Source organism: Seriola dumerili, unplaced genomic scaffold (genome assembly GCF_002260705.1).
Source record: "Seriola dumerili isolate Sdu_G_001 unplaced genomic scaffold, Sdu_1.0 BDQW01000002.1, whole genome shotgun sequence".
Taxonomy (NCBI): Eukaryota; Metazoa; Chordata; class Actinopteri; order Carangiformes; family Carangidae; genus Seriola; species Seriola dumerili.
This window is the reverse complement of record NW_019174257.1, coordinates 8,401,006-8,473,094: the sequence shown is the minus strand read 5'-3', so window position 1 is coordinate 8,473,094 and position 72,089 is coordinate 8,401,006. Positions and strand designations below refer to the sequence as shown.

At 39.8% G+C, this 72,089-nt stretch overlaps 2 protein-coding genes across 3 annotated transcripts; both read right to left on the bottom strand.

The window, feature by feature from the left end:
• Positions 1-15,401: 15,401 nt before the first annotated feature.
• LOC111216293 (sentrin-specific protease 5-like) lies at positions 15,402-23,952 on the bottom strand. 2 transcript variants are annotated; one of them, XM_022741740.1, is made up of 11 exons: positions 23,890-23,952; positions 23,055-23,072; positions 21,052-22,797; positions 20,314-20,419; positions 18,852-18,999; positions 18,650-18,697; positions 18,434-18,511; positions 17,810-17,947; positions 16,565-16,648; positions 16,110-16,160; positions 15,402-15,788 (listed from the first exon to the last, which is right to left on the bottom strand). In XM_022741740.1, the coding sequence occupies exons 3-11, from the start codon at positions 22,535-22,537 to the stop codon at positions 15,678-15,680; spliced, it is 2,250 nt and encodes a 749-aa protein (XP_022597461.1). In that variant the 5' UTR covers positions 22,538-22,797; positions 23,055-23,072; positions 23,890-23,952; the 3' UTR covers positions 15,402-15,677. The 2 variants fall into 2 exon arrangements, with proteins under 2 accessions (XP_022597461.1, XP_022605229.1); XM_022749508.1 differs by having other exon boundaries at positions 21,052-22,671; positions 23,890-23,906.
• Positions 23,953-24,985: 1,033 nt separating this feature from the next.
• On the bottom strand, positions 24,986-68,868 carry LOC111216523 (anosmin-1-like). Its single transcript, XM_022738054.1, has 15 exons — positions 68,692-68,868; positions 58,326-58,373; positions 45,389-45,451; positions 44,467-44,674; positions 42,579-42,763; positions 40,484-40,613; positions 36,818-36,911; positions 36,062-36,305; positions 32,364-32,502; positions 30,242-30,484; positions 28,932-29,026; positions 27,746-27,908; positions 27,180-27,412; positions 26,189-26,332; positions 24,986-26,039 (listed from the first exon to the last, which is right to left on the bottom strand). Exons 1-14 carry the CDS (start codon positions 68,866-68,868, stop codon positions 26,192-26,194), a joined length of 2,163 nt encoding a protein of 720 aa, XP_022593775.1. The 3' UTR covers positions 24,986-26,039; positions 26,189-26,191.
• Positions 68,869-72,089: the final 3,221 nt, after the last annotated feature.

Below are 72,089 nucleotides of genomic sequence, written 5' to 3'. Positions count from 1 at the left end.
CACTATCTGAGTGTGGACATGTGATTAACCTTCGCTTTGTGGAGGCAAGGATTGTTAACGCATACAAACACACACTGTGATGAGATATGCAGCACCACCTCCACTGTGAAGATACTCATCTGTCATACTGCTATGAATAAAGTCATAGTCTGAATAGATATGTTTACAGGAGATAAACATTTATCTGCTGGGATGTAAATACCACCTTCATATGACAACAGCTTGAGATGAAATGACTCTATCTGGATCTATTTGTATTCTGGAGCTGAGCAGTATTTTATTTGCAGCCAAAGAGGGAAGAAAAGGATTATGTTTGAATTGAAAAGGGAACAAAACAGAAGGGAATGCAAATCAATTCAATCCTTTCGCCTGCATCTCAGTGGATTGAGTCAGTCTCACATTTAGGCGTCCCTGTATTGAGTTGGAATAAAATAACTCTAAATCATAATATGCATAATCAAATCTAAAGGCTATGTATAGCCTATGCTTAAAATACTACCACTGCGATAATACAACAAGGTATTTTCTTCATGATGCTTCCACACTGATCTAATTTCACTGATATAATTCCTCTCCTCACTGTGTGAAATGCTATCACTGTGCACCAAGACAGATGAGAAGTGGACTTCCCCATATTAATGAGAGATGATGCTACTGTGCGTGACCAATCGCATTTGTTAAAGCTATGACACGGTGCATTTTGTACTTCTAATTGGACGCAGACACTCGTGATTTTTGCTGATTCCCACTCGACCCGGTTCCTCCAACCCACAAATCCCAAGATGTCCATTTGTTTTCTGCTTAATTAATGAAGTGTGTGACATGTGCGCCTGTCACAGTGAGGTTAGGATATTAATGAGATGTGTGTGTCTCTTGGTGTTTTTATGTGCATGCACTTGTGTGGAAGGTGTGGAAAGACAGCCAAGGATATATATATATATATATATATATGTGTGTGTGTGTGTGTGTGTGTGTGTGTGTGTGTGTGTGTGTGTATCAATGCAAGTGTATTTGGTTTTTTTGACAGCGGGATTAACTACTTAAGTAACACAACCCTGATTAGGAAACATTGCCATCTGGTAGTTTGAGAGGGGTGCTGCGACACATGCACACAAGCATGTACAACACACACACACACACACACAAAAAAAAAATGACACACACATACAAACAGGTAAGCCGACAAACACACAAATATCAGCATGTAATAAATTATTCAAATACACAGAAAAAGGACAGCAGTGTCCTTCACTGTCTTCCCATCTGTATCAGGCAATTACACACATAAATAAATATACTACCACTGTTTCATACTATAACTGTGATTGTGCTTCTGAATGTCCCTGTTCCCATGAATGTCACACTGCTCTATCTTATTCTTACCAAACACTACAGATTTACTTTAAAGTTCTCCACATTTCCACTACATGCTGGTTTCATTTTCTCTCTAGTAAAAAAAAAAAAAATGCTATCTGTCAACTCAGGTGATAAAAATTTAATGTTTCTAAGCAACACATTTACCCCCTTTCTTCTATTATTTTATGCCTCAGACAAAAAGACAAAAAATTTCGGTGTGCGCTCACAAAAAATGCACCAAAACAACTTCATCCCATTGCTTATGTGCACAGCAGTTAAGATTAGTCTGACCTTGAAAGCCACTGAGCCAAGCCAATGCATCACAGCACACTTGCGAGGTGCCAGAGTAGGTAAGAGCTGTGTTTGTCCAGGACCACATCATGAGTCCCTCTGTCTGGTGTCAAAATGGGCCACAGTTTAACTGCGGTAAAGGTCAAGAATATCAAGAAATGGAACCTTCTCTTTCTCTTCAGTAATCAGAGGTAACAATCATGACCTTATCTGGCAAGTGTCTTGCATTTATCTTGTCTTATTCAGTATTCCTCCTCTCAAATAAATAATACAACAAAGCCATTCACTGTAACACTTGAGTTTTGCTTTGAGCTGACCTTTAGGTGAGCTCAACTTTATTCATAATTAATGTTATTCAAAATGAATTTTGTCTTCTGCAAGAACACTGAGCAAATTACAATTGCAGATTAAACTAAAAACCATTATTCAATCTAATTTACTAAGAATAATAGAGTTTGTGCCCCTCTCCCCATTTTCTTTCACTGTATGTCCAGACAGATACACATTTCCCTCTTTTTCCCTCCTGTTCACAGCTGTAGTTCAAGTTTTGAGTTTGACCTCAGTGTCTAAAACTAACTAGAGGTGTGTTATTTTACCCTACAAAAATTCAGTCTTTATCTGAAGATCTGAGTAAATAAAACCTTTCATTTTTCACTTTTATCTGTGTCTCCTGTGCCTCATTTGCTTGGTCCCTTGCTTGCTGTAGAAACTGTTAAACAATTTAACAACAGCAACTGAGGAATGTAAGCTGGGTTACAAGTAATTTTATTTTACATAAAATAAACAGTAGTTGTAGATTTTAATTATTTTGAACATTCAGTACTTGGGCTAGTTAATTAGTTTTTTATGTAACATACACACACACACACACACACACAAGCAGATCAGTTATTTAGGAAGCTTCTGCTACTCACCTGGTTCATCTTGCACAGCACAGTGAACGAGGCGTGCTAAGAGGTTTTGCCCACACGCTGTGGTATCTCACTCTCCTCTTTGCAAGTTTAACCTGTCAGTCCTCACAGCATGATCTCCAGACATGACTCACTAGCATAACAGTTCATCTGCGCACACACACACACACACACACGTGCTGCGCGCAACAGGAGTCAAAACCATCAGCATCCGTACAGGTTATACAAGAAAATGCGGGGGCACAATTTTGTACACAGTTCATTAATTTTCATTAACGCTTGATATTCAGTTAAGGGTCAGATGTCTCTATACACACAGAGAATCAAACTGTGCAAATACCAAACACATAACTTTCACCCACACACTATAGACACACACACATGCAACCAAGACAAGAAGAGACATATACATACTGGAAAAAAAACAATGTGTTTGCAAGCACATGAAAAGAAATACAACAAATGCACTTGCTGATTCAACATGCATTCGGCGCTCTGAATGGTCTAACAGAGGGTTAAGAGGTTTCAAAAAGTACGCATCAGCTACCATAAACATATGTTTCAAGGTCAGCCTTTGCTTAAAGTGCTCTCCCTCGATAGTTCTTTGTCTCCTGACGGCTATAGGAATAGAACCTTTGAATTTACACTAGTTCTGTCGGCCTGCCAAGCGCAAACACACAACCACCCATCCATACTGTACATATGTACACACATGTAAAAATGCACAAATGTATGTACGCTTACAATCACAGAGCCTCATTTGGAAGCACAAACAAACATGCATTCATACAAATGCAAGTACTCAGACAAACAATACAGGTTTGATCTGCGGCATTTTCCCTGTCATTCTCTTTCTACAGACCTGCAATCATAGAGACCCAGCATCCTAGAGGTAGATTATTATTTCAATCAGTGGGAAACTGGTTGACAGGTCCAGGTGCACACAATGACACAAACAGTTCAATGGAACAAGGAAAACAACCAGAGTCCATGCATGAAATGATGCCTTGATGAATATTTCTCCCTGAACAAAAAGAGCAATTCTTTTCTTCTATTCAATTCCTCCCAAGACCAGTTGGAAATAAACACACCAAACCACGATGAACCTATAACACACACTTACAAACACACCTCTACTAAGTTTCTATATAAACAACTGCATTTAAACACTTGCAGAACTCATACTCATGCATTAGCCTATAGTATGCTCACAGGCCAACATGCTTTTACTGAAATCAATTACACACATACACTATACTCACTTTAGCCCTGTACAAGACCAACGTTTCAGACTGTGTGTAGGATCCATTAGTCGACAAACCCAGGGAAATACACTAATGAAATATTTACAGCAGAGTGTCTCTGTATTTATGTCCATATATGTTTATCGCCATAAATGTCTGTCCCACAGAGTATTCTCTGCGGGATATAACTTTAATGGCAGACACCACTGGGACACAGAGACACAGGGAAAACCTAATGTGTGCTCATGGAGATCACTGCTGTTTTTGTTTTTATCTGCAGGGAAAGGCTTCATGAAGATAAAAGAAAGCATGTGATCCAGTGGAAAATTGTTGCATAGTTTGAGTTAATTGCAGTTGATGTTAATGAATTCAAAGTTATGGTTTGGAAAACTGGTCAAGAAATTAGTCTACTAAGTTTTGGTGCTGTTTAAAAGGTAACACTGCTGTTATTTTATTGCTTTCTTTTTACAAATAAGTCCCCTGAAAAGACCAAAACCAACAATGAATTTATCCATCTAAAAACCATTAAAACTGTTCAAGGATTATGTGTATTCACTACAATGAACATGGCTGGTGTAATTTATTCCAAACACCTCTAAGAGAGGAGAGTGTAGCTTAACAGAGCATGCTGAGGTTGCCTGTTTACACTACTTTGCTATTTTGACAAGCCGTGTGGAATAAACTGCACTGGTGATGTTTATTGTAATGACGGAACATGTCACCCAAATGGATTAATATGGCATGTTTTGGACAACAGTGGAGTTTTATGGCACCCAGGCACAAGCTGTAGTATATCAGGCAGTGGCTACACAAGCAATACTTATTAATAGTATAAATTAACTGATAGTTTTATTTGCTAAATGAGAATTGTTGGTTATAGTAAAAGGAGAAAAGAACAACAGTCAACAACACTTTTAACACGGAAAATGCATCACAAGCACTACAGAAAAATTGCTTCAATCACTTCAGTGTCTTTGTCTTCCACTGAGCCATGAAATAGAGGCTCATGATTTCCCTTTAATCTGAAGGACAAAAGCACCCCACCCCCCCAAACCCCCCTACCTGCTTCGCAGAAAATCTCAGTCAACCACAGTCGGCTTTGCAACACCAACACAGCAGCTGTTTCCCCGAAGCGCTGCCTGATCATTTTATTGCAGTTTCTGAGACTTTTCCTTTTCCTTTCAGACAGAAAAATCACACCAGCGTTACTCTGTGGAAACTCAAAGACAGTTTTCTCAGGTTGAGATAAAGCACTGAGTTTTCAGATTGTAACAATGCATTTTCAACGCAAATAAATCTGGGAGCAAAAAGCTTCATAGTCTCCCCTGCAAGTCAGATGAGGTTTGCATATCAGGCAAAAAGAAATCTGCTCCTAAAATTTATTTGCAGTGAGTGTTTGGAGAACACTCACTGCAAATTCAAACACTCACTCAACACAGCAGCATTGTCAGCTCAGGGATGGAGAACTTTGGTAGTGGAACGAGAAAAATAATTAGATCTTTTGTCAACATGAGGAGGTTGGAAATATATGCGATATTGTAGCCTACTTCTATCCTTAAGAGGACCAGTCTAAGTTTAAACCTAAGGGGGAAGCCCCTTTTGTTCAGTCTTCAGGTCTACAGTGCTGTTTCAGGATTTGTTCCCCCTGAATGCAGTGAAAGGCGAAAGGAAACCAGTGCAGGTGTGAGATTCAGTGAACTGAAGTGTTACTGTCCTTAAAGTATCTTGCTTGTTTAACTAAAGCTGTCAAATAAATGTAGTGGCATAGAAAGTACAATATTTCCCTCTGAAATGTAGTGGAGTGGAAGTATAAAGTAGCATAAAATGGAAAAGTACAAGTACCTAAAAAATGTTACTTGAGAACAGTACTTAATTAATGTACTTATTACTTCCCAGCACTGCTAATACAATTACTTAGCCTTCAACACAATTACCCAACCAGGCAAAAGTCCTGAGTGACAACAAAGGGGGAACCTTTGTAAAAGACTAATAACTAAACCACCACTGCCACCAAAAGAATAATAAACTCTACATTGACGTCAAAATGTATCTCTGTAACAACTACGGTCCCTCAGTTGTCTCACTACTCATGACTGAGCACCATGTTTGCTAAACTTAGATAATATGTGATATTTTATATTGGTAATGAAATGCTGAGCCAACATTGAAAATGCAAGGGCTTACATTAGTTAGCTAAACCGTAACTTAAGGCAATAGACTGTAAACAAAAGTTAGAAACTAGCTAACATTAGCATTCATCCACAGACTCTTGACACAGTCTAATTAAGAAACTCAGAAGGTAAGAAAGCACAGTGTATTAAACCAGCTGGATAGTTAGCTACTGCTAATTGCATGTACCTACAGTGTCCCAATTTGCTCGATGCGCGGGGGGGTGTAGACTTCTGAACGCAGCCATTGACGGTTGAGGCAAACAGTAGACGAGACTGTAGACGTTCAGGTAATGTCAAGGCTGAGGAATGGTATGGTCCACTTTAGGGGTTTCTGAAATCGTATCACAATATTCTTCCACGTATGAACATTGGACATATATTGTAATGTTTACAATTACAGATAAGAAGAGTTTCAACATTTTTTTTATTTATTTTGGGTTGTCTAAATCTTAATCTGGGGGGTCAGACCCCAAACCCGACCCCTTGTAATTCAAACCCTGGTTTCCCCCTACTTTTAGTCTTTACAGTCCTTATGCTAAAACAGGTTAACTAACTGCTTGCTCTAGCTTTAGCTACTGTACAAATATGATGATATCCTCTCATCTAACTTTCAGTAAGAAAGTAAATACGCAACAATTTTACAATTTTACAATGTTGAACTATTCCTTCCAGATTAAAGTTAGAAAATGCATTATGTCAATGAGGCTCCTCATAAGTACTGTGCAGTGTGTTTATCTGTTTAACTCAAATGAACACACACACACACACATATATGATTTCATGATTATGTTAGCATCTTAGTTCATCTAACCATTTGCCAAGGTCATGAATGAGAGGCTACAAAGATGAAACAGAAGAAAAATCCATTCAATAATAAACAGTGTAGTTTAATGGATGTGCCACAGCTGCTGAAACAATGACTCATTTTTTCAGTTTATCATTTCTGCCTTTTTTAGTAAAGACAAAGAGCTACTTGTAGAGTGAACCCTAAATGGCTACAATGACAGAGACATTTAACTTTGTTTTGATTTTCCTAAAGGGCATCGTCATGGCGATGAGGAAGGAAGTAGAAGGTTATATCAAGCTCTCTAGGGACAGAAAGAAAAGCTGTTACAGTAAAATAAGTGTGTGTTGTTTTTTAATGTTTTTGCATAAGATGTGATCATTTTTTTTTCTTTGCGAAAGAGGTTATGTCTTCACTGTGTTTGTTTATTTGTTTGTTGGTTGATTGGTTTGTTGGTTTGTTTTTTGTCAGCAGGATTACGGTAAAAGTACTGAACCTAAGATTGTTGGTGTTTGTATTGCGTATTCAGTCTGAGTTTCAGAATTGTTACACCCCTACAAAAAATAAATAAATAACAAATTGAGAATAAATTGTGGATTGTTTGGCCTTGCCAGAGGTATGTGCTCTGCTGAGTGCTATTCTAATCATATTATGATTTTGTTGGCATTTTTTAATGAAAAATAAAAATGTGACATATAGCCTACAGTATGTTGACATATAAACTAAGACATATGCATATACTTAAAGTGGCAATGGAAGACATACAAAGTTAGCGACTAACTGGTAAACAAAGGGGAACGAACAAAAGAATGAGTTGCTTGAGACCAAAAACAGAGCTAAAAGTAGAGTGAATATTGGACTTACTTTCATCAGGTGGGCAGAAACATGATTCATAATAAATGATGCTGATGCTAATGATGTTGCTTCATATCGGTTGGATGTTTGGTTATAAGTTCACCCTGCCACTGCCCTCAAGCAGCCAAAAAATTAAGTTTTTGTAGGTTGTTGTTGTTGTAGGTTGTATATTGTAGGTGTAGGTTGAACGTGCATCTTGTAAATACATTTTTTTGTTATGCATTTCAAATGTGTATGCTAAAGCATACATGTACAAACACAAGCATGGGTTCCTACATTTGTAATTTTTTTACAAGGACATACCAGTGATTTTTTATACAGTGTTTAAAAGACAGTAAGGCTTTGAAAATCATTTAGCAGTTGGTGACTGACTTTTGAATGGGATCAGAGTACAATTTAGGTATTTTACTGACCGACAATTACATTACAGATTTACCAAACTGAAGGGCAAGAAGAACAGAGAAACACACTGAAGCATCAGTATAGTATCTGCAAGAAGTCAGTACCACTGTAAAAGTCATACTGAAAACAGCTCTTCTTCTGTTTGAGTGAAGCCACAGCAATTATCTGTCTTCATCTGTGACATTAATGCATTATTGTGAAATCAAATGTGATTCTATATATAGCACATGCACATTCAAGTGTAATTGCACAAAGAAATGCAAACCTGTTTGAATTGAACTGCTGCAAAATTAGCTCATTGCAGTGTTTATGTTGTTCTCAAACATTGCATGTCTGCATCAGTCTCTGGCAAACACAAACACCATAATACTATGATAGAGGGGTTGGTGGAGGAGGGGATGATGAGGAAGATTAGGATGCCCATCTGTTGCAGAACAGTTTGCTCAGAACGCCATGTGGAGCTGCTCATTGTTATGATGCTTATGCTTATGTTGCTGATGAAGAAAGACAAATGATTAGTAAATTCAACTTTAGTAGGAAAAAAAAACAGTACACAGTTTGATAGATGTGAATCAGCCAACACATTCAGTGGGGGAGAGACAAGTAAATACTGCTGGGTCACTGTGATGTTTACAGACGTCTAACCCTGAGTTAATGAGTGAGTGAGTGACTGACTGAAAGAGGGTGTTAACCTTGAGATGCATGAGGTCTTTTGCATCTAAAAGACCTTTAGAGCAATGATTCACATTAGTTTGATTACAATAAAAAACGTCAGATGGGAAAACTGCCAGCTAGACACATCAACATTGAACCATTCCTGTAGTCTTATCTTTTCCTTATATAGATATGTTTCTTTATGCCTGTTCTATACCCTGTTCTGTGATATGTGATTGTTACTGAGAGATCTATTGTGGTTTACATCAAGGTTAGATTTATTTTATCTGTAATGTATGTGTTGAAAATTGGACTTTTCCAGGCTGTACAGTTGAACCACTTCTGATAATGGTAATGGAAGCTGCAAAAGCAAGATCTGATATATTTCTGTACTGGAATTTACAGAATATTAGGATCATAAAGGTTTTAAAGCAAAGTTTTTGGGTGCATTTGTATTTGTTTGCCTTATATGATCAGTGACGTAAGAGTTTGCCTACCTTTTTTATTTTGCACTGTATTACTAACTGTAAGTTAAGCGAAGTGCGGTTTGAAAAGGGATTGGGACACATTACAGTAGAAAATGAAATATTTCTATATTCTGCTACTTATATCAGACTATCTCTGTATTATAGCCTCAGTTTTCATCCATGCTTTACATAACTACTTGCAAAGTCTCTCAGCCACATTTAGCTTCTCTGACTAATATCTGTGATTACTGCATACTTCCTGCAGCACTGACCCCTTTAGATCTTCCAAACCCCCCATCAGCGTCTCTCTTCCCTTAATCTGGCTCCTTCAGTGCTTTCCACATCCATCTCTGTGTCCTTTTAAGATCCAAACTCTTCTTTTCTCCTCTATCCTGAGCTTTATCCCCCCCCTTTCTGACCTCCCTCTCAATCCTTCCAAAATAAATCCCTCTCTTCACACTTCACTCCATTCCACTCTTTCAGTCAATCCTCCTCCTCCCTTTCTCTTTCTGTAGCAAAGTTTGACTGAAACCTACAGTATATCAAATTAAGAAATCATCATCATTAGCAGTTAGTAATTCTCCAAATTACTAAAATAACTGAGGGTAGTAGTAGTATTGCAGCTCCCAAGACAGATCTGGTCTTTTTCTTTTATAACAGGGCTATTTTAGAGAGAAAGGAAATATAGGGACATCAAGATGTCCAGCTGAGCTGTCTCAACTGCTCACAGTCTTTTAAGACTCATCTAATGACCTGACAAATGTATTGTATAACTACATCAGTGACTGTGTAACACCCTCTAAGCAGGTATTCCTTTATTAGAATAAATCGCCATGGGTTCTCAAATAAACAAGGCTGTTTTTGGTACAGAGAATTAGGTTGGTGTCACAGAAACCAAAAAACATGTGGTGAGGCAAACTATTAGTCTAATAACTTCAAATGTAACGAAAAGCACAACAGGCCCTCATGATAGGGGTAATAATCTCACTGGACGGTTTTACTTTGAAGCAGCTGCCAGATGACTTGAATAGTTTTTATCCGAGAGTTAATACTTCTATTATACTCGTTTTCCCCTCTAAGATTAATAACTTGTGTGATCTGTCCAGGTCAGCTCCTGCAGCTGACATAAATGTAAAGTGCTGAGCGGAAAAGTTCAGGATCAGACATAAAGTAGTGGCTGGGTGCTTACTACATGAGCCTTACATGAACCTAAGTGTCACTTTAAAGGGGCTATTTTTAAATGTCCTCTGCTGCCAAACATTGTTTCTTCAGGGCAGATTGGAGGCTACAATGAGTCGCTATCGGAAAGTGACGAGATGGGCTGACGCTAGCTGGTTAGTGTGCTAACTTCATAAGAAAAGACATGATACAGACAAGAGTTAGCCTAACACTGGTGTTGCTTTCTACCACTGGAGACAGCTCTTTGTGAGTAAAGGAATGGAGTTGACGCTGAACTTGCAATGTTTCTTCTAGACTGGTAGGCTAAGTAAACAGCTGTTAATGCTAATGATAGCTATGTAGCAGTAGCAAAACTTACAAATAGCTCCTTTAGAGACTATTTTCATTTAATCCTGCTACAAACAGTAGTAAATGCAAAAGAGTACCACATTTTTGTCCTTTGTCCCTGTTTCAGAAAATAAGGACTAAATAATTAAAGAGGTAGCTCTTACAACCCTGGTGATGAAACCAAGAGGGAGTAAAGCTATTTCAAAGGAGCACTGTAGTCACCTTCTTACTTTTTATATTAATACCAAAGTCCTTGAACCTTGTAAGGCTAGTGTTTTTCAGACTTATTTGTTTACTGGAGCATTTCCTGCTGTATTTAAATCTATGGAGGGCTTTTCTGCAAGTGGGGCTTAATGACGACACCTCCCCACCCCCTTTCAAACTTCATTCAGTTCACAGCCTTCACCTAAAGGCAGAGCAGTCTGAACAGTTGATGCAGCCCTGGAGGACATGTCTACACTTTCCCTCTGTGTTATTAGTGAAGCAGAACAGAAGTGTCTTAGGAGCTTCTCCTTACTTTGTATTCAAATCAAAGCAGGTCGCAGTCATTAGAATTTACATACACTTTATTATTCAGTCATTGTCAGTATATTAAGTAGCCTGTCTGCCAGTGTCTTCTCTCATACTGCCACTGGGGGTGCTAAAGTCAGACATTTTCAATTTTTACCATCATGGCTTTAATCATAATAAATGTCCATGAACCAAATGCACAATCAGTGATTTTACAGGTCACCATGTAGCTTAAGTCATACTAAAATTGAACAACTTAATAATACATGGGCACTTTCACTGTTTTTCACAGCAATGATCTGACAAAAGTATTTTTTCTTCGTACAAGAAGATCATGTAGAAGTTTCTGGTGCTTTTTTTTAAAACATGAATGTTTAAAAAAAACTGACTGACTTTTTAGTGTGCCAAATTATTTACATCGTAGATTCATGGTATGTTTTGTTTTTTCTTAAAGGTGTCATTTTCCGCACTCAAGATTATCTGTGTACCCACATAGTAAATGGTAAGCTAAATATTTTTCAGTTCAGTTTCTACCTGTCTGAGCCACTGCCCAAAACAAATGCAAGGTGTGCCAGAGACTCTTCCTACTGATTCATTTAATATGAGCTGGCTCTCTCTCTGCCAGTTCATATTACATTAGTTTATAGCACTTCACTGGGACTGGTTCTTAATGCTATGCTTTTAAATCCTAAATGGGGCAGCAGCAGCTCTGAATTTTCTGTTTATGTCAGAGTTTTTATTTATTTTGACCTTGATCTGTTATTTATCTGAGTTGTATTTTGGTTTCATTGTCCTATCTGTGGGATATGTTTTAATACATTTTGTTTTATGTGCTTTTGTGAGTATTTTAAGCCTATGGCAGCAAACCAAATTTATCTTGGGACAATAAAGCTTAAGTTGAAGTTGGGGGCTCCAGACAGATAGGCATCAGAAAGATGAGAGAGACTTTTTTTTTTTAAAAAAAAGACCAATAGAGGCAAGTGGACCGAGGGAAAAGACGAGGACAGACTCAACTGGGAGATGAGATCAGACTTATCCCAGCCATCATTTACCCAACTCTCTCACACAGGGATAGCAGTTTTCTCTAGTCTCTCAAGCTTACAGCTCATCCTATTATAGTTTCCCCACATTAGAGAGATAAAGCAGTGCTTAGCAGCACTGTCTGCGAGAAGAGGACAAAGACAACCTCACCTAAGTAGGCTACTGTCTGTCCAAACTTTTTTTCACATCACTACACGATCATAGGTGTAGTGCTACTGGAGCACAGCCGGACCAACACTCCGTCACTTTTGTTCTCCAAGTGAGAAAATAGAATATTGGCAGTTCATATAATCCAGTTGAAATTCTTTTAAGCGCTCGAGGATCTGATCATCACACAACAGAGCCAATAAAAACAAAATGAATGCTCAACATTGTCATATTGATATTTAACATGTTGATTCACGTCAGCTCAAAGATTAAATGACATGAAAGAAAATATTCCACCATAAAAGTTAAGAATTGGTAACACCACACCATAAACATTAATATAATAGTAAAAATAGTAGAAGACCTAGATATGAAGATACAAGCAAAATATGGCACAAGAATTCTTTATTGTCAACTTACTCTTTTAAATTGACAATGAAGATATTTTACAGTAACTTTAGCTGTACAGTATCTCATATTTTCTGATTTGTTATCGCTGCCATATTTGTTGTCCAATACTGTTTTCTTAGTTTTACAGTTGCTTCAAGTAAAAACTTCAAAGGCCAGTTCCTGGCTTCACTTTAATTGGTAGTGAGTTTAGCTTGCTGCGTCGCTGTGCACCTACACCTGTGTGAGGGCAGAAGAAAAAAAAAAAAAAAAACTAAAGCTTTAAGATCACAACTGAAACACCACAGCAAAATTCAGATGGCCTATCCCTCTAGTTTTCACTTTGAACTCATTGTTCCATATATTTCTGCTTTTCTTGTCCTACAGCGAGGTTTATGAAGCTGCACTACAGCAGATGGTCGGCTTCAGACTAACTCCAGGGTTGCATTTCACTGCTGACAAAAAAAGCATCATTAATGTACCAATAATGGAAATGGTTGACTGTGCAAACTTCCTCTGACTCCTTCAGTGACTCCCGTAACAACAGCGCAATACTCAAAAAATCAGTGCAAATCACAGGCATCGCAAATGTGAAGAAAACACTCCTGACAAGCTGAGATGATGAGGCCGCAGCAGTTACCACCAACTGGAACATGCTTTTATATAATGCACATAATTAGCAAAAACCTACTCCTGAAGGTCAACTAATTTACAGGCCTGTGTAATGCTAATTATGACATAAAAGTATGTAGCACTTGAGTAATCAGACTTGCATAATGATTAGAGGACCATCCTTTACTCTGTAGGCATGGGTCAAGCACACGCCAGTGTGTGTCCCTGCTGAAGTGCCCTTGAGCAAAACACTCAACCCTCGTCCAGCTGCAGGGCCACTGACATTCTTTCTGACCTTGTGCTGTGGATGGATGCCAAAGAAAAAAAAAAGAATATGGCAAGATGTTAATTGTTGATACAGGGCCCCCTCTTCTGGCAATCATATAGTAATGCTGCCCAAACTCTAGTACACTGACCTTTTCAAAGATGCACAGAGAGAATGAGATTGTCCTGATAAGACTTTAATGAGAAGACAGGATTGTTGAAAAGATTATCTTTGAAATCACACTCACATTATCAGTGGTCACTGCCATGATCCACTCAACAAGAAGAGGTTTATAAAATGAGAATTTACTGTATATTCCCCTGAATTTTATTGATATCTGAACTGAGTCAATTCCTATCTTTACTTCTGGCACATTATTTTTTTCTTATCAGCAGTGGATCTCAAAGATATCTGCTGGAGTAGAAATATCTGAAACAGGCGCTGCTGGATATTTGTGGTTATTTGTGCATAAAATTTTTTTGTTTTGGGAAAAATAAACCTCTCATTTAATACAGCTTAAAAGAAACCATTCATCCCGTCACTGATATTTTTGCCTCGATGTACCTCATCAATACTAACTCAAACAATAGGAGAAAAGCTGCAACAAATTGCTCAGTCTCCCAGCAATATTGGCCTTTTAATAACAACAATAAAAACAGTCAAGAAACTGCTGTGGTTTTTTAACCAAAGCAAGCATGTACAGTAGTAGGCCAGTAAAAGTACAATACAATCTGTAAGTACATATAAGTGAACATAACAACAAAACTAAGGTTGGACAGAAGATTTAATCAAAATAGCTGAGGTCCACTTGTTTCTCTGTCAACAGGCCACTCTGTAACCACGACTTTCTGCACCTGTGTTAATGCATCAACATGAAGCAGTGACGATATAAAGCTGGAGAAGATTCTTCTAAAATCAAAAACTGTGGTCTTCATTTCAGCAGCTAGCTGTTCAGCTTAAAATAAAGTTTACTAACCTGCATGAGAAACTGTTTTCAACTCAAACTGATGTTAAAGTATCATTGAACAATGGCTTTTAGCTGAGGCAGCTGGAAAAATGCATGTGCAAAACCTACCGTAAGGATGCGATCACAGCAAAGAAAGAAAACAAACAAACAAAAATAGCAGGAAATAATGTGGTGGAAAATTTTAATAAGACATGAATTGGAGAGCAGGTGTCAAAAACCTGATCAAAATTGAACAAAAACTACCTTGAAACAGGATATCCCTGTGTCAAGCCACAGCCAAACTGTGACAGCAGCCTGCATGGTGCTGTGTCACCACCATGCGAGGCAGCCAGGAAGGAAACATGATCAGTACATTCAGTTGATATTCTAAACTCCACAATGGATAGGCCTCTGACCGTGCAAATATCTGTAGTCCAAGAGAACGTAACCAACTCAAACCTTCAAGTTTTAAGTGAACAGTTGGTCCACTGAATCGCACATCCTAGGTTCATTAACATGTTAGAAAACACGCATATAACTGTTAATATATAACTGCATAATGTCCAGCATAAAATAAACTTAAAAAGGTCATTCAGTTTAAAATGGCCATCCGGGAGACTAAGGCCACTCCATGTGGGAGGGAAATTCCATCCCATTGGTCCAGGCTGGTCCAACGCCTGCATCCTCAGTCAAACTCAGAACTCCTCTGTGTTCTTAAAGGCGGCTGTTTGGCCATTTGGTTGAAATCCTCTGGGGGTGATATATGTAGAACGCAAAAGCAACCTGAAGTGTGCTGGTCCAGCATGTTTGGTGGGGTGGGGTGGGGGGGTTGGGCGGGTCCAGTAGGGGGCCACGTCAGTAGTTCTTTGCAAGTTTGCAAGTAAAACTCTGCTTAGCTACAGGCTGTTATTGAACTCCAAAAGTCACCAGAAGTCCCAAGTGACATCCACTCTGCTGTCAGTCACACAGACGGACTGGCAGTTAGGGCTCCCTGTAAAACAGATGGCCAGGTTGTGTTAGCTTGTGTAACAGGCTGTCTGTGAAACAGGCCGTCTGACAGACTTGGACAGACTGTCTCATGTAACCAGGCAAGAAGTCAGTGAGTGAAGGCGGCTGTTTTTCAGTCGTTCAATCGTTGAGTCGACAGTCACACAGTTCCTTGTAGATTCTCTTGCGGATGCGAGGCATGTCCTCCTGACTGAACAGCAGAGGCTGCTTCACTGAGAGACGACGGCAGTACTGCCAGATAGAAAGACACACAGTGAGGTAAAATAATCCACAAACACAGCTAGATTGCCATATTAAGTGTGGAAGTAGCAGAAGCTTTTCTCCAATGTCTTTAGCCCCCTTGGAGACATAGAAATGATCAAATTTATGTAGAAACCTGAGGCAAGAAAGCCAGTGGAGACACAGATCTACTTTGTCTTGTTTCTTGGCAGAAAAAGAAACAAAGAGAGGGGGCAAACGGTGACAGGAGACCAGGCAAAGAAATAAAAGATCGGGGTGATGAACGAAAGGATGGGAGGACGGCTGTAAAGGTGGGAAAGAATAATGTCTCACCTCAAGGACAAAAACTCCACAGTCACTGTCGTTTTTCTGCTGAGGAATACCCTGAGGAGTCAACAAGTCACAGTAAAGCAGGGAGCCAGACTAAAGATGTCACAGCTAGTTTCTGGACGGACCTGTGTACGTATATGTGTGGATTTACTGCACATGCAAGCTGCTGTATTTTCTTGTTTGATTTGGTAGTAAGATTATTTAAGACACTGTTGTTGAGAATGTAGCAGTAACATGATCTATCATATATGCTGCACTTCAGCATTAAGGACTACATGAATGTGTTTCTTCACTTATTTGCATTAAAATGTTATTTTCAGTCTCCTGTAGATATGTTTGAATTATTTTGGCACCTTTAACAGGCATTTTTTCAGTTACTACAATTTACATTGTATTACTTTCACTTTTTGAATTTGACTAACATCCAACATGAGACTTACAACCGGGTTTAGCTTTACCTTGATGATAGTAATTTTCCAGCCCTTCTGGAAAGCTGCCTGTTCCTTCTCTCTGGCTTCAGACAGGAGGTACTTCATAATGTTCTGACAGGGGACCGGAGACAGACAGACAGACAGATTTAAGCTACAATATAAATGGTGCAAAGGACTAGTATTGTCAAAAAAATTCAATAGTTTCACATTTCCATTGTGAGACAGAAAATATATTTACATGTTCAATACTTAAATCTCAATTCAGATTCCAGAAAACTGTGTCCTACACAATGGAAGCAACAGTTTTAAAGACGGACAGAAAGAAGTCTTGATGAGGTCGAGAGGTGGAGGGAGTGGAGGACTGTGGTAGACACTCATCAGTCTCATTAAGGAGACGGTGAGAATATGAGCAAAATTTAAAGCTTGATGTCAAGCACTCCACCGTGTCCTGAACTTAACCCAACCCACCCACACTGGCATTTGGTATGCTGAGGCAACACACTGGATTTTGAAAGACACTGTGTAACATTTTCTACATATGTAGAAATGTCAAATGTAGCAACACACTTCCTGATGGTTTCTATTTGTTAGGGGTTGGTATCCAATGAACTGCTTAATAGATTGACTGTCTTGACAGTTTCATGCTTCCCTTCCATAAAAATGTTTTTAAATATGTAATTATAAATGAATTAATTATAAAAATGTAATTTTGTACAGCATGTCCAAAGTGCTACATACGCAAGACAATTACTATGATGGTGGAAGTCAAGACTTCCTCGCTTGCAGTTATAATCTGAGAGTAGTTGTGTGGAATTTTGAGCATATTAAAAGTATTTGGAACGAATTCAACTCTTGTAATGAAATTAATCTAAGCAATGTTATTTAAACAAAAAATCGAGAAGAAATTTGGTCTCTAAACATTAATCTATTGATTTACTAGCAAAATACGACATAATCCTTCTGTTTTGTTCAGGTTCATTACAGCTTTATGATGAAATACCTGGACCTCTAGAGAAACCTCCAGCACATGTTCTGATTATGTGCTGTCGCTGACACCAAACTGAGACAGCGATTGATCATCATCATACGTAATCTTTTGCCTGGAATTGATGGTCCAATAATTTGTCAGGGCGGCAAGCAGAAAAGCTGGATTACTGATGATCTGGTCTGATCAGTCCTTTAACCCTAACCCACATAAATCATTCAAAATCATTCAAAATGTTAAACTATGATCTACAATCCAAAGACATTGACATGCACAGAGGCACTCACATCTGTGGTGTGTCTGAAGACGATGCCTTGGCTGTCGTAGTAACTGATGGTTTTGGTTGCCATGGTGACTGTGACAAGAGACCAGTGGATTTCTAAATGGATGGGAATTAGCAGCAGCCACTTGGAGAACAGGTCGACCTGAAATAACGACACAATTATAAACATACATGAGTTAGATATCCAAGAAACAAAATGACACTGATGTCTACTACACATTGTCTGGAATAACCCATTCTCAATAGAGATTCACAACATACAAGTCAGACTGTCAGGGACAAACATGTCCAACTGCATTTCTGTTTGACACTGGGTTACATTTTGACTTCTTCCACCTGCTGGAAATGGTAGTTTTAAGAACTACTGAACATATTTTACATTTTACATTTATTTCATGTAGTAAGCACATTGAATTTAGACTATGGTTGCAAACAGGGGCAACCAGACCACAAAAAACAGCTGATGGTTATCCGGATCTGAGTTTTCTGCAGCAATTGGGAAACTGCTGGTGTCGAACTAAAAGCTGAAAATGTAACTGTAATGCGATAACAAGGTTCAGCTTTTAGCATAACTGTCAAAACAAGTGAAACATAGCAATTCTCCAAACTCTTTCATATTCCTCCTTACTTTTTTAGTCCATCTCTTCACACCATCATAACCCTTGGCAACCAGCTGCTTGTGGAAAAAGCTGTTGAAAAAATGAACCTGAAAGAGAGACATAATAGAACACATTGATACATTACACAGTCAGGATTTTATTCATTCATTTTGTATTTTATAAATATCCTTTTGAGCTGCACGTAAAATCTGAATATGAAATCCAAAAAACACTCCCTGACTCACCTTGTGTTGCGTTGCTTCCATAATGAGTTCTCCATACATGTTGATAATCTGGCCAGACATAAAAACAGAAAAAGAGATTTGAAAAAGGTTGTTCAGTATCCCTAAAATCAACAAATGTATTTTTGTGTGGTATGAGCATAAATTAAGGCCAGACAGAGTAAGAAGAGGTGTGCCAAGCAGCTGGCTTTTCCTCCTTATTCACCTGGTCATTAAGCCAATTCTGTTCTTCTAGTGTGCCAAGGTCCTCCAGGCCCAGGTTGTGTTTGTTGTACGTCACCATGAAGCCTGCAATAGGAGCAGAGGCCAGTCCCGACCTGTACCGAGTCATTTCCCCTTTGATGTCCAATCCCCTGAAACAAACACATCAAGAGGGGAAATTCAGTAACAATTTTAAACACGAACCTCAGATGTGTCTGTTACACTCTGTTTTCAAGGACATTTTAAGAATTGTGATGGATACGGAAAGAAAAACCACAGGGTCAGAGATTAAAAATAACATTCCAAAAAATGGAAGGATACAAGTCTTTTAATTTGTGTGCTTACGCTCTTAAACAGATCCTTCTGAATACTGTGGCAACATTAGAATAATCTGACAACTGGGTGGATGAGTTGATATTATATAACATGTCATTAAGTAATAATCCACGTTTCTACTTTCTACTGATGAATGATGTAACACAACAGCGATTTAACCCATACCCGAATTACTTGATAATGTCAAGTCGGTTGCCGCAGCAAAAAACCCCAACACGCAGTAAATGATGAAGTGTATGGTTTTGACAGTAGCTTTTATTCTCTATTGGGAAATATTCTGTACATAAAGTATATGTTTATTTTGACCGACCAACTATGTGACATTTATTCTGACCAGCTGAGGAGTAGGGATCTTGCTGCTGTTTGCACACACTGTTTCACCTCTATCACTGTTTGATAAATGTGAAAGGGTAAGGCTTAGTGCTCAAACATACAGATACAAGCACTGAGCATGTATTATGATGAATTCATAGCCCAGGTGTGAACAATCTGTGAGTCATAAATTAAAAATCAAACTCCTGTGTTTCCTGTGTAGAATAAAAGGCTGTCGATCCTTTTCAAACTGTAAAACGATTGTGCTGTTAACTTTAACTACTCCATTATGGAGGACACAGTCATCATGCTGTTGAATCTTTACTTCAGCAGCTAAATTCCTACAGACAAGAAAAAATAATCATCTCATGATATTAACTCATAAAACCCTACTGTTAAAACCTTCAAACTACCTCACATCTCTTTTAACATTTAAATCTTGTAAGTACAGTAAACGATCCAGTTACTACATAACCTTAGATATTCCTTCTGTACCCACAAACCATGGCAAGGTTTTAGGTACATCTTTAGGTGCATCTTCTCAATGGAACAATCTACAAACCGCCCTCAAAATAGACTCCTTGGAGATTTTAAAACTTTATAATCTGATGTTTTTACGACTTTTGTCACTTTTTTATTAGTTATTTATTTTTGATTGTGTTTGACTGAATAATGAATGTTTTCCTGTTCTCAGTCTCTGTTGACTGTTATTTTTATGAGATGACACCTGAATGTGTCAAAAAACTGACAACTTTCACATTCATTCTCAAATGGCAGATTGTGTTTGAGTGTGTGTGTGTGTGTGTGTGCGCACTAACCTTTTACTGAGGTCAGGGTTGCCATTCTTCTTCAAGTATTCCAGCACATCTGTCTCACTGAGAGGAATGAAACTGCCATACTTCATATAGAAGCTCTCCAGAAACTCTAAAACAGAGGAAATAATTGTAACATCATTATATGACCTACTGCATGAGCAACATTAACGGTGTTGTTGAAAGGATGAGCAGTTTTACAATCGATGCAGTTAAAACCCAAATTCAAAATACTGATTCGGTACTTTAGTTTCATCACATTCAGGCATGTGTACTGATAAATACAAGCAGTACTGTACATGCAATACATTTTTGTGGGTGTGGATCCTTTGTGGCAAAGCTTTAGTCTTGTTGATTTTATCAGCAGGTATGAGTGGTGATGCTTACACACAACACATAAAGCTTTATTCTATGAGGACAGGATAAACTGCCCACATCCAGGTGTGCAAAGTAAATGCGTAAATGCTGCTAAAGGGGCAAAGAATGTGTATTAAGAGTCTGAATAGTTTTGTGAATGAGAGATTTCAGTTTTGTTTTTTTTTTTTACGAATTTGCAGCCTCTGTGTGAGCTTCACTTACTAATGATGTTTCTTGAATTGAAAAAAAAAAAAAAAAATCGCTATCTTGGTGAATCAGTGTTGATCTTAAATTAGACGTCTGTCCTGAAAGTTTACCATACTTTACCAATGAATATATTCATGTAAAGGTATGAGTTGGCATTATGTGCTCCAAAACACAGCTTACCATGGACCATATCTGTAAGCTGCTCCAGGCTTTCTTCATTCTGCGTCTTTCCATCCATCACTGCTGATTCAGACTGACCGTCCATCTCCTCCTTCTCCCAAGTTCCCGGCTGACAGTACAGCCTGTGGTCTCTTAATGCCCAGCAGTGCGGCATGCTGCACACTATAATAGGCCCCTGGTTTGGATGAGAAGTTTCCACTTCCATAGGTGTAGCTCTGTGGTCATGATCTGTTGGTGTGGTGACGTTTCCATTGGACAGAGTAACTGGTAAAGAATCTTGGTCTGTACTGTCAGAAGTCTGGTCCACCTGCATCTCAGAGTCAAGGTCCTGGGAAATTTTTGACCTTGAAGCATTGCCTGACTGCCGTGACATGAATAGTAGTCCATTTCCCAGTTCACTCATGATCATATTGTCCTCCTTAGCCTCCTCCTCAGGTTCAGAGTCAGATAGGTTTACTGTGTCTCCATTTCCAAATGGAGATTTAACTATGCTGGAGTCAGTTTGCTCTCCATGTTCTATCCCTGCATTTTTGTTCTCCATTTTAGAACCGATGACAACACAACCCCCACCTCCCCTCTTCATTCCAACTTCTACTTTAATTTTTGATGCAAACGTAGCTCCAAGCATTCCCCTCCATCCTCTCCCTCCACCTCTAACTACTGGCACTCCCCTGCCTGCCAAACCTGACCATTTCATCTCATCCCTGCTATCGCCACTTCCTTTTCCTCCTTCGCCAGTAGCTCCTGTCCCCTCTATCAATGTGTCCTCATTTTTTTGTGCATCCTCTTTCTCTGGAGGGACACAGTTTCTTATTGGTCCATCCTGCAGGGATGTGACAGGTAGGGGAACTGGGGTTTGAGATTGAGTATCAGCCACTACTAGAGTCGTTTGCTCCTTCTCATATCTGTCATCTTCATCCTCTGCTTCCTCTACCGTCTCCTTGCTCAAATCAAAGCTCTTGATACTTATCAGCTGGCCCCCCACTTTTCTTTTTGGTGTGTCGCCGAGATCCCTAACGGCCCCTCTCCCTCTCCCTCTTCCCTTCCCCTTTCCTCTGCCTGAGGTTTTGACATTGTGTCCAGTACTGTTGGGCCCACAGCAGTCACAGGCCTTAGGAGTCCTCTTCCTGCCTGATGTCCGGCCATTGACTGGGCCCTGAGAAGGTGTTGTGTGTTGTGTCTGTGTAGAGGACCAGGATGATGCTGAGCTTGGATTAGTTGTAAGTGCATTTGCTGGGGTTACAACAGGGGGTTCTGCATCAGCAGGAGACGGAGTAGAGGTCTGTGTCAAGTCAGAGTTAGAGGTAAGGTCTGTGCTGAGGAGTTTGGCAGAGGTCTGGGTTAGGTCCTGACCAGTAGTATCTCCAGGGGGAAGCACCAGAGGAGGTGCTACTTGTATAGGAGGTGCTGTAGCAGGAGCAGTTAAATGAGGTGATGCTGATGGTGTTGTTTTCATTGGGGAGGCCGCAGAGCTGCTGTAAACCATGACGTCCTCCTTTGGCTCCCCAACCCCATCCCCAACACCCCGTATCCACACTCCTGTCCACTCCTGTCCTTTGGTCTACTGGAGTTTTAGGTTTTGTGGTTTTCTGTTTCCTTGATTTTGATCCTGACACTTCCCTGTGTAGAAAAGAAGTTGTTCTCAAGCCTCTCAAGACTATATCATGTCAGGTCGCAAGTGTTGCTCAGTGGCATCTAGACTTTGCAGGGAATAACACCACCACCATGATCTCCGAATTAGAGCGACTGAGAATAAGTGGAAAAACAAGAGAGGAAAAACAGAAGGTGGAAAAAAAGAACCAATGAAAGAAATATCAGTAAGTCCCCCCCAATTTGATCAATAATTAAATCTTTGCAGTTTAAATGTGCAAGGCATGACTCAGGTTTTGCATTCACCAACACTTCTGAGTCAATGAAAAACACATCAGAGCAAGGCAGTCATTCAAAATGATAACATCATATTTAGATGACTAGATCAGAGATGCATAACTACAGTATCTTACCTGTAGGTGAGATTTCAACTGTAGTGGAGAAAATAAAAACATCTGTTACGAATGACATTATTCTGACGACATCAGGAATTCAAGTCTTGACTATACTTTTGAAACTACTGGGATTATGCAAATTCTGTATCAAGGTAGATTTGATAAATTTGCCATTTGTTTTGAGGAGAATTTACCATTAAGCTCAAATAAACATATATTATATACAGTGACGTTACCGTCAATGACCAAGTAGTTCACTGTTCAGATGTAGTTCATTTGTCCTGGCTTGCAACTTACTCTCTTTTTGCACAAAGATATCACGACTTCACAATAACAAGTGGCTACTTAGCTGAAATTTTGTGCTGCTCTTCTTTTTGAAGTAACGTTGTGGTTACTTTGTGTTATTTCGTTTTCGACTGGCATATGTTTATTCATTTCTGCAGATAAAGTAGTCATTAGAATATTTGTCAATGACAACTAGAATTCCCACAGTCAATTAAGTTATTAAGTTAACTGAAAGTTGCGTTAGCTTAGCTTATCTAACACTAGGCATCAGGCTACTGGAGCACGTTCACACCTAATTTAAGAATATAATGTTCTTTCTAGTGATTAAACTAAGTCTAATAAAAGTTTAGCATGACTTAGTCAGTCCCCTGAAGCTAGCTGAGTTAGCTAGCTGCTGCCAAACACAGGCGAAAAAACAAAGCAGCGATTGCACACATTTCCTCCATTTTCAGTAGGAAGCTGGAGGCGTCTAAAGACAAAGGAGGAGCTGCGACTCAGCATCTAAAGTGACTTGGAGAAAAAGCTAAAACCATGGTGAAAATTTGAAAGAAACATCATGATACAGTACCTTGTCTGTGAAATAACAAACTGAGTTTCGTCTGACCACGATTTGAAGAAACAACAATCCAATCTGTAGTCGCTCATTGATTGCGTCACAGCGTCGAGCTCAACTTCGGCTGCTTCCGACACTCTCCCGAAGTCACCGTCAAAATGTCCTTCTCTAACCTTTCTGTTCCATCCTCCCACGTCGTCCATAAAATGTCTCTAAAATTAGCATTTTTACATGACAACAAGAAAATCTACAGCAATCTCCTTGATTTCATTTAGATTTGATTTTATTGGCTTGACATGTGAATAAGTCCTTATTATTTGAGTCTGCATAATATGATTATACTATCTGTGTCAAAATATTGCTGTTGAGTTGTAATTTATCAAATTGCCACCATTTTTACTGAGTCGAGCAAGGTTATATTATTCCATCACAGGGAAATCATTTTCATTATCAATAGGTCTGATCTTTTTTTATCTAGTCTATGTCAAAAACAAAGTGAAAAACAATCATTACTCCTCAAAACCCAAATGAACACAACCAAATTACTTTTGTTGTCCGACCAAAAGTTAAAAACATTTTCACAGAAAACTGTGAAACTAGCAAATATATATTTGAAAAGCTGGTATCAGTCATTTTCACTTAAAAATGACTTTGTCAATTATCAAAACTGTTGCCAGTTAATTTTCTGTCAGTTGACAAAATCATAAATCAACTAATCATTTCAACTCTACAGTATATTGATTTCTGGGTGTCTGGGGAGATAATGACACTCCCATGTAAATAGGGGCCCAACAACAGCTCAGGTCTGCCAAAGAGGTTAATCAAGCCATGGCCATTACAAATAAAGTAAAATAGTGAATAGAGAGAAGGAAAATAATGTCAATTCTGATATAATGCAAGATATAAAATAGTAATGCAAACTGGTATCACCACAGTATTATGATTTTATCCTTCTTATTATGATCATTTCTAACCACAATATTACTGCCACAACACACACTGTGTTCTGATAATCTTTAATTATAAAAATCTAAGACTGAAAAACAATAAATAAAACTAAAAACAGTCAAAATGTAAAGGAATTAAGTACAAAATTATCAACAATAAAAGGTTACATAAAGAGAATATTAACATAATTACTGGTTGCTTAACACCAGTAGTTCCCAACCCTTTCAAAGCAATGACATGACTTTTGTAAAACAAAGAAACCTACCACAGGTATAGCAATATTAACAATATTAACTGTGCTAAAATGTCACATATCATTGTGTAGTGAAATGGGTGTAACATAATGTAAACTAACGCTGCACAAGGCCCAAAATATATCAAACAAGCAAATTCTACAGTTCTTTAAACATATGAACAAAATATGAAAATATTTGAGCTTACTTCAAGACATCTGCACAGACCCACTCGCTTTAAAGATAATGCAGCAGATTATGCACTGCAATAAGCACAGTCTGTTGCTATACATTACTATTTGTACATAAGATCAGTGCTACATTATTCTCTACTAGCATGATCAAAAACAATAGGCATAATACGTCTCTTTACAAGTGTCTATTGGCTCCAGTGATGTCAGGTGATCGGACTTCATTAGTCCCACCGAACATGTACAGATGCCGCTGTGCGAGGAGCCTCACTTTTCACATATATGTCTCGCGATCCTGTGGCACTGTGGTACTAATGCCAAGAGGAATCATTGGTAAAATGCTGCAGTTTTATTAAAAAAAATGAGGAAATATGGTTTAGGATACGCATTTCACTGCCAAGACAAACTGTAAATACTTAGTGCTTTTTAAACTGGCACCATGTACAGGAACAGTTCATTTTGTAAATTCTACAAATCAGTAAGGCTGCAACCTTTGGATCAGATGACAGATTAATGACTGAAAGGCAAATATTTTTTTCCATAAGAGCAAGATTACAGTCTTCCTGATGTTTGATGAAATGATTAAAGTGAAAGAGGAACTACCAGAGTAGGAAATACCTTTGATATGAGAATCTACTTTACGCAGGGGAACTTTTATTTTACAGCTTTGGTTCAAATTGCCTGCACTCAATCCGCAGTGACACCATTTTAAACAGTGGAAAGCAGTAGAGAAGTGGATGTTGGTAAAGATGATCGTGGTGCAGCAGTCAGTGGCAGCTGTTGGGTTCGGGGCCTAGAAGAGATGATTAGTAGGGTTTAGAGGACAGAAGACATAAAAAAAAGTATTCTCACACATTCATGCCACTTTATCATGAGAAGGTATAAGTAAAAGTTTTTAATGGATCTACACACAAATGTGTTAGAGAGAGAGAGCACTACTACCTATCAACGTGTGGCATTGACGGCTGGAGTATGTATGGTCTTGGAGACTGCAGCGCCGTTGCTGCCCCCTGCTGTTAGCACTTGGAGCTGCAGCTGATAGTCACTGTCAGCTTGAAGACCATGAACTGTCACTGACCGCTGAGACTGTGTATGAAGAAACAGGGTTAGTGCTGATATACAAAGGCAAAGACACACTATCCTTTCTTCACAAATGTTTTAATTGATCAAGATATAACCTGTTAAAGTATAAGGCTGCAGCTATTCTATATTTTTCTTACTGTCAACAAATCCCATGAAAAGACCAAAACAACTACGTGTTAATCCATCTCTTACTATGTTCTGATTTCACAAGCTTGCTTATAAACGTAAATCATTTTAAAAAGTGTCACCATTATACACTTATATTTTCAAAATAATATTAATTAATTAATAAACTGCTATAAACTTACATTTTAAGCAAAATTCAATTTAACAGGAGTAAATTGGGTATTTGTTGAGGGCTATTTTTAGCTACAGATTTGGTGCAGGATGGTGTAAGAGGGATTGACACTCAAAATAAACTAGAGCTCTGCGACACAGAGGATAAATTACATCAGGCTTTGGCTACTGTAACAACAGTTAGGATCAATTAATTGCTGGTTTTTGCCTTTAATGGTTTGTTGATTGTAAGAAAGGTGAGGAATATCACCAGATTTATCATTTAATCTATTACAGGTAAATGTTGAGTCACAATGCTTCTTTACTTTGACACTTTTATTAGACTTTTATGAATCAAAATCTTATATTTTATTCTTTCTTTAGATTTTGTGATTGCTGACACTGCCTCCTTAAAGAATCAAGTAAAAGGAAAGAACCTGAAAAATATCTATTGCCTCATCATCCTTACTGGAAACACACACAAACACACACACTCTCATATTTCTAAGGTATTTTCCTCCTTCTACTAACACAATACAATGCTGTCACTGTAAAACTCTCTGTCTTGTCTCACCGGTGCAATTGTCTGTGTCTGGGAGATAAGTGTGTCTTCCTGTCCCTCTGTTGCCGTGGTAACCCCTGATTGCAGCGTCCAGGTGAACTGGAACCCCTCAACGGCTGCTGGGTCCAGTGCATGCTGGGACATCCTCCAGCGAAACGTAGTGAGTAATGTGCCATTGACTTGTTGAAAATCTGCTGTCAGCCGTTCTGGACGCAGTACCACCTTTCTGCCTGCCAGGAGGCGCTCTGACACAAATGAAAGGCACAAAACTTTTCCTTTAGTCATGTCAGAACACTCATCATAACCATTTCTTAGCAGGTTTAATGTGACAATATGTTTATGCTAAAAGTGTCCTCAACAATTAATCAGAGATGGATCATAATGACAATTATTTGAAGTGCATTAAACTACTTAAATTGTGTGCATATAAAAAAAAAAAAAGGTTGTCCCAAAAGAAGCCAACACAAGATGCAAGAAGCACGTCCCAGAGCATTTTTTTTAAACAGGCATTAAGGGGTTACAGGATTAATGAAGGTCAATGAATCACTGCCTTTACATCTGTGTTTAGTTACTCCTACCCTCAGTGTTGCAGGGCAAAGCTTTGCCTCCTCTGACCCTGATGGAGGAGCAAGCCGGGGTTGTAACCCAGGCAACAGCCTCTGACCCCGGGTCAGCCTTCATTGCCACGGCGACCCGGTACTTACAGCCAAACAACAGACCTGTGATGGTGTGATGGGTGCCCTGGAGAGAGAAAATCAAATCAAGTTAGGGATAAAAAGAGTGTTTAAAGAGAAATTGTAGTGGAAACTGTACACAGCTGGTTGTTAAAACTGACCTATTACAAGGTTCCATAAAATATACATATTACCTCTATTTTTGTTTGGAAGCAGCTTGTTAGCTCCATGTTAAAATAAACACCACAGTTTGAAGCAGTGCTTGGCAGCTTTGTAGGTTGGCAACTTCAAATGGTGAGAAATGGCGTAACTGTTTAAAAAAGGCTGAACTTCAATGAGCAGAACTCATATTCTGTGACCTCAGCAAATTGCTCACAGCACTTTGATATTTATCAACCCACTGACTCTGTGATCATTTCAGACCAGTGTTCTCTGCTCCTCTCTGTTGCTAATTCACTTCATGATGTAAAATATCTGCATTTTCAGGAAGACACTCTAGTTAGCAGTCTTTGCCTAGTTGTTTCTGTAATGTATTTTTACATAGATCAATTTCTGTCAAACCTTGCCATGCACTGATTTACCAGTTTATTAGGCACAACTGTAACAATCTAATGCAATGCAATATTATAACCCTGCAATGAATCTCCTCATTGTGAAGGTTGTGATTTTTTTAGTATTTTTCAGTTTGGTTTGGTTGTGTTTAGATCACATTACCTGCTCTGTAAAACAACACCTTTCTGCAGGAAGACAAACTACAAACATCTCAGCATCGTTTGTGCTACAGACATTGCTGATTGAGAAGCATTGGTTACTAAGAAAATTGCTCAGGCTATTACTTTAAGAAACAAAATGTATCTGACACACAGAGTAATAGAAATGTAGGATAGTTCAGCTGATGGCAGAGAGACAAAACCTTGCACAGACAGAGGATGAGAGCATTCCAGTCAGATCTGAGTTATGGTGATGAAATCTGATATCTAATACACACATACACACATAGAGACACAGTAACAACACTCACATAGAAACAAGAAGCCTATATACAATTTCACAAACACAGACATATAAAACCCAGCCAGGATAGTTATACCTGCACAGTTGTTGTTCTCTCCGTGCTTGTAACATTAGTACTGCAGGTATGTGGATGCCACTGCAAAATGTACGGACCAGGGTGTCTCTGTCTGCCTGCAAAGAAAAGAAAACACAATAGAGACAGTTACACATTACATTAGTGGACATGTGTTTGTTTTTAATCTGTGTGATCAATAACGATACTGTTGGAGATGATGCAAACTAGTTTTTATTCCATTTCTTTATTTTTCCTTTCCTCCCTTTTCATTTTAACGTTTTATCTTGATGGTAGATGATATGAGTTTTGTGCTGCTAGAGAACCTCTATAGTTTTTTTTTCCCAGTAACAGAAACTGACAATCAGTTGCCCTTAGTGATTTCAAACTTGAGGTCCAAACATGAACCGGAGCTGAGGTAAGAAAGAATCAGAATAACTGTTTTTTTTGGCCACTTGCGGTGCAGCAGAAACAACTGCTAACAGGAACTTGTCAGCAAACAGTTATGTCCAGTGCTCATCCAGTGCTTACAGAAATCTGCTTAATGATTCACTATGCTGGTCTCTAACTGTGTCTGTCTGCTGTACAGTACTGAATAGGAGCTTTTTTGCTCCACTGTGCAACTGTGTGTCATGACTGTAAATGACACCATTAGAGCGAGAGTGAACCAAAACAGTACATTTACAGGCCAGACAGCTAAACAACGAGCTGAAACTTGCTATAAAGCTCCATGAAGCCGAGGGGAGCTGCAGAGTCAGGCAATAATTCTCTGCAGGTTCATCCCATTGAGCAACCAATCTCACATTTTAACTGTGTTTTTACATTGTTATTTGATGGATTGTTAGCATAAAACATTGTTTATAGACACTGTAAAACCAAATCAAAATCATCTGTTTAAAAACTGACATATTCTGACAAACGAGCAGCTGAAATTATCATCTAATATTGGCTAATATTTCATGATTGTGCAAAGGTGACAACACTGCAGCATTTATGCAATTATTGTGTGGCCTTTAAAAAATATACACTGCAACTCAAAATGTTTTGTTTCATTCTTAATTCATGAACATGATGGTATTTGTAAAAACTGTTTTTTTGGTCTAGTTCTGTCTCTAAGGATGACTATGTTAAGAAGAATCTGCATCTCAAGTATATACAAGTACAAAATACAGAACACTGCTATCATAAGTACTCATGGACCTAATGTAAAATTTGCATCTACAGCTTCTTTTCTTTTCTTTTCTTTAATTTTCTTTTCTCTTCTCATCTTCTCTTTGGGTATTTGGGGGCTGCTGACATGACACTGACTGTTTCATGTTACCAAATCAACTCACCGTGGTGAGGCCACTTCCAGAACACTTTGACCTGCAGCTGGTTGTCATGGTAATGAGGGGCAGCAACCTCCAGGCGCAGGTTGTCAAGGGTGACAGGGTTTGGGGGGGATTCGGGATTCGGATGAGAGGAGGCGAGGGGGAGTTCAGAGGAAGAAGGGGAGGAGGATGAGAGGGAAGGAGATGAGGGAAGGGAAGAGGAAGATGAGGAGGAGGAAGATGGGAGCTCATTGGAGAAGTCCTCGCCTTTGGTAGAGGAGAGGAGAGAAAATATCAAATGTAAAAGTTTAATATTCATAATATTTAAAAACCTTGTTTCTTGCTCAATAAAACACCCTTTATGAGGTAAGAAAATTTTCAGTGTACAGTCTCCAAATTTAAAAGTTTTGATGCAGGAGAGATGTTCACTGTTCATGCATATACGTGTGTGTGTGTGTGTGTGTGTGTGTGTGTGTGTGTGTGTAACCACTCTAGAACATTTTTGCACTCCCTTAAGCAGCATTTATACAGTAGCTGTTCTGAAGACCTATAACTGGCACCATCACAAAAACACATCATATGACTGACTGGATATATGAAACCAGTTATATCACATGGAATTAATAAATATATTGTGCCGGGAATGTGGTGAATAAAGTGGTGATGAAAGTGCAGCTGGTAGCTAGCATTCCTGCTAATTCATTCACGCAGAGACACTAATTGGCTTTATCTGGCCTAAATGACCCTCATTAGCACTGAGAGAAACCAGGCCAATATATGGACTGTGTCAAAAATTAATACTGCTAAATTATATGCAATATGTTCCATATAAAATTGTTGGTATGTGGTTTGATAATTGAGCTGCAGCTGGCTATAACCCTCTGCTGGGCTGACCGACAGGTCACCTATAAATACCTCTGTTGCCTGGACGACCATTAACATCACCACTTTCCACCATACACTGTGTGTGTGGTGTGTGTGTGTCAGTGTGTTTAAAGTGCAGCTGTAGGTAGACAGAATTTGCTGACAGTCAGCAAATGCAGCCGCTCTGAACTAACAGGGAAATCATTAACTCAATAATGTATGGCTCTGTTATGTATGGCTGCAGACTGTACATAAAGCATTTACTAATGGCATGACAAGTTAATGAAATGTTCAAAAACATATACATGAGTGAGTGTCTATTTGGGGCAGAGTTGCTAGGAGAGTCCCGAGGTGGCTGCACTGTTGAACCACAGCACCACACAATGTACAGCTGCAGTCTGCAGTACCTGGCAAAGCAGTTTTAATTTACTGAGCACCTTTCACCTTTATAGTCCTTCATGTTTATTCCTATAAGACAAAACTGTACAGAACCTACTGGACATTTGCTACTTCTTACTGCAAGTTAAATATTTCTAGGTAACCTTACACCATCCTCTCATTTATCAAAAGACATGATGCTCATCCAAACTGTTGAGAAAGACTTTCAGGCAACTGTGAAAACACTGGATTCATGGTATGTAATATTAGACCAAAAAATTTACACCCAAAAGAATTACTCCTTAAAATGAACTGCAGCTGCTGAGAGAAAATGGACTCTACAGTAACTTGCACCTTATATGAAACTCTGTTGCCACAACCACTGTAAAGAATATTAATAGTTAACTGACAATGATTCCAGACAAACAATTACTGACACAGCGCCCTGTAAGTCTACAAAAATTATGAGGGGGAAATTATACACATTAATACAGTCTGAAATAGACTTAACCATGTCCAATCAATTGGATTTAACACAGAAAGACTCAAATCAAGGTATAGAAACACCCCCATGATGATGAAGACAAATGGGAGGTACCTGAGCTAAATTCCAAGTGTAATAGCAAACAGTCTGAATACTTTTGTCAATGTGACATTTCAGTTTTGCCAAATTTTCTAAAATCATGTTTTCGCTTTTTGCTCATTTTGGGATATTGAATGTAGATCAACTGAGGGATTTTCTGAGGCTGCAACATAACAAAACAAAATATGAAAAGATTGAAGGGGTCTGAACACTTTCTGAATGCAGTGTATACACTGGTATTGTGAATACCAAAATACAAAATGATATAAACTTTAGGTCATACCACAGAGCCTGATCAGGCAGACATCTTTGTTTGTTTACCTGTATGAGTTATTGTAGTGAAAACAGTTTGAACCCTGGGACTCTTCAGCCTCTTCTGACCCCAGAAGGCCACTGTCTGTACAGACAAGAGGTAGGAGGTGGCAGGCAGCAGACCCTGCAACCACAACTCACACTGCGCCTGTAACACATTAAAATACGAGAAAATGGATTATAGAAACACTTTTTCTTAACCTTTTGGACCTGTAGTTCTTGGCTACTTCTCAGTCTGTACTAATGCAGTTTTACCATCCAGATGGACTGATGGACCAGTATAGCCACCAAAGTCACCACCATCACCATCATCCTCACTATCATCGTAATCTTCATCATCATCATCATCATCATCGTTTTAAGTGTTGTGTGTGCCCCACTTTGTGACTGACAGAGCAGACCTGTTCTGCATTAGCCTGTTGTTTGACTGACAGCTCATTAACAGGCTCTTAGTCCGTCGGGCCCGTCTGTCTGTGTGGACTTGAGCTAGTCACAACAAAGAGATGCTTGGATGATAACAAATCTTTGTGTGTGTGTGTGTGTGTGTGTGTGTGTGTGTGTGTGTGTGTGTGTGTGTGTGTGTGGTTCTGTATGTGCATATACTTAAGACTGAATGAGACAAAAGCAAGTTAAAAGCAGTTTCTTGGTGACCTGCAGACAAAATGGGGTTGAAGTGTTTCCATTACCCTGAAGATAGACAAAACATATGGCCTGTACAGCTGTACACACGTGTGTGTGTGTGTGTGTGAGAGAGAGAGAGAAGCCTGGATTTCTATTTTGGTGCATAATGTCAGTGGACATTATATGTAAGAAGCTGATGTATATTTAAAAGCACTGATTCAGCAGAGCTTTTTCCATGTTTGAATACTTCCTTCAATTTCCCCTGTTACTTCAGGTTTAATGCTAAATCCCCCCTAGTCCTGCATAAATTCCTGATTGACAGGATATATGTTTTTACACATCTAGGGAATATATCATCATGTGCTAATGGAGAGTAATAAAATATCAATGCTTTGCATGGTATGAAAGCTATTTTGCACAACGTAGCAGTGTTATTCTGGTTCCTACCTACCTGTTGTGATGCTGCTGTCTGTGTGTATGTCTAGATGCAGCTGCAAGTAGGAAACACTAGTTAGGGGGCCTCATTTAAATTCCAGGCCTTCCAGCCAAGCAGAACAGAGGACCAGACTACAGATAAATGGCTCCACCAGGCTCAGTCTGGGATCGCCATTACTACATAGGATACTACCTAGGCCCATATGAGTTCGCTTGCATTAAAACCTTTGAAACTCTGGTGTTTATGTTTTTATTTATTTTCATCTTTTACTAAAATTCTTACTTCAAAGTTAAGTGGATCTCAAGCTTAAGGATCCTGTGCAAAGGGCACTTTCATCATTCATTGTGTGGCCTGTTTACTATTTACTACAGTTGAAGGATAAATGTTCAGTTACTCACTGCACGGGCAGCCATAACTGTTATGTCAAAGCTGTAATATCTGTTTGTGTTGTTTACTGTGATTATGGGTATTTCGATGCTGCTGACTGGACTTAGCTGCATTGTGAACATCATCAACACACCTATAATCAGGATAGCAAAATCCTCAGTCTTGACTGTTATTGGTGCCTTAAATATAATTTCAAAAGTACATCAAGAAATCTGTTGTATTTCTAAAGAATTTGGAAGCTACCCTTTGAGCTTAGCAGGGAGGAGACAGCAATGATTCACTCTATTACTCTGTAAACCTCAGATCGCGTCATTCTCTTGGCCTCATGTGTCTTACCACACATACATGTTGTGCTGGCAGGTCCAGTTCTGAACAAATATTCCTGTATCAGCCAGATTACTCTCCCTTCGCAGAGATATTTACAACCATGATAACTGATACACTCACTCTCCAATGCCATAGTGACTAGCATATTGTCAGGACACTCCAAGATGCTTTGACTTGAGCTGAACACATAATCCAAATGCAGGAAAGCTGCTTCTCTCTGTTGTCAGTCAATCTAAATGGCTAAGTTGTCATGTTATTCCTGTGCCATGAAGCCAGACCTACGTGTTGCCGTAGCGCTCTAACAAAGTTATGTCCCATGAAGATAATGCTGTGTCTGCCTGAGGGCAATATTGCATTTTCAGATCCACAAGGAACATATGCACAAAAAAAGTCTGCAAAAGACCTCACTGATTGGAAAGCGTGCCAAGCAGCAGTTTAAAAGGTGAATATGTCAAAGCCAGATCTAAAATACTGCATGTCAAAAATGATTTTTTGGGAAATATATCAGCATGTAACATTATAAAAGCACATCCACAAAACCCAAGTTATCTTTAAAAGGTTTTAGAGGCATGTAAGTTTTATGTAAGTATGCAAGTTTAACAATTACACAAAACAGCAAGACCATGTTTTCTTTTTATCACCTCATTTTTGCTCATTACATAAATCCACATCCTGAATTGAAACATCTGGGTAGTTCTTCTATGTCTCCATCTAATTCACATTTGCAGGAATTTTTATTGGACACAGGTGGTTCAGCAGGGCACTCTTTAATTTGAAGCAATTATTTAATGTTTAATATTAAGAATGTAAATGAGTGTTAAATGGGAATACCAGTCGCCCCTGTGGTGTGTGCTGATTCCTGTTTACTTGTGTAATGCTGTAACTCAAACATTCAAAAGATGCTATGATCATATTAAACGAGTGGTCACAGTAGCTGTTTACAGAACCTGTTCTGTTTTTCTCTGCCCTGCAGAGGCCTGTAAAATCACTGCAGTAATCACAAGCAGAATACAAGGGATGTACGCACGTGTTTGTGTGACGTGCCTGTGTTTACAGGCCTAGTAAAATTTCTCAGGTGCAGCTATAGATCTTGTATACGCAGTGTGTGTGTGTGTGTGTTTGTGTGTGTGTGCTTGTTTAATTCAGTCTTTCTAAGGACCAATTGGAATTTAAATCTACAAACTGAGGTGCTTGTTTCAAAAGTGGAGACACTTTTGGCTGGTACTCAATTCAAATGGTTGTTTTGGGGTTAAAACTTTTGTACAAATCGTAGAGTTCGTCTTTTTAAGCTTTGGACTAAGCCAAGCTAGCTGTTTCCACCAGCTTCTAGTCTTAAAGATAGGTTAACCCTCCTGGCGTTGTACTTATCGTACTGACATGAGTGTGGTAGTCTATTTCCCAAAATGTTGAACTACTCCTTCAAGGTAAAAATTAGGTGGGGTAAGCAGGTTTGTGGGTACAACAGACAGAGTACAAGTACAAGTATATGAATGCATATGTGTGTCAGCCTTTAGACAATGTGCAAACACTACATAACAATTGAAATGTAGATGGGATATTATGTATCTCATATAGTCAGTATGTTTATATGTGTGGATTTATTATGTGTAAAAAAAAATTGCAAGGAATAGGGAAAATAATGAAACTGGGATTTGCCACAGGCTCTAGACACATCTTAAAGATAATTAAAGCAGACAGGATGCACCTGACCATAATTAAAAGGGCCACAACAAAGGGTCTGAATACTTTTGTCATAATGGGTTGGTAAGTGTAGCTTGATGGGCAGAAATGGCAATTTTATCCATTTAGAATTAAAGTGTGCAAACAGTGAATCACCACTGTATGTTGAGTGCAGCATTTAGATGGTTGTGTGCCTCCATCGTCAATGATTGTGTTCTTGTATTTAGTGCAAGCAGGTATATAAGAGTTTCCTTACCCCCTGAGTCACTCTGCTGTTGCTCTCCTTTTTGCCCTGATCTGGTGTGCGTGGGTGTGTAGGCCGTGTGTGCATGTTGTGGTGAGCTGTATGTGTGCGTCCATGTAGTGTGCTTGTGTGTTTGTGCGTTGTGTGTATATGTCGAGACATCCATGTGACTCTGTAGCTGTGGACTGGCAGGTCTCCCTCTCTGGGGGGCTCCCAGCGTAATAAGACCGCTACTGTGACCCCAGTTCCTCCTTTCCTACAGAGAGAAAACAGGAAGTCAAACAACATCACAATGTGGATGTAAACAAATTCACGGTAATAACGGTGAAAGAAAAGTACCTCCACTGAGATGTAATACTTGTTTGACGCGTTCAGTGTTGTTTACAATTTTCCATTTACTTTTTATATGTACAGTGAAGCCGCAGATATTTTATGTCATCATGCTGAACATAAGCTACAATTTAGGTCCTCATCTCTGCTAACAAATGTTTTATTGGAATGTCGTTTGTAATCCAAGACATGGTCTGAACTTTACATGACCTTGTTTTGCATTTCAGCAGACAGAAAGGAAGCTACAACATATGATTGAACAAGGATGAACTGTAATTTGCATGCAGCAACATAATCAGACAAGCATCTGACCACAATTTATGACTGATTGCCCACAACAGCAGCCTGCAGTGCTGAAAGGATGCACAGCAACTAACCCAGTAAGAAAAAATAACATGCAGGTTCATCTATTTTATCATCTTTTGTCTATTTAGATACCTTTCTGTGAACTGGGACCCTGGTTGTGGACTCATCCACTCTAAAGTCTGGTTGCTCACTCTGATGTTCATTGGAGGTTCTGGAGGTGCGGGATCTGCAGAGAGAGAGAGAGAGAGAGAGAGAGAGAGAGAGAGAGAGAGAGAGAGAGAGAGATGGAGAAACGTGGTCAAAGATAGGTGGCAGAAATGCTCATCAAATTAAGATAATTACCACTGCCATTATCATGATGAGGATGTATTCTTATTTGAACTGTAAGAATATCAGATTTGTCCTACTGGTAAGACCTGAGGAAAATATGTACTTGCAATTTTCTGAGCAATACTGTGGCTGTGACTTAAAATGTGATTATTGTCTATAAATTAAATTACAATTCAATAGTATTACACATGATACATTCAAATTTCCACATCATACTGGACTATGATGGGCTTCCAAAAAGATACACCTTACTCCTTATTCTTTCAAACATCAAAATTATATATGAGTGCTGTATCTTCTTCAACAAATAGTACAACCACTGGCAGGAAGATAATATCAACCAAACAACAGCAGTTATTATTTTGTTCTTTTGCCAAGGTAGGTGGGTACAGCTGACTAAATCTGCCTGCGACATTTGCCAATGTAGCTGGTGAAATAGGTGGTGGTGCAGGTGGTGAAACAGCTGCAGGCTTAACCCTTCTGTTAAACTGTGATTTTGATGTAAAAACGCCGAACCACTCAGCCCCCCCTACTGATGAGTAATTGGTGCTGAGTTCATGATTCCTACCAAGCAGAGGCCGTTCACCAGCTTGACTGAATTGTCTAATAACTCGATGTTTAATGTGCTACAGCAGAGCAAAATAGCAAAGGCAATATTGGGGGGAAAAGGCTAATTTCCTCTTGGTCTCAATCATGTCTACAAAGCCAATTAGATTTAAAGCATCAAAGGTGAGTGATACTGGAGAAGCCTGAAGCCTCCCTTTTCAGTAGCTACCACAACACAGACCAAAGGCGACCACTACTAGTCACTGTTTGCCTCCAAAATGAAACCCTGAGGTCGCTGCTCTTTCAACACTGGCTCTGTATTTCATTAGAGACTCAAATCCCAATCCTGAATTTGATTAAAACTACAAAATGTATCTGATTAGAACTACATCCCCCATGGCAAGCCTCCCACAGGCCCCCGGCTGCGCTTGGCTGACCTAGATGCAGAGATCAAAGTTAGGACAACATATTAGGGCCGCTAGATCCGGCCAGTTTGTGTGTGCATGTGTGTGGCGTCTCTTTGGAATAAGCAGGGTGTCTTTCAGTGCCAGCAGTAAACCAGATCAGAACCAAGACACACACTCTTCTCTGAGGCCATTTTCACTCTGTGTGTCTCCGTCAATCAGCTTGATTTCAGTCTATTGTTTCAAGAGATGAAGACCTCAAGATGAGTTTTCTGATCCAGACATTCCCTCGTAATTACTGCTGGCAGGTCGTGTGCAACTTTAATATCTGAACGAACAGGAAAGGGGTTTTCACATTCAAATTCTCTCTCTGGTTAGCATCAGGTCACAGTGGAGGAACCTCAACCATTTCTGACATCTGCCAGCTTCCTGATTTGTGACCCCTGACCCATAGCCCCTGACTAATCAGAATAATGAACTGGAAACACAAGACTCTGACTGCGATCAGATGGTATTTGGAATGTTTAAGTGTGTGTCTTTAACCTTTAACCCAGGCACTTGAAATGCATACAAGACTGCACATACTCTCACTCACTCACACACATATATACACACAGACTGAGAAGACTCCCATGTCTGTCAGTTGTATACAGTATACTGCTATAGAAAGAAGTCAGCCAGCTTTGCTTAGAATAAAAAAACAGAAGTGTGAAAACTATAATTTCGGATCTTTAGGGGGCAGGATATGTGCAGGACAGTTTCTTGGCTTGAAGCAGTAACTTCTTGAAGTCTTCACTTGTAGCTTGCTTTGCAGCAACCACCCTGGAAACAGGGAGGAAACAGCTAGCCAGGCTCCATCAGAAGGTAAAAAAAAAATCCACCTACCAGCACTTCTAAAGGTCAGTCCATACAGAAGCAAGTATCCAGCAAGAAATTCAGGAAGTTAGTCTCCCAGCCAAGAAAAAGTCCCACACATAACCCCCCCTATAAAACCACAAAGTAGTTTTCACACTTTCTTTTTTATGCAAAGACAACCTAATCGGCTGCTGGCTATAGATTCAGTATTGCAGCCTTAAACTTGAATTACACATCTGCGAACCTAAGCATAGAAGAGTTGCAGGGGAGCCGACCCACATGCAGCCAAAGTCTCAACAACCTGTTCTAAAGACCTGAGTGTCAAGCAAGCTGAATTGTTCATCCAGCATCCTGTTGGGAAGTTTTCTCCATTTTTTCTTTCAGAGACTGGTTATACATTTCAGCATGGTGCCAAAAGCCATTTTTATACTATTTTCTATTAATATCACTGCCCATCTTGTCTTGTCCATTTAGTTGAAAAATCAATTTTTTTAAGCTCTTCTACTTCTTTTTCTTCTACTACTTCCTTACATCGAGGTTCAAATGTGACACTGCCTCCTAGTGGACACATACATTACACCCTTAATCCATACAAGTATAAAAGAAACACACAGGATTTTTTTTTTTTTTTTAAAACACCCGTTTCCATTCACCTAAGTGCAACCCAGAGGAGCATAACTCCAGCTTTATATATAACTGACAGAAGTAAGAGTGGTATTGATCTTCTCATCTCACTCTCAGCAAGAAAGAGCAAAGGCATATTTTCCAAATTTCCAACTTTTCCTTTAATATGCTGATGGGGCACCAGGAGCTGCCAGAAAAGGTTAAGTGTGCCAAGGCACAGGTTGTAATGTTTATAAAACTCTATTGGAGGATCACAGAATTCCACCATTTGGTGTTTTGTTGATGGCAGTGGAAAATGCTATCTCAGACACCTCTTCATAGTCTTCTATAAGTGTTCAACTGATAAAGAGCCTTTTTCCAAAGCCGAGTCCAACCTGAAGTCATTATTCACATACATGGTCTAGCCAATCCTGGCAGAGGATTCATATCTCTAGCCAATCCTGGCTAGCCAAACATCAATTGACCTGAGTCTGCTAAGCATTAGAGCTAGGACCTCTAGTGTGTGTGTGTGTGTGTGTGTGTGTGTGTGTGTGTGTGTGTGTTTCTGACTGTCTTACTCTCATTTTCACCCTGTCTCACTGACCAGCACCGGGGATTTCACTCTGGCACTAAACCAGCTGGATGAGTATGTATGAGTGTGTGTATGTGTGTGTCTGTACAGTATATGTGTGAATATGTGCAATGTGCAGTTGTGTGTATATTCTGTTTCCTGTCAGTGTTTTATGGACTGCCTGATAATTTTCCTGCTGTGTGTACCTTATCCATCAACGCTGAGTGTAAGAGAGAGAAAGAACAGGGAAGGAGAGGAAGGGAAATGTTCCTGAGTTTTGGACCTTTCCTCAGAGAGGTGTAATATCTCTTGTTAAATGACACAAACGGAACCCAGGAATCTGTGTTTTGCTCAGTGTCTCATGACAGAATATCAAAATTCACAGACAGGTCATGGAAACATGCAAGAGGAATCATCGCCTTCTGTGGGACACTCGTAACAGCTCTCTGAAGAGAAGCAGCGTGTGTGTTCTGATTGTGTTTGTGTTACCTTTACTGGAGATGTAGTGTTTGCTTGGTGTTGTAAAGCCTCTGCTGCCGTGGCTGTTGATGGCTGCTACTCTGAACTGGTACCAGCGCTGAGGTCTCAGATCGGACAGAACCACATCCTCAGACAGGGTCTACAAATACAAACACATCACATAAAACAATGGCTAGGTGCATGACGGAAAAATACTTTTTGTTCATGATTTTACAGTCTCATTACTCTCCTTCATCTAACAGATAAAACAATATACTGTATGATTCATAACAGATTTTAAAAAAGTCTCGCTATGACACATTCATTTTAAATACAAAAAAAAGTATATGACCTGCAAAGGTGAATATATAATATCTTTGAGGATAAGATACAGAAAATATGGATCCTGACAAAAAGATTGAACTTTTAAGGACTAAACCATTAAACCTTGACATCTTCGTTCTTTAGGAAGTCCTCTTATTCTTGAGTTTGAGTTCAGAAATCACCCACCAGCAACTCTAAAGCTCACTAACACATTACGTCTTGTTTGTTTAAACCGTACCAGTGTAAAACGACATATATTGACGGTAATGTTCCTGAATTCATCTTGCCTAGAAGCAGTCATCAAGAGATAATCAAGCATGTAACCACCTGTAACATCATAATGTTGCACAATGTTGGTTGGTTGAGTTTAGCCACCCCATTTTTATCAGTGAGGGAAGTAACACAAACACTTCTCTGTGTAATGCAAACCAAATAAACAGCATTACAAACTATGCCCTGCAAAATGATCACACAGGTGAGGGAGGATTTATTGCACAACTGTTGATATTAAATGCTAAAGTCAGACAAGATCTGCATACTACAGTGAAGATTCAAGCAAATTTAATTTTGAGAGAGCTACAATATCAGTGCAGTGTTTGGATAGTTGTCTGACTTTTGCCTTTAGTTTGTTTTTTGATCCTGCATTCCTATAAGTTTTTTTGATGTGCATGCCCTGCACCCTGTTTGTCTGGGACTGACTGCAATAGTTTTAGCTAAGTATTCCTACAAAAGTGCAAACTGAGTGTACATATTATACATATTCTGTCATCTCTCACAAAACCATAATATATCCTCTTTCAAAACATGACAGAGCCCTGTGCAGTTTAAAACATATGAATGTCACAAGTTAATGAGCTGGAAAGTCAGATGAACGTAGCTGGATTGGAATTCCATCTGATAATAGTGAAATTAAACGATTTGCCCAAATGATGGTTGAAACTGCTAAAGATTCACATGTTTTGTCTCCCTGACAGAGCAAATGTAATCACTGCTTAAAATCTACTCATCCACAATCACACAAACACACACACACACACACACACACACACACACACACATACACACACACAGACACGAGCTGCCATCTATTTAAGTCCATAATGAGCGTTCAGTCATTCAGAGTCAGCCGGTGGAACGACTGTGGCTGCCTGTGGTTCCTTTTTAAGCTCTGCTTATTTACCTAACCTCACACAGGCACACACACATGGGTGTACAGTGCACACACACACTCACATACATACGGTTTACCCTGGCAGAATGGGAGACTGGCTGGGGTGGGGAGGTTTAGACAGCAAGGCAGCAGACTGATGAGGTGGAAACAGAGTCTAACATCCATCTCCATAGCTGAGAAATTTCATCATTCGGGGCAAATTGAGAGTTATGAGGTAAAGATATGTTACAAACTTTGTGGTGTTGCTCCACTGTTAAAGGGACCAGGAACCATTTTTATAGCTTTGGTGACTCTACAACTGTCTAAGTTGCCTAGCTAGACAGAATTAACTATGTGCTGTTACATTGGTTTGTTTTGCTGCCCCATCACTATCTCTTCAGCTAACATCCCTCAATAGTGTAGAGAGGATGACAGCAACAGGATGATAGTATATCTCTTCAAATGTGAAAAGACGATTCACAAGACAATCAAAAAATGATTTAAAAAATACATTTCTATATCAGACACTGTACACTTCACATCAACTCCTGAGTAGTGTCTATACAAATCTTCATGTTTACAATATCTCAAACCTTCTCATCCTCAAATAAAGACCAGGGATGAAAGGCGAGAGGCTGCCTGTTAAGTTACCATGGCAACAGTAGTCCATGGCGTGGCATGGTCTTCACTGGGGTGGATGCCTACGTTCCAGCGGGACTGAAGCATGTAAATGACCGGCTCCACGCTGACATTGAACTTAGACACCCACAGCACCTTCACATGACCCTCTGAGTCCTCGACAAAGCTCATCTCTCTGCGAGGCTTCAGAGGCACACCTGCAGGGACCAAACAGAAAGGAGACGTTTGAATATGGTTCTGAGATGAACATAATGACACGAGGAATACGTGGTACAAAAGGCCACATGAGCAAGAGTTAGAGCAGGATGTCAACAACATCATATTCATCACAGCTTAATATGTAGAACATATGGTATATGGTTGGCTGGTGTGCAGCCAATTGCGTGAGATCACCAAACTCTCTGGACTTATAAGAATGATGATGGTGTCCTTTTCCCCACCGTAACAGGTGCAGCTAACAGGAGATGTCAATCAACTACAGTGTGTACAGGCACACACATTCACACACAGTGGGGACATCTAATCAGCCAGATAATTGAAATCACCTGTGTGGGCGTACCATGAATGTGCAGAGCTCGTTATTGGCTGATATGCACTAAACATGATCTTTGTTTTAAAATGTGCATCAAAAAAAAAAAGAAGAAAATCACAAATTCACAAATTTGGTGTAGCAAACATATAAATACACCACAAACAATATTTTTAAAGTTATTTTGGGGTATTTTTTGTCTTTATTCTGATAGCGCAGCAAGAGAGAGACAGGAAAGTTAGGGGGAGAGAGAGGGGATGACGTGACGCAAAGGGCCATGGGTTGGACTCTAACCCGGGCCGCTGCAGTTAGTACTAAGCCTATGTGGTACGTGCTCTACCAGGTAAACCACCTGGGCACCCATACAAACAATATTTTTGGTAAAAAGCATAAGAATCTACTCTTATTTCTAAAAGAAATAAAAAAAAATACTAATAATTAAAATGTGTACAAGCATTAGGCTGCTTAATCAACAGGATTCCTTCATCACCGGTGAGTGCAGTGCAGGATATACACAGGTATATGGCGTAACCTTACTTATTTTTCATTGGTTGGGTTGGTTAGGTTTAGGCAGGATGAGTGATGATTGTTTAGGGTTAGGGTGAGAATATTGGGGTAAGGCAATCAGAGGCACATTAGGGCAGGTCATGCTTTTGCCTGCTGCCTACTAACCTTGTCAAATTTAGTTTTGAAATACTTTATTTTGAAAATCAGGTGAAAATGGAAATGTTTCTTAAAATCAAACTAATCTCTGACCGAAACACCATGTTTGCCTCATCTTGAATATATCTTATATCCATGCATTAGGCCTGTAGGACGAATAAAATCTGCAACCTAAAATGATGTTAATTTTATAACAGTGGCACACTCGGGCCTTAACTATCTGCTGGATAGACTAAGGAGTAAGAAATAGTTCTTCTCAAAATGCATAATTATGTTATTGTCTCATCCTATAGTCTGTGGGCCAATATTGATTGCAAAATCTGCATTTCTTCTGTGGTTAATGTTAATTTCATAACGATCCATTCTCCCTGTAGTCAAGCAGAAGAAGTTATGTGACAATGTCCAAATACTATTGACCCATTTTGGGTGAGCTAAATATGTAAGAGTAGTGTCACATGTCACTTCTTATAACACAGGGCGTTTACCCTTTGCTTGGCAGCCCATTTTTAACAAAAATAATTGGGGCATAAATCAAGAGTATACCCACTTCTCCAGACATCACTACACCACTGAGTTCATCACCGTCATCATCATGAATTAACCAAGTGCCATGTCTGCTGAGACCAACAATTCATTCTTTGAAGATACTCTCAGTTAAAACCCTCACAATGTTACAAACAAGGCCCAAACACCCCTAAGCGTATTTACCTTTGTATAGATTTGCTGGCGCTTGACAAGTGTGTCCGCAGCCATTGGAGCAGCACTTTCTGGGGGAGGGACAATGATGGTCTGACGAGCAGCTCTCCACGCAGGCTGCAGCAAATCCGGTGGCTCGCTGAGGCGGAGGACAGTCACCCTGACGAGACAACCTCAGAGAGGCCAGAAACTCCCTGCTTGTCACACACTCCGTCTGCTTCTGAGAGAGAGAGACAGCACAGGGGAATTATTATTATCATGGCTGACACACAATGGAAATAATACGTAACACACATAAACACACACATGAGGGCCAGAAAAACACACAGCGGAGGTGAAAGTGTTTCCTTTGGTAAACTCCTGCTGACTCTTTGAAGGCAGCCCTTTGAGTTTTGGTCTGAAAGGGGTTGCATGTATTTCTGTTTCTGTGCACATGGCTGCAGATTAGCAAAATGTAAACACAAGCTTTAGCTAAAAGATTTGAATTACCCTGTGTTCCTAACCAGCCAGCCAGCCAGCCATCCAACCAGTGACATGCTTCAGCTATTGTGATGAAAAACTAATCTATCAGAAAACCACAGCAACTGGCTCTGCAAACAATCATTTAAGGCCACACACACACACTATAATATACGCAAAACTGTTGTACACTCTCACATGTATACATTCAAAGGCCCACAAACATGTTATTCATAACACCCATACATAATTTTGCATAAACACACGCAGGAATGCTCTTTCATGCCGCACACACAGTCTACAAACTGAGCCTCACTGTGCCAACAAAAGCATGTTTCCAGTCCATAAGTGACACCACCACCAAGGCTGTTGTGACTTACACACACACACACACACACACACACACACACACACACACACACACACACACACACACACACACACACACACACACACACACACAAACTTATCTTACCTCACAGGACTTTGGAGACAGCACCTTCCTGGTTTCCCACAGTTCTCTGCATGGCTGAAGACACTACACATCAACACACAAACAGATAAAAAGAAACTAAATATGAGGCTTTAGGAACAATGAAGTACGTGTTTTACAATTTACATTTAACCGTTTCATCACACATGATAAAATGAGTGCAAAATTATAGCCAGCAGCTGTTTATCATACCTTAACATGGGAACAGGCAAAACAGTTATCCTGGCAACAAAATCCACCCACTAAGGAACACTTTATATCATGTTTGTTTAATTTGTTCAAAAACTGAAGTAATTTGCCATTTTACAGGGCAATGTGTGCTGGACTATTTCTTGGCAGGGAGCAGAAAGTTAGAGCCCTACAGTCTTGCACAACACAGTTGCAACTGACTATTATTTCCATTAGCGATTAATATGCTGATTATTTTCTCAACTAATTGTTTTGTCTATTAAATGTCAGAAAATAGTGAAAAGAAAGCCTGTCACACCTTCAAATGTCTGATTTTGTCCAATCATCAATCCAAAATCTACAGATGTTCAGTTAACTATCGTGTCTGATACAGAAAAACTTCAAATCCTGACATTTGAGAAACCAGAAAATGTTCGGGATGTTTGTTTAAAAGGGACAAAATTAATATTTGGTTTGGTAGTTACCAATTAATTTTCAGTTGACGAATTGATTAATCAACTAATCATTGTAGCTGTACTCTGCTGGTTGTCAAGTAACTGCTCAGGGCCAGGAAAACGTCTGTAATATAACCCCACTGAGTAAAACAGTAAATCATCGTTTTTACATTTTGGTTTTTGTACAGATTAAACAAACAAGACTTAAAATATCAATTAGTGAACTTTTGATGTGCTAGTGCAGACTTTGTTTACTGTGGACAGCATCAGGCTAACTGTTTCCCTGTTCCCAGTCTATTTGCTAAGCTAACCACTTCCGGAACTGTACGCCAGGAAGTGAAAATACATGTACTTGTATTTCTCATAATGTACTGTTTATAACTATTCCTTTGAATGGATGAGGTTTGAAGAAATAAAAGGAAGAGAAAGTGTAAGAACTTGGTGTTTTAGCATTTGCAGAGACCGCTCTCAGTGTTTAAGCAGGTAGAGAATACATACACTTAAAAAAAACACACACACACACACACACACACTCCCAAAGCTCACACTGCACATACTCATCTGGTTTGCCACCTCAGTGAACTGGTGAGTGATGGCTCTTACCAAATTAAAACCAGACAACATATAAAAACTGCGGTTTCACCCCCAACCTCCTCCCCCCCTCCCCTCTCTCTCCCCGTCTGTCCGTCTGTCTCCCTCAGCTCTCCAGCATGCCTGGCTTCAATCATTCCTCCAATTTATTCCATCTCACTGATTCCAGGGGAACAAACAGAATCAACAAAAAGCCATAAAAACTTCATCTCTACACAAATAAATGGCTACTGTTGGAGGAAAACGGCTTCTCCAAAACCTCAGGATTGTTTTAAATAGGTTCATTTGCAGACTGATGACTATGTATTTTTAAAATGACAACTGTGTGGGCTTTGAGGGTTATCATCACACTTTAGCACTGCATTAAAGATCATGTAAACCTTCTTTTTTAATGTGCAAGATACAAAGCGAACACTACATAGTGACTTGTCACTGGGATTCATAAAGCATCAACAAACCGAAGCCAGTGAAGCCACATGTGCTGGCTTCTTAACCTGTGGGACAAGAAATGGAGTCTCAACATGAAGCGTGATAGCTGTTTAATGTTGTAAAGTCGGTTCATTTCATTCAAGTCATGGAAGAAAAAGTTTGGGTTAGCTTAAAGTGATACTCCACCCAAAATCTATCTTGTGAGAATTAAACACTGGTGTCCTGCTTGAAATGTGGCTGCTAGTTTGCAGTTTGCTTCTCCACAGAGAACAAAGACTCGCCTCAGATGAAATTGTGAATAGAAGCATGAATTAATCTGCACATGTACATACCTGTAATATTATCATAAAAGTTGTAAAGTTTCAAGTTCTTGTAACACTGTAGAGTTCATAAAACAGTTTCATGCATGTAAGATTAGTAAATTATTATTAGTGGGTTGTGATTAAACAGCGTAACATAACTCTCATCATTCAATGTGCGTTAATTGTCATCAAACCTGCCATACAGACAGAGGAAGCACTCGGGGTAAAGTCCAGGTAGGGAATGTGTGGTAAATTTGCTAACTTTACAAGTTGATCGTAGGTTGATGAGTGTGGTGTTACATATGAAACAATGGGTGTGGGTGTTTTGACAAGGATCTATACACCATCGGTTTAGTAAGAGGCCTCAGTGGCCTTGGTATTGAGAATATGGTGAAACAGCAGAATTATGACTTAATACTGTCTGAATCCAGGCTGACCACAACCTTCATTCTCCATGAAAAAGCAAACAGCCAACTTTGAAGCCTATGTTTTGTCCAAGAAAGACACAGTTTTGAGAAAGCATCACTTTAAGCTGTTTTCCCCTTTCTTCACTGCTTGTTAATGACACATTTCTCAAGGTGTCTGGGTATGAGGAGACACAGAGATAGTCCAATACACACACAAACACACACAAAGTATATTGTAACCAGATCCTGAGGTGTGATATGTTTCTTCAAGGACCTCTCATGGGTCTCTTCACTCGGCCACGTGCTGGGCTGAGCTTAAGGTTGTCAAAATCTCCCCAAAAACACCTCTCTCTCTTTGCGCGCACACAAACACTCACACACATGCACATACACGCACACACCAACCAACATATTACCTTTTTCTACACTCCCCAGGCTCAGTTCATCTTGCATCCAAACCCAGCCCACTCTCTGCTCCCTCCTCTCCTCCCACTTTGATCTGTTACAGACATGTTTCATTTTTCATTCCTATCCTCTTGTCATTTCCCCTCTTCTTCTCCCCCCCTCCATCCCTTTCTGTAATCCTCTGTTCTTTTTGTCTCCTGTCTTCACGTTATCACTCCTCCTCCTTTCCTCCTTGACCTCTACTCCCATCTCTGTGCTGCCTCTCTCCATCTCCTTCCTTGCCTCATCTCTCCTTCTCTCATGATCTCCACTCACCTCCTCTACTAACCAAAGCTTCTCCTCCACAGTTAAAACCTCAGCTGAAGTCCATTGCTGGGTGTTTACCTTGTCTGGAAGTGTAGTTTCCACCTTGCACAGTGTACCCCTGATTGTTATCTGACAGTGTAGGTGTTCACAGTTTTCCATGTTTTGAAAAGGTAAATGTTTTCAATGCTGTTTTGCTTTTACAGGCAAGGCGTGGTTGAACAAAAATTTCCCCCACAAGTGGCAATAAAGTTGTATTTTACTGTATTGTACATCAATGGTATAAAGTAAATAAGTACATTTAATCAAGTACCGTAAATCATGCACTTTATTAGGAACACTTGCCTATTTATGTAGTTATCAGCCAATCATGTGTCAGCAGTGCAGTCATGCAGGTACAGGTCAGGAGCTTCAGTTAATGTTCACATCAAACATCAGAATGGGAAAAAATGTGTTCTCAGTGACTGTGGCATCATTGTTGGTGCCAGATGTGCTGGTTTTGAGTATTTCTGAAACTGCTGATCTCTTGGGATTTTCACACACAACAGTTGCAGTTCTGTGGACAGAAACGCCTTTTTGGTGAGAGAGATCAGAGAATGGCCAGGCTGGTTGGAGCGAACAGAAAGGCTACAGTAACTCAGATATCTTTACAACTGTGGTGAGTAGAAAAGTATCTCAGAATACACAACATGTGAACCTTGAGTTGGATCGGCTACAACAACAGAGGACCACGTCAGGTTCCACTCTTCAGCCAAGAAGTGAAATCTTGCTGCAGGGAGCACAGGCTCACCAAAACTGGACAGTTGAAGACTGAAATGTAAAAAACACAGTCTGGTCTTGACACACTCTGGGCCCATTAATACCAACCAATCACTGTTTGAATGTATTGTTGTGTGTTGTGCATCCCTTTATGGCCACAATTTACTATCATCTAATGGCTACCTCCAGCAAGATAACGCTCCATGTCACAAAGCAAAAGACAGACACTGCTTTTGGCCTTTTCTTTGGGCATTTTTTAAAAGTGGCTAAAACATGTTTTTGCAGACGGCCCTGTCCACAGCGGCACATCGCTCAGCTTCTCTCCCGCTAATGGATTTGAGCTAAAAACACTCTTGGTATGTATGTGGTATGCACCTTACACTCTCAAATATCGCTTGGATGTTGTAAATCACTTAAAAGTACATGCAGTGTATTTGTGTAAGAGGAGCTGAGAGATGAACAGACACTTTTGGCCTTCAGGGTGACATGATGAGTTATGTGTGAGAGAGAGAGCACAGTAGACACAGCACAGGTCAGAGGTCGGAGATGTTACTGTTTAACACACCAACACACTGTAACAACAGAGATGAGATTAATGACCGTCTATGTGTCTCTATGCGTGCACAGTTTGCATAGGGGGTCCTCAGATATCTGTATAATAATTAATCACACACACACACACACACACACACACACACACACAGACACACACACACACACACCTCGTCTCTCAGCCCTCCTCTGGCCTCTCCTGCTGTTTTATGGCCTCACCTGCCACGATGGAGGGATGACAGCCACACTCAGCAAGAGGGAGGAGAGGAAATGGGAGAGGGAGGGGGGGGTGGGGAGATGTGGTTTAGGAGTGGATGGTGGGGGAAAAGAAGTGTCAGTTGAAAAGGAGAGAGGAGATGAAAGACAAACAGTGAAACAGGTCCAGAGAAGAAAGGAGAGAGAGACAAAGAAAGACAGCCACACACCAGATGTGCTCGCTCTCCATACACGGTCACCAGTTCAGTGTGTGTGTGTGTTTGTGTGTGTGTGTGTGTGCGCAATGTGAAAAACGATTTATGTTAATTTATGTGTTCAACTTGTCATCAGTTGTTCAGACTTTATTTTATATTTTCTACACACTGTCCCAGCAGGCACTGGTCGTCAATGTAACGTCAGGAAGACGTTGGACTCTCGCGGCTCTGAAGTCGGACAGAGGCAAAATTTTGGTTGGAAATGAAAATCGGCTAGATGTCACAACCCAACGTTGACTAATTTACATTGTGACATATAGCAGATGTTTAGCAGATGTTTGGTTCTCCTCACGACTAGAATGTCGGTATTTTGTGCCATTGGCACAAGACATTTGGAAGACGTTGGATTTTCGCTATTGTTTTTTTATTCAGCAAAACATTTTGAATCTTTAATTTGATAAATATGAACATGATTTTTTTCTACAAAACAAATTTTTTGTTTATCAACAGAAGTTTAAATATTAAATGATTCCTATACGTAAGCTGCTGTAGAAGAACTTTGCTTTTAGAAAGTAGTCTAAAGACAATAATTAAAAGTTAAATATGTTGTTTAAAGTCTGTAACTTTCCAGAAACTAAGCAGATTATGAGTTTGACCAGATATTTGATGTACTTGAAAGTTTTAGATACTAAGTGCTCAGGACATTTTTCAGATGATACCAAGAAAGTGCTGAGATTTGATAACCAGCATTTTCAAACATCAACGTGAAACATCAAACATCAAAGCTGAGACCAAACTTGAAATCAACATTGTTGCTTCCTGTTGCAACAAAGGATGTTTTTTTCTTTTTTTTCCACTGTCTTGAACACAAACACACATTGTAAGTGATTTTCCATTGGCTTTTCTCATCCTCCACCATCAGCCTCTTTGAGAAACTGAATGCTCTGTTTGAAGTGAAGAGTAGCATCCTCTTCATGTTTTTTTCCTGCCAAGCAATCCAGCAGATTTCCTGCAAAATCTGACCTGGTGACCCACATTGTAACGTGCAGTTTAGAGGTCGATACAGACCCAGTGAAATACCAATTTGAGGTTAAAGGTGTGGTGAGAAAAGTAGAAAGCCACCCAAACAACAAACTGACTGTGGTGTAACAGTACGGAAACAATAACGGTAGCTACCGGCAACAGCAGAAAGTCTTGGTGAAATTGTGATTGTAAATCACAACTTGATTAGTAGTGAAATGCGATTTTGAAAAAACTTGGGAGGGAACATTTTACATATCTACATATATCCTAAATACTGTTCAACATGTTACATTCCAAATCCTATATGATAAAATGTTTGATATCTCTGCAGCCACTTTACATGCATGAAGCCAGAACATATATTTACATCCTTCTTCCATGTAAAGTATACTTTCATTAAAAAAAATCTCATTTAACCACTTCAGGCTAACCTGAATCAGTTAGATGCCTTAAAATGAAATAATGACTGATCATTTATTGATGTTACAGCACAACATCCAGCAATATCAATCACTGCATTTAATGTAATACCTGCACTGTTTGTACAATGGAAGAAAGAAATGTGTAAGGGACAGAAATGACTTGCCCTTCCTCAACAATATTAAAACTACAATATATTCAGTAAGAATGTATCTATTAGTATTAACATTATACGTATCAATAATATAGTGAGACTATATGCGGCTGCGCTTATATATGCCAAATGAGATTTTACAGAGCATTTCAGAGGGCACAAGTGTTCTTGCTCTATACTGTGAATATGCACACACATGCATATGTGCATACACACACACCCACACACACACTTCAGGCTTTGTGGTACTTGAGTGAAAAGTAGCGGAACAAATTCCTAAAATCCCTTTGAAAAGCATGTTTTGCCAGACCTTTGGAAAAACATGTAAAACAACCAGGGCTAACTTAAGTCGGCAGCTTGCGGGAGGAGAGGAAAGGCTGGAGGAAAGAGAAAAGAGGAAAAGGAAAGAGAGACGGTCAGGAGAGTCAAAAAGACAAATTCCTCCAGATAGTTGAGTGGTTAACTTCATCACCTCTCGAACCACATGTGAATCCTGCCAGAACTCTCTCTCCCCTAATCATTTCCTTCGGTGTTTTCTCTTCATTTAAAACAAAGAATACAGTTACTAAAGGATACTAGAGTGACTATGATAACAACATTTTGACAGAGGAAGGAAAGAAGTATGGACTAAGAAAAGAGTGCGTGCTGGTGGCAGATGGCGATCAAAATTCTTCACCTATAGGATCAATATTAAAAACACCAGATACACAAAATCTGGTGCATTCCTTCAAATGCCCAACGGAGGATGAGCTGGTATTTTTGACAATATTACGATCGCACTGGCAGAAGCAGACATCATATGAAAGTACTGGACAAGTTTGAACAGCAGAATGACTGGAGATGACTGTGGGAAAAGTAAGCAGAATTAAAAATGGTGCCAGTAGAAGATATGCAAGCTTATGCGGGCTAGCAAGCTGTTGTTTGCAGCTGTTGTACTGGGTTGTGCAAATTAAGCAATAAAAACTGAGATACTGAGAGAGAAGAAATTGAGAAGAGGGCGCAAGACTGGCATGTGGGGATGAGTGCCTGATAACTGAAACTCTTTCCAACAGATTTCTCTCTTTTAATATTCCTTCCTGCATTTTGATCACAACCCTGTGACTGTTCATTTTATTTGAAACCAACACTTAATTTGCAACTGAGTGAGAAGCAGCATAAATGAGAGACAGCACTTTCCAGTCTGAGGCACTCTAAGGACGGTCCCCATTGGGAAGAGAACAAATTGCAGCTCCAACTAATGGACTTCAAATATCTTTGGATTAGTTTTTGCACTACTTTGTAATAGTGTTGGTGTTGCAGCGGGCTCATGTGGTGAAGGTTGAACTGACCCTGAAGCAAAGATCTTAATTTACCCATCAATATTCAGTTCTGTACAAAGGTTTTTGGCACTAAAAGTAAAATGAGGATGCTTTCAAAAAATTATGCCATGAATACTTTTTATTGATCAATTTACTTCACACAAAATGCAGTAAACAGGAAAAAACTAAATCAAATCAAATCAATATTTGGTGTGACCACTCTTCACCTAAAACAGGGGACAGGTCACGCAGTGAACGGTAGGTTGTCTTGTGTCTTGTGGTATTTGCCACAGTTCCTCTATGGATTTAGGTTGTCCCACCGTCTTCTGTCTCTCCATGTAATCGCAGACTGACTTGATGATGTTAAGATAAGACAGTCCTTTATTAGTCCCACAGTGTGGAGTTTTGCACAGAGACCAAGGCTCTGTACTGTGTGTGTGTGTGTGTTAGGGATCGATGTCATGCTGCAGAATGAATTTGGGACCTATCCGATGCCTCCCTGATGGTATTGCATGATGGGGAAGAATCTAAACATCTAAAGTGCCAAAAACTGTTGCACAGTACTGTATGTTCCAACCCTGATGTTCATGAACTCTCAGTAAAGATCGAAAGAATGAGATTGCAATAAATTTTCTTTATAGCTTGTTTGGCCTCACACTTAGGGAAACCACCTGGACAATCTCCCTCTGAATATATACTGAACCAAATACTTTAGGAACCCCCAGTAAGAGCTGGAGTACGTGTCTAGGACATACGGACATTTGCTTAGCCTTGTGCCGCAACAACCCATATAAGTGACGGAAAACTGATCAGATCACTAGAACAAGGGTTATTCCTGTGCTCTCTATGCGGGAACCAAACAACCTCTAATAAGTTGTATGCATTTGACAGTAGCACTGCTTCATACATGGCAGATTGAACAGTGAAGCGGTGAGAAATAAACCAAGCAAAAGCTAAGGATACAGATCTATTCCAACTAGCATTACAAGTAATATGAACCTCTTCAGAGCAAGTTAAAGGTGGAATGAATGAGGTAAAGAGACTGAGGAAGAGTAGCAGTGACTTCATAGATCTGCTCCTTTGTTCTGCATCAGACCTGTTTGTTAGTGGACATCCCACTGCCTCACACACCTGGTACACATTACTGCGTCTACTCTGCGTGTTTGTGTGATCTGCGAGTGTGTGAGGGAGAAGAGATAAAAGGAGGAGGAGAAGGACAGATGGAGGAATTGAGAGAGGACTGTAGTGTAGTTTTAGTGAACTCCCATGTGTGTTTCCATGAGCGAGAGTCCACTGATGATGTGACACAAACCACATGTGATGGGGCAACATCTGCCTGGGATGTGTGTGTGTGTGTGTGTGTGTGTGTGTGTGTGTGTGTGTGTGTGTGTGTGTGTGTGTGTGTGTGTCTTCAATAGAGAGACCCTGGGCCTGGATGTAACAAAGGAACAGATAAAGCACCAGAGTTGACGAGACGCTGCTTTCCTTTTTCTGTTGTCTCATTTCTTGCTTCCCTCTCTCTCTTATCCTATACTATGTTTTTGCAATTTTTTTCATTCATTTGAGTTTCCTGTTTCATTTCTTCATGAAATAATGAATCATTGCATGTTTCAAGCTCCCTAAGTGAAACAGATGACATGGGAAAATTTAATTCTCTTAGTTTCACATTGTACCATTTTGTGTGAGTGGGTGTGTAACTGTGAGAGGACAGATTGACTGTGTTACACACATTAAAAGCTCAGTGAGAACAACCTACATCAGTACTGCTCCAAGTTTGGATGAGGACCTAAAAAGGAGTTGAGGGAAAACGAATACGAGTCCCCAAATTATTCAGTAAAAATCTCTGTCAGAGGTTATTGAGTATGTTACACTGCCAAAGGGCTTTATGAGATCCTGCAGTGGAATGCAGGCTGAGACCAAGTCACATTTAGTTAGATTTGCCTAACTAATAGCCCTAAAATTGGGTTTATAAACATAAGAAAAATGTAGCTCCCTAGAGTAAAAGTCTGAAATTCACACTGTGCAGAGGAGTGTTTTTCCTCCAACAGATCAGCAACTAATGACCAGTGGACTCTCTGCTACTTCCTTCCCACTGACTCTCTCTCTCTCTCTTTTTTTTTTGTCTCTGGAGAAATCGCTCTCGTCTACTGGTGGACATCAAGCCTCAGTGCTGTTGTGGTACCAGCTAAAACGTGCCCAGAGCATCAATTATTAAGAAAAACAAAACCTGGCTTTGAATGTGTGGTCAAGTTTGTGGTCGTTTTTGTGTTTAAACCAAAAGGTTGAAAGTTTTAGTCTGTTGGAGAGTTCTGGTCTGGCTGCTCATTAGACGACATTTAATATTTGAGAGCTTTGGCTTGTGTTTACTTTTCTTAAAGTATCCCAGTTTGTCTCTGTCTTTCACCTGTCTTGCACCATCTTATATCAAATATGCTACTGGAGCAACTGCAGAACAGAACAGAGCAACAGAGACACCTGGACATTTTTGTTACCCTATGAAATAATAATAAAGAGGAGTTTGTAGACTGTATAATGTTCCCAAGGTGCATAATCAATAAAAAAAAAAAAGTGAAGCCTAAACATCTCCCACACATCCTGTTAACAAATATACACACCTTGGGAGCATTAAACAGCGCTGGACTTCCTCTGCAGTATAATTCATTATTTTGATTAATCTTGGCAATTATGGCTGAAGACTGGGATATGTGCTTTTCTGTTCTAATTTATTTTTGTTGGCCTGCCATGGTGACTTTTACAAATTGGGCTGTATCCACTTTCAACAGACTGTAAAAAAGTAAGAATTAATAACTTTGCAATTCAAACAAGCAAGAAGAGGCACTGTGCGTGTCTGTGCAGTATCGGGCTGTCCGAGAGGAAAATTGTGGTTTACACAGCGTCAGCCCCCACTGGCCAGTTTCTGAGACTGTTTGTTGGACCTCGGTTACTGTATAGTGCCACACTGGTATTCGCACATACAGCAACAGGACACAAAGCCAAGGTAATAAAGTTTAGACATGGTATTAAACAAGAAAATATTTTCCGTTCTCATACTCTCTGTGTCTTTGTTGAGCTCTGAATATCAAGTATAGAAACGAAGGAAGGAAAACAAGGAAAGAAAGGGTAGAGATAAGTTTGGGTAAGGTCAAGGGAGCTGTGTGTGTTTGTATTTTTGTTTGAGCTGCTGGAGGGGGGTTAGGTATAGTTGATGTCTGATGTTTCGCTCAGTGTGGTATCCCCTGCAACGGTCTGTGGGTGGGGGGCATGCTCTTGGCTGTTGTTGACATTAACCCCTGCTAACCCCATTACATAGACATACACACAGGCACACACACAGGCACGCACACACACACACACACACACACACACACACACACACAACACACACACTACTGAAATACGCACTACACAGAAAAAAGCTCTCACTCTGCCTGTCTCTACCTTTTCCTTTATCCGACTGTCAAGTGAATTTGTAGCGAAGCTTGGAAATGTTTCGAAAAGTAAAATATGGCTCAGGTGTGCTTCCAGCTGGGTTGAAGCTTTCAAATTGGTCTGAACCTGAACACAGAGTTCAGAAAACACATCAATAAGACACCAGACAGAATCTTTCAAGACCTCATTAATACGGAGTGAGTTAAAGTCAGCGAGTAAAAGGTCATGGTGGACACATATTTCTTTTGTTATTTAGTCCATAAGAGCATTTCTAATCCAACATATACATACTGATCAAAATGTGTTTTTGAATGTAAGGCTTTTTTTTAACACTGTTCCTGAAAGCAGGTATTTACCTTTTAGTCCTGCTGAATTAGGAGTATGTGATGAACATGATCATTTGCATTAAAATATGGAAACGCAGCTTCAGCCCCTGTCTTGTCTGTGTCTCTGTGATGAGACCAGTGCCCCAAAACACCCACAGTAATGTACAGAAAGCTGTGACAAGCTGGATCTGCTGCAGAGTGAACAGACTGGCAGCTAAAAATACTCAGCATGGAAACTCCTCTTGAAACAATGAATTAGCACACGCACACACACACACACACACACACACACACACACACACACACACACACACTGAAGCCTCCTGGCAGGCAGTGTTAAGTGAATAAACAGGGTCTAATTTTTGCTCCACGTGGATGGATAATGGGGATATAGGGGAGGACATTATTTTAACTAAAAACACAACCTTTGCTATTACAGGAGCCATGCGCTGGGTTTAAAGAATCCATAGAGAACTGAAGGGAGTCTCTCTTTGTCTCACACTTATACTCTTGCTACTTACTGCAGGCAGTTCAGTTTGCTCGTTCTGAGTCACATATGGTCCATTACACCAGTGACAGTCAGCTGGTAATGTAGAACAAAGCAGAAAGACTGTTGTTTCTATGGTTGGTTGCATTTTAATACACCTTGTGCAAGGACTTAAACTGTTAAATGGAAATATTTGAGGTATCCTGTCACACAATTGTAATGTGTCAGCCAATCGGAAACACATTTTCTAATGCCTCAGTATGATGCTGAGCTGAGACAGAATACTTGCATTATATGATGCCCCAAAAACAACCACACCTGGGGTATGATGCAAATTTTAAATCAAAACACCTGCACACTTATTTCCTTTGCATAAAATGTATTATCTAAGCTTTCATTCTTTTGATGCAAAAGCCACACGTGTGCAGATGTTTTGATCTTTTTTATTGCTGTTTTTCGCTGGATTTTTCTGGAAGTTTTGGGAAAGTTTAGTTAAATGACTTGCTCCGCAGAGGTACGGGATGGGAATGGGATCTTTTCATTCATATTTGAGGACAAAAATCCAGTCCTAACAAAGTCAACAATTTCTTTTAGAGTCAAGACCTTCCAGATTTAAAAAAAAACATCCTGTTTTTTGGTAGGATTTGAAATGCCCAATTTGATAGGTACTGCAATCCTTGTCACTGCGAACTCTACTGTTCTGGGGCGTGCTGCAGTGGGACACAGAGTCAATTGAGTCGGAACACACGACCATTGGTCTTTACTCCTGCACCGAGGACTTGGTTTTAGAGTTGATGTTAGAGTTGTGACTGGGTTATGGTCTATATAAGAGGTGAGATACAGAATGGTTAAGGTTTGGAAAAGCCTTCAGGGAATTAATACAAGTCAGCACAGTGTCCTCAAGAATATACTATTGCAAGTGTTTGTGTGTGTGTGTGTGTGTGTGTGTGTGTGTGTGTGTGTCTGTGTGTGTGTGTGTGTGTGTGTGTGTGTGTGTTTACCTGAGCACAGCGTCTGTGGTTTTCACACCAAACCAGAACTTGGTCACTCTGGAAGAGAGCGAGAGGAAGAGGATTAAAACAAACACACACACACAGAGGAATAAATCTTTCACAGACATATTCACTGTGACTTCCAGGGAGACAGAAAGCAAAATATTGTTAAAAGAAAGGTCACTGACCACATTACATAACCAGAGGAAAGCTGTCATGCAGTCAGACACACACTCAACTTTTCTCTTATTTACTCAATTATCCTCTGGGTGAGAAATGACTTAACACACTGTGTTTAGGGTTGCTGAGCCAGACAGAGACCACGTCAATTGGAGAGATGTATTTTGATGTGTGTGTTGGTGTATGTGTGAGTGTATGTGTGTACAGCTACTACTAAGTGAGTCAAGACCACCGGTAAACATGGGTGTTATAACCACCGCGACAGAGGAAGACGTCATCACATGACCACAGGGACAGAAATACAGATGAACTGACCCAACATCAATCCGTCCAATCTCTTCAGATTTTCAAACTCCTAAAAACAAATTTATACGAATCATCGATACTTGATTTTGAACAGAGAGGGAGACACAGACCTGCAACATATTTTTTAATGGATTATTACATCATAGTAAATTCAGATATGTTGTCCCCCTGGTCAAGATAAATGAAAACCTCAGTATTGAGACCAAGTAATATAGATTTTCTTTATTAATTGTTTTATTTGTCAATTATTTGTTTCATACGGAAAATGTCAAAATAGTGAAAAATGCCTGTCACAACTTCCCAGAGCTAAAAGGTAACATCTGCTGTTTGTATATTAGATATTCAATTTACAATAAACCAGATGATGTTTGGTGTTTTTTAACTTGATCATTTTATTGTTATATTTACAATTTTTGTGGGATTTTTAATCATTTTAATTGTTTGAAATGCAAGCTGAATACTGTGTGAGTGCTTTATACTTGCACTTGTGGTGTGGTGGCATCAGACTTCTGAAATGCTTTGTCATCACCAGCACAATCATGACGCCATCATCCAACATCAAAACAACTATTAAGATACTGGTGGGTGTGCATTTGCGTATCTGTCTGTTGTCATGTGTGTGCACCCTTATGGGAGTATATGAGTCTCAAGTGTGTGTGTGTGTGTGTGTGTGTGTGTGTGTGTGTGTGTGTGTGTGTGTGTGTGTGTGTGTGTGGATAAGCCTTCTTAACGACTCCTAAACCCTCTCCTGAGTGAGCTGTATTTAGCCTGAACAGGCTCATCTCTTTCCACAGACACACACACTTTTCAGGGCTTCTCCTCTTTTAAGTAGCCTTTGTGCTTCTGGTATGAAGGAGGTGAAGGGGTTAGAGTTGGGGTAACAGTGCAGCGGTTAAAGGTTAGAGATTAGGGGTTAAGGGCTTTCACGGTACAGAAGATGCTGAATTGACTCTTTCAGTCTTCACATTCAAAACAGATGCAAATTAACTGTGTTTTGGTAAAAAAGCTGCAGCTAAATTGGACTTTAAATAAAGCTTTTACTGTCACTAGAACAACCATGTTTTGTTTTTTTTGCTGAAGTTTGAAAAGTGCAAGAAATTAAAGATCCACTCTGTCGGATGGGGAGGGCTGCTTCTCCGTCCATTTGTAAGTTTCCAAAAACCGACAAACCGTAAGTCACGCCTGCTTTCTGCAGAGACTGGCTACTGAGCATACGGTATGTGTGAAAATGGTCAGAGCTCCAAGTTCTCCAAAAATCTTGTTTGCCTCATTCCTCTCATACTCTTGCCCCTGTCCATGTCCAGTGCTGCAGCTACTTTAATATGGCTTTGGTCATCCAAGCTGTTGGCGGCAACAAAGAAATGGCTCATTTTCAGAGAAGCAACAGAAGGAGTGGAACCAAAATCAGGAGGCCATAAAAAAATTGTTCAGAGTTGACTCTGTCAGTAAAATGATTGTTGGACATAATCTTAAGAGAAATAAAAGGGTATTTCTCGGCTGTGTGAGTATGCCTTTAAGACTAAATGAGTATTGATGGGGTGGACGCCCTTGGCTTAACAGTAATCTGTGCTAGCTGTTAAAAGGGATAATGCTAAGGCGACAGAAAGATGAGAGAGAGAAGAGGAAGAAAAGCAGTGTAGGATTAAAGTAATGGTTAAACCCCTGATGAGTAGATGAGTAATAAGTCTGTGGGGAAGGATGGATGGAAAGAGGAATAGATGAGAGGAGAAGCAGAGGAACGGGTGTCATGGTATCACAGGAGAGACACAGAAACACCTTCCTCCTCTGCCCAGCTTTTCTCTTTCCTTTCTAGACAAAATTGACGCCACCCAGGTGCTACAAATTTTACATCATAGAGAACATATTTTCCATGGATATAGGTCTTATAGTAGATATACAATGGTGTTTCTTAGCTCTCTCATACTGTACCTTAAGTTTTTTTTAAACCGCTGCATATAAATGACAAGCAGTCATTCTCTCCTTCCGCTGATTCTGTTTGACGACAGTTGTGAATAGCTGAATAGCTGTGCGCGAAATATTAAACAGACACAAATTCCCTGTCCAAATTTGGCTTCACCAGCTTCACTTCTATAGTCTGGTTTTTGCAGGTATTCCAAATTCCACGTCTAGGACAGAATCAAGTTCAAAAAGAGAACAAAAACATTTACAGTTTAAATGCTTCTCTGGATACTGTAAAATCTGACATCATACAATTTAAAGCACCCTGTAGAGTTTTCTTGAAAACGAACAGTTTCTGTTTAAATTCAGTGTTTCTCACCAGAAATTACTGTGTATCATCAAGCTCTAACAAACATCTTTCCTTCCTCATAAAACCAGAGACTAATAGAGCTAGACTATAGAGAACATAGAACTAAGAGATAATGACAACAGTATTGGCGAGTCTTGATGGTTAGTAGAGGAATGCATCTTTGCTGCCTTTTAATGTATAAATTTCTTTAGCTGTTGATGTTAAAACACACTAAAATACAACATGAATATGTATGTTAAGGTGGGTTATCATTGACTCAAAATGTATTTAAAGGACAAATTACAGTAAAGTGAGGTCATTTTCTGAACTCATGTGAGTGAAACACCAAAATCTTTCTGGCTATTAATCATATCCACATTAATCATAATCAAATCTAAATCGCAGCCCTAATTATATCCATTAAATAATGTGCAATGTATCCAAGGCATCAAGTCAAAAGTGTTATGATTTTTGACTTTATTGGCAGTATCACTCCACTCTGTCCTGCTCCTGGAGGCTCAATCAGGGTGGGTTAAATTAGCAAAGTTAAGTTTGTCCTGCAGCAGGAGGATGATTTATTCAGCCAGCCACCATCTGCCTCTCTTCTGGAGGACAGAAAAAGATAAAGAAAAGCGAGACGAGGATCTGAATATACACACAATTTACATTCCCTCCTCCTCCTCCTCCTTGTGCTCCTGCTCATCCAGATTAACTTCCCTTGGTCACCCTGTCACCCTCTCTGTCTGTCATTTGTACACTCCAACTCTCTCTCAACCCGCTCCACATTGCTGCCAGCTCCTGTGAAAATGACAGGATAAGACTTGAACGATGATGATGATGATGATGATGATGATGATGATGATGATGATGATGATGATAAACTGTAGATGCTCCAGTCAAAGAACTGAGAATAACGTGGAGGCCAGTTAAACATCTCCAGATTTTCACAGAGGAGATATAAAGCTTCTTTCCCCCCTGCTGGCCTCACATCTTCATCCTCTCTCTTAATCTTTTTTTACGCTCTCTTTCTTTTTCTGTCGTCCTCACCATAACATCACCCGCTCTCTGTCACTCCTCTTCAGCCCCCTCTGCAACGCACACAATAACTGGATGTACACATACACACTCTTATCCCAAGTCGATTTCATGGGACATATTTGCTGTCAGAGCCAATCAATGCAGTTTAGATGGGCCTGTGTGCCGTATGGCTATTAAACGGTGGTCAAACTGGGGTTTCATAGGGTCTCAGAGTATGTGTGTAAGTCTGTCTGCGGCAAAACAGCTGCACATGTTGAAAAAGTCGGGGAAAGAAATAGAGGACTGGAAGAAGAGAGAAAAGAAGTTGGATGTGGGAGACTGGGAGGAAAATGAGAGGGAGACAGGAAGTTGAAAAGAGCAGAGGGACACAGACAAAAGAAGGTGAAAGATGGAAATAAATATTAGTTAATTCGAGCTGGGAGGAGACTGGCGGGGGGTGGTGTATACTAGTTATGAAACAGGATGGAATAAATTCTAGTGACTGCTGTCTGTCGTCTGGCCCGGGTTTGGTCTTCAGGGTTATTTTATTGATGGGAAGTTTAAATAAAGTATTTTCATTTTGAAATTCCCAAATGCATTTATTTGTGGCTTTACACTAGCAGTTTAGAGAGTTATAGGTGAGGCATTTACTTATAAAACTCTATCCTAAACCCATGTAAAGACATACAAAGGTTTTGAGGCCAAAGGTTTTTGTGTATTTTATGGCCCAAGAATCCTCACAGTAATGCTGAAGATACTGTGCATGAAAAATCTCAAGAGGATTTCACTTCAATCCACCTCATGATATATAACTTAGAACAAAACCATGCAAAAATCTCCTTTCATTTTTAATGATGGATTTCCACATGGCTGGATTTCATACCAACACTCAAAACACAGGGTCCTAAAGTTTTTTCTATCCTGGGATCCAAGAGAGAAATTTGTCTGAGCCTGAGACACCAGAGACCCGTCAGCAACAGAGCTGACCCACGTAGTAAGAAACACTTGCACTAAAGGACTTCCACATGCCTCTGATGGCGGCTTAGTCCACAGTAATCACTGTTAAAGAATAACATTCTGATATCAGTGGATGCAACAGCAGGAAAGAGGCTGTGACACAAACACACACGTACACACAAAAACACACACACACACACACACACACACACACACACACGGTCGACATGCATGCGCACAGCTGCACACACCCTTCAGTGTTTGAAAGAGAGAGAGATATAAATCACACTTCTGCCAGATGCAGCGATAAAAAGTGAATGTGTGTGAGAGGGAGAGTAGGAGAGAGTGCATGTTATGTATGTATGTGTGTGTGTGTGTGTGTGTGTGTGTGTGTGTGTGTGTGTTGTGGTCAGTGTTTGCGGTGAGGCGCAGTAGAAAGTCTATTTAACACGAGGCATTAACTCTGCTAATCATACCCAGATGACCAGAAGCAAACACGGCTACGGTGTGTGTGTTGCGTGTACGTGTCGTCTGTGTGCGAGTGTGCGCGGTGAATGTATCATGACTAACTTCCACTCAACACAATATAACGTTCTTCCCAAAAAGGCCCATGTTGAGGTCTGAACATTCCCGACAGAAGCCCCTAATTAGTCTACGGGTGTGTGTGTGTGTGTGTGTGTGTGTGTGTCTGTGTGTGTGTGTTTCCGTGCACGTGTGTCAACGTTAGTGTTTGTGGTGCTCCACATCCTGTAAACAACAAGCGTCACAACAAAGTGGTTGTTATACGGTCCTGAACTTTGCCTCATCTGACTATTACATCGGCATCTGTCTTTCTGTTTCAGATCACTTCCAACAGCAGCTGAGATGAAACTCCATCAGTGACGAAAAATGCTCCAAATGATCAACAAATTAATGAAAAATTCAACATTTTGGGAAATATGCTTCTTCACTTTCCCCATTCCTTTACCCAGGTAAATGAGAAGATTGATACCACGCCCAGCTAACAGCCAGATAACTCAGCCTAACACAAAGACTGGAAACAGGAATAAATAGCTAGCATGGCTCAAAATCTGTCATAAAATCCACCAACCAACACCTCTAAAGTTCACTCATCACCATGTTGTATCTGATTTGTTTACTACATACAAAAAAAGTGTAAAAACAACACAGGTGCTGGTAAGAAGACTGTTACCTTCTAACAGAGGTTGACCGACTGTTTCCCCCCGTTTCCAGTCTTTAAGCTGAGCTAACTGGTTCCTTAGTTACAAACATGAGAGTGGTTTCAATCTTCTAAACTACCTCTCGGCAAGAAAGCAAATACGATTCAGCTGAGGGAAACTGTCAGCCGTGAGAAGAAGAATGGATTTAATTGCTTAAGTATCAAATATAATGTGCCGTCACGGTTTTGATGTGGTTACAGTCTCTCTGTCTGTCTCGCTTTCGGTTGCTGAAAGAACAAAAGGCATGCCACTCAATTCTTTGCCATCCCGGCTGTGATTTACTGTCTTGGAATTTCTCGTCCTGTTTTCAGGTGAGAATCCCTCCTACGCTGCCACAACTTTATCACCATCTATCCCTGGTTCTGCCGATCAAATGACAGGGCAGTCACAAAAGCTCAGAAAAGAAGCAGAGGTTTTATCTTTGAGGCGAGTCAAACAAGCCTCTGTCTCCTGCTGTCACCCTGTCTCTCTGCTTACCTGTCTGCCATACATATCAGTCCACTTTTTAGGCAGCGTATCAATTTGTCTGTGTGTCTACCTGCCTGCTGACCTGTCTTTCCATCTCTTTGCCCGTCTTTGTGCATGACCACGTCTGTCTACCTGTCTTTATCTCCCCGTCTCTGTGCAACCTGACCTGACCATTGTCTCCGGTCTTTTTCAGAGCGTGACTAGTTGGCTGACCGACCTCTGGGCTGATTAGAATTACCTACCGCAGAGCAACTGGGACACACATGCATGCACACACACATAAACATGAATGCACAGGCAGCTTATTCAGCCTCGCGCTGGCCCTCAGCCCTGGCTCGAACCGCTAACCAACCGCTCATCAGCACCACAGACCTGTGAGTGTTTAAGACACGCAGTCTAATCTGATCTACTTCGTATGTGCAAAAAGATCCAGCTCTGCAGGCAAAGGCTGGAAATTTCTCCTTATTTTTAGGAGTTTACATCAAAGAGGAATTTAGGGATATGACAACATACCAACATATATATGCTCATGTGCACACACACACACACAAAGAGCTATAATTACACTATTACACCATACAAGGGAAAGTAGTGGAAAACCCAGAGACGCAGCAGAAAGAGGTGTAAATAGAAAACTGGTGACTCACATTCTAGTGGCTACACACTAGCCGCACACACACTGAGAGAGCGAGAGAGCCAAAAACACAGGGTTCACCCACATGAAGCCAGAGGAAGTAATGTGTGTTTGTGTCTGAGTGTGGTGACAGAGCAGGATGAGTAAAGCTCTTTCTATCCTTACTGACGTTATAGTTACTGGAGCTGTTATCAAAAGGGTTTTTTTCTTTTAAACGTTATGTTCTTTAAATGAATGAATGCTCTAACACACAGTCTCTCCCAACCATCAATCATTCTGTGTCTCTCTATACTGTCCTATTATAGATTCAGAGAACGATGCTGTTCCCCAGGATGTGGCTGAAAGGAAACTTGTTTCCTTGTTTGCTCAAAGTTTAGAGGCTCCTTTTACTTTGGCACAACACGCAAAGTTTTCAGTACCTACTTTATATCCTCAAATGAGTTTCTGAGTCACACATTAACACCATCTTTTCCTGTTTGCCACTGTCCTGCCAATCAGTAATGAAGTCAGTGCTGACTTCTTTTTCTCCCTTGTGTTAAAGCTAAGATTGTGTCTAATGAGTATATTCCTTATTGATTAATATCTGAATCATTTTTTTGGTCAAATAATCAAGATAGTACAACATGTCCATCAAAATTTCACAGTTTAGTCATGTCTTAAAATTGTTTGTTCTATCCAAAACCCAAATTTATTCAACAATGACATTACATCAAGAGAGAATCTTATTTTGAGAAGCTACATCTGAGCATTTTTGTTTGCAACTAATAATTATTCTAATTACTGATCAATCTGCTGATTATGTTCTTGACTGATTCTGATCATTTTGCCAATAAAATATTTTTAAAATTCCCATTGCAGTTTTCCAGAGCCCAAAGTCTCTTGTCCAACCAATAGTTTAGAATCCAAACATATTCACTTTACAAAATTTAAAAACCGAGAAAACAATAAAATCCTCACATTGGAGACACTGGAACGAGCAAATGATGCTCGACAAATGGCTCAAGCAATTAACAGTTTATCAAAATAGCTGCTGATCAATTTTCTGTCCATCCACTCTCAAAATTTTTGTTGATTCATTTGTTGATTGACTTATCTAATCTTAAAAGATCTGACTAACAGAGGGAGTTACTTAGAGAAAACTACTTGTTTCAAGAGGTCTCGTCAGTCAATCACATTCTCCTGACTGCTGAGGATCTATTTTATACTGCCTTGTTTCAAAATGTTGTCTCAAAAACTTTCTCGAACAAGTCAAATGTACATGTAGGAGGCCAAGTGGAATTATCAAAACAAAAAGTAAACAGCAACTGAAATTTTGATCTCAGGAGGGAATATAACATTAAACATGAGATGGATAATTAGCTGTACTATACACCTGAGTGGGGAGAACTTTTACCCTCTCTGCATTCTGAGATATTTTCTAAACATACCTTGGATGTGTCAATTAATGCCAACAGTATGACATTAACAAGTGATATCAGAATTGAATGAAACATTTCAACCTATCAAAATGAAAATCCAAGTAGAAAATTAATGTCTGGCCTGTTTGCTACCTCCCAGTCGGTTGGTTTCATTTAAATCGCTGCTGTTTGATGCTCAACATCTGACTACTGCACTCCACTTCATAAAGTTTAAACCAAATGTTCCCTTTCTCACACCTCCAATCCAGAAACCACACACACACACACACACAAGCATGTACGCACACACACACACACACACACACACACACACCTCACTGCTAGAGAGTCATCCAGGGGCCACCCTCATTACCCAATGCACAGGTGACAGGGGTCTATTCTGGATGGACGAGGACCAGACCAAACCTTTATTTTATACCTGAACATATGCAAACCCACACACACACACACACACACAAACTTTCTTCTACACACCTCAGAGCCATTGGGGCTGAACTCTGTGGTTAATGACTTTCCCACCCACTACACAGCATGCACATGTTGAAGCCGTTAAAATAAGTGGCTTTTCGAACTTGGTAACGTCCTAACGTCCCCGTTAATCTCACATTCCTCACTACAAAGGCCACAGTACGTGGGCCAGCGATTTCACTGAGATGAGCAATTTTGGCAACTACGAGAAACCAGCAACCCAACATTTTTCGGCCTACCTTTGCCCCTCTGAGCACCGACCAAGGGCAACTTCAATCTGTGCAACATCAAAACATTTGTCCAAAGCTTCCTGATGAAAACCATGCTGGAAACAACACACAGTTTAAGTCTAGATCACAGTTTCCTCTGATTAATAATTTAGGCAGAAAGTGCTCTACTGTACTGTACCCACTGTGCATAACAACACCTCTTAGCTGATCTAGCTGCTCAACATGGTATTAAGTGGTCATTGCTTGCTGCATTGTTTATGAAAAGCATCCTTTGTATTAAAAAGGAAACTATGACAAGATTTACTGAAAGTTTTGGATGCAAACTACATATTTTCAAATACTACATACTATATTTCTCCAGAAAGCAACACAGGTCTTGACAGGGGTGACAAAAAGAGACAACTATGAAGGGTGGATGTGTGAGTATATCTTCTGTGGCTTTTTTTTTTTTTTTTTAGCCAATCAAAATAAAGAACATTAACTGTTTTTTAATTAAGTTTAATGATGCCATTTAGCTTTAATCTTAGTGATAATGCCTGTATTTACATGCATAATTGAGTACAGATTTAGCCATTTGTGCATACTGCTAAACTTGCAAACACAGCTGTGAGCTCATTATGCCAGTGTATTGTGAGAAAGTCATTTAAAACTTCAGTCCTTCAGTTTTATTTACCTATTTGACAACTGACTGCACTTGATTGATTCAAGATGCTCCCTATCCTCACTTTTAATTTCACCCTTCAATATTCTCTTGTGAAATCATATAGCCGGGTTGGGGGTTAGCTGCTATGAATATAAAGCAAATATATTAGGTAGAATATGAAAATAGCAAATAGAAAACAAAATCTCTATTGATACTGAACAATATGGATCAAGACTGACTGCTGTGTAGTTGTCAACACAACAGTAAATTCAACTGGCCTGTAAAATACAGCTAATGGACTTTTATTTTCAGGTAAAACCTAAAATTGTGCAGCCTGGGGATTAGCCTTCACTTTACTCACCTGTGAGGGTCAGATAAATTTTTTAATTTACGACATATTAGGTATCAAACTAATGGGCAATTAGCATGGAAATCCCCAGTCTTAGTTTATGGTCTTTACAGTTTATGACTTCTAATTTATTTTGTTTACACTGGTGACCATGTTGACCGCTGAATGAGGGTCATACTTGACCTCAGGTTCAGTAAACACTCTTAAATGAGGGATAAATGGTTGAAGGTAGGCTACCTGGAGGTGTCTGAAGGCGGCGGTTAGCTGAGTCATGTGCAGGGTGAGGCACCTGGACGTGCATCTGGCGCTGTTGATTTTCTCCTGAACATCCTCCTGCTCCGGTGAACTCCTGCGGGCACGAGTCACCGCCAGCACCGCGCAAAGGAGCACCAAACCGACCCGAGGAACTGACATGACAGGAACCGAGACGAAACGAAAATAAAACGTGAATTAAACGGCAGACTTGTTTGTCCTCGTGTCCGGCTCGTCAACGTCCTTCTCTCGCGACCCCGTACGCTCAGAATTAAAACATCTACTTCTGCCTGAGCGCGAGCAGGGAGCGGCGCAGCAGCTCTACCCTCCTCGCGGACACTCCCACCACCGGTACAAGTGCGGCCACGTGGAGTTACAATGCTCTTCACCCTCACTGTCCTAGTCATCGTCTTCATCATCCCCATCACCTCAGCTGCTGATTTCCTTCATCCAGTTTTCCACCAGTCTACCCGTCATCACGAGTATTATCACCCGTGCCACTCCCAACACCTGTGCACATGCAACTCTCATCATCATCCTGAAAACCAGCATCATCACCACTTCACTGTATTTAATAGCATGGCAATCATCTTCATCATAATCATAATTACTTCCCTCACCCTCGTCATCACTTTCATGTTTATTTTTTCTTGCTCCCGTGGCGTAGCACATTAGGAATTCAAGGCCCATACAAATGCAGCCTCAGTGGGACAGTCTCCTTTTGATACATCCATTGTCACAGCAGAAGTGAATCAACAAATGAACACATACAATTAAATAAGCCTGCTTGATGTTATTGTTGTAAATCTCCTCTTAGTGTAAACTGCTGCACCCAAAATGATATTTAAGACACTTTTTAAACTCTCTCTGTCTGACATCCTCAGTAATGATTTAGAAAATTGGTTTCACTTATTTTTTTTTATGACATGCCTCAGAGTTCACCTGAAGCCCCAGTATCCCAACAGCCATGTTTGGAAATACATTTTTGTCCAGCACCCTACTGCGGGAGTGCACCTTTCAGACAGGGGGAAGGCTACTCAGAGACTGTGATGCTGTTTTAGATACATCTAATAATCAAACTATGTATCCAGCCAACAGTAATAATTTACTTTAACTTTTCATTTTTATATTCCTGGCTTTTTGAAGGCCCTCCCCATGTTAGCGCCCTGGGTACTCTCCCCCTCACCACTACACCCCAGCACGCAACTGACCCTCATCATCACTCAAACCATAAGTACAGGTGCACAAGGTATTCACTATCACTCATAATTATCCTGCATGCCAATATCATCATCACTACTGTCCCCTCTGTCATCATCACCATCATCATCATCATCATCATTATCATCATCATCATCATCATCATCATCATCATCATCATCATCATCATCATTACAGGTGCTGATCCATATACTGTAATGGCTATTTGATTTGTCCATAGTAATTGATCAGCTACAGTTTGGCACATGGATCTAGGAGTTTTTTTTGTCATGTCACAGTAGAAAAAGCAGCTCACCGTCACACTTCAATGACTTACTGGGATACTTGAATAGAAAAGAGCCATTGTTAATGCCAGTGGTAACACCTGTGCTTTTCCTACTATGAGTCCAAATTTCTGCAGTGGGAAAGGTCTGCTATTCCTCTCCATCATCGGTATCACCTTTATCATCTTTATTTTCCTTTTTTTATTGTCCTCAATGACAATCCTCATTTCTATCTCCATCATAATTATAAGTATCATAGTTTCACTCACCACCAGTACCACCATCATCACTGTTTATTCTGCTCATGCAATTATTCATCATTATTACATTATGTCATCATTATCATCATCATCGTCGTCATAATTACCATTTTTACCCTTTTTTTATCATCCTCACCTCCAACATGATAATGACCATCATTATGTTCATCTCCATCATTATTATCTTTATCTACCCCCTTTTCATCATCATCTTCATCTTCGTGATCATTGTAAATGTCATCATCATTACTGTCGACCTCAACCTCATCATCCTCATCATTATCATCATCATAATCCTGCAGGCCAGCATAATTATCACCACTGTACTTTAATCAACAACTTCTTTGTTTTCTCTTGCTTCACCCACGCTCATGCAATCATTCATCATCATCATCATCATCATCATCATCACCAGTATCACCATGATTTTTCTGCATACAAGCACAATCTTCACCACTTTTAATATTATCAGTTATTATAAGTTATTATTATTATTATTAAGTTGTCTTTTGCATCACCTATACATGGTGTTTTTAATTATCATCATCATCATCATCATTGCAACTCAATGAGTCTAAACAATCTGTAAAAGAAGTTTAAAATAAATGCAACTAAAACTGGATCAAACATTAGGAGATAAAGTGCAGTGAAATAAGAATAGGCATTTATGGCCTAATGGCTTGTATAGCAGGCTATTGTTTGAGGCCTATTAACACTTTACCATTACTATTCCGAAAAACAAACTTCCCTTTATAGTCCTGGAATTCTCTCTGAGGGTAACTATTAGAGCAGACTAATAAAAGGGCATTGATTAATGGGAAAGAGACCTGGAGAATGTGTTGAGGTAGGTGTCTGTCACAGAGCCAGTCAGTGTGTTAGTCACCACTTTTTCGACAGCAACCGGAGACTCAAGTGGGGCTTATAAGAACCAGGACCAAGTCAAGATGTTTAGGACACTGGGTTGAAAGCCCTATTTGTTTATATGAAACTGTAACCCAGAAGAGGAGTCATCTCTGTTGGCAGCAACATGTAGAAAGAATCACCTAGGTTCTGAATTAGCGGAAATGGAGTCATATAAATATTTAGTAAGTACTGGCAGGACTTTTGTTGGCCCCGTAGTGGAGACCAGAGTTTTTGTACTGTCCTCATATAGAAAGGATAGCATACTGTAAATCAGTCTAATAGTCACGACCATTGGTTCCCAACCTTTTTGGCTTGCCTAGTTCACTATCATGTATGAAAAAGAAAAACATAAATTCTGGACATCTGAGAAACCTGAACCAGCAAATCATAGACATTTTTGCATTAAAATTAATTGCATTAAAATTAATCATTTATCAGAAATGTTTCTGTTAACTTGTGGCTTTAGCGGAGACACAAGATTTGAGCAATTCAACCAAAGACTGATATTTCTGCTCAGAAGTCAGTATTTCACAAGAAATACACAAAAATATGTGAAAACTCAGAAAAATAATACACACATTTTCTTGCTTATCCCCATAGTTATTTTGTTACCCCATAGATTTACCTTCAGGCCTTTATGGGGGTCCCAACCGCAGAGTTCCCGAGTGGGAACCACTGGTCTATAGACATGATGACTACATTTAGTCGCTTTCTGAATATGTAATGTGCTGTGAAG

Excerpts from the sequence above, each read along its gene's own strand:
- LOC111216293 (XM_022741740.1), bottom strand. The coding sequence starts at position 22,537 with ATGGTTTACAGCAGCTCTGCGGCCTCCCCAATGAAAACAACACCATCA. Across the intron at positions 20,420-21,051 it reads GCTTACAGATATGGTCCATG|AGTTTCTGGAGAGCTTCTAT; the intron begins GTAAGCTGTGTT and ends CCTCTGTTTTAG. Across the intron at positions 17,948-18,433 it reads TGAAGAGATGGACTAAAAAA|GTCGACCTGTTCTCCAAGTG; the intron begins GTAAGGAGGAAT and ends TCGTTATTTCAG.
- LOC111216523 (XM_022738054.1), bottom strand. The coding sequence starts at position 68,868 with ATGTCAGTTCCTCGGGTCGGTTTGGTGCTCCTTTGCGCGGTGCTGGCG. Across the intron at positions 36,912-40,483 it reads ACACTACATCTCCAGTAAAG|ATCCCGCACCTCCAGAACCT; the intron begins GTAACACAAACA and ends CTCTCTCTGCAG. Across the intron at positions 27,909-28,931 it reads AGAGAACAACAACTGTGCAG|GGCACCCATCACACCATCAC; the intron begins GTATAACTATCC and ends TTCTCTCTCCAG.